This window comes from Crotalus tigris, unplaced genomic scaffold (genome assembly GCF_016545835.1).
Source record: "Crotalus tigris isolate CLP2741 ecotype Arizona unplaced genomic scaffold, ASM1654583v1 scf7180000018432.44079421565:4894166, whole genome shotgun sequence".
NCBI lineage: Eukaryota > Metazoa > Chordata > Lepidosauria > Squamata > Viperidae > Crotalus > Crotalus tigris.
In genome coordinates this window covers 3,359,941-3,432,029 of record NW_024096999.1, presented here as the reverse complement: position 1 = coordinate 3,432,029, position 72,089 = coordinate 3,359,941, and the positions used below count along the sequence as shown (strand labels likewise).

General features: G+C 41.4%; 1 protein-coding gene and 1 long non-coding RNA gene across 2 annotated transcripts; one reads left to right on the top strand and one right to left on the bottom strand.

The window, feature by feature from the left end:
• Positions 1–30,129: 30,129 nt before the first annotated feature.
• On the bottom strand, positions 30,130–37,935 carry CBLN1 (cerebellin 1 precursor). Its single transcript, XM_039352434.1, has 3 exons — positions 37,218–37,935; positions 36,473–36,592; positions 30,130–32,075 (listed from the first exon to the last, which is right to left on the bottom strand). The coding sequence occupies exons 1-3, from the start codon at positions 37,470–37,472 to the stop codon at positions 31,878–31,880; spliced, it is 573 nt and encodes a 190-aa protein (XP_039208368.1). The 5' UTR covers positions 37,473–37,935; the 3' UTR covers positions 30,130–31,877.
• A 223-nt stretch (positions 37,936–38,158) lies between these two features.
• Positions 38,159–59,953, top strand: LOC120312127. Its single transcript, XR_005557794.1, has 3 exons — positions 38,159–38,297; positions 56,554–56,640; positions 59,637–59,953. It is a non-coding gene; the product is annotated as an uncharacterized LOC120312127 (long non-coding RNA).
• The last annotated feature ends 12,136 nt before the right edge of the window (positions 59,954–72,089 follow it).

Here is a 72,089-nt window from a genome sequence, read left to right as displayed (position 1 = left end):
GATCACATAACCTGGGATGCTGCAACCGTCATAAATATGAACCAGTTCCCAAGCATCTAAATTTTTAACATGTGACCGTAGGGAGTGTGTGAAAAACGGTCATAAGTCCCTGTTTTTCAGTGCTGTTGTGAGGTAGAGGAAAAATTGCCATTCAGAGAAATGATAAAGTACTTTTTAATTATATTTAATTAACAGGAGTGATGTGTAGCAAGCATTAACTAATATTATAAACTGGCTGAGTGTGATGACCTGTGTGCAATTCTATGAAGAAACATTTTTACAAGAGGTGCCAACCGAAAGTCACAAATGGTGTAAGATATTACGCGTGTAGGGGAGTGTGGTTTTCTGCACATTGTATTAACTTCCCTTTTTCCTGTGTGTGTGGTCTCAGGACAAGAACGTCATCCATTAGGTTAAGCGTGGATGGCAAGCTGTATAAAAATGACACCCTGGGATAACTCAGGGTTCAGAATTTGTCATATGAATACTCTGAACCTTTGCGCAAATAAAACCTTTTGTGGTCTTGTCTTCTGATGTAAGTATCATGGTTTTTTCACTACTGTTATACCTTACAAACAGTCACTAAGGGAGCTGTTGTAACTCAAGCCCTCCCTGTATTAATTAGTGATTACAGGTTGGTGACCCAAGCTTGGAAAGCAAAAATTGTCCCCCGTGAATGCTTAGCCTTACTCTCAGAAATTTTCTTTTTCCTGCAGAATATAATAATAATAATACAGTTGGAAGGGACCTTGGAGGTCATCTAGTCCAAACAGGAAACCCTATACCATTTCAGACAAATGGCTGTCCAGTCTCTTCCTAAAAATGTCCAGTGTTGGAGCATTCACCGCTTCTGGAGGCAGGTTGTTCCACTGGTTAATTGTTCTAACTGTCAGGAAGTTTCTCCTTAGTTCTAGGTTGCTTCTCTCCTTGATGAGTTTCCATCCATTGCTTCTTGTCCTGCCTTCAAGGTCTTTGGAGAATAGCTTGACTCCCTCTTCTTTGGGGCAACCCCTGAGATATCGGAACACTGCTATCATGTCCCCCCTCGTCCTTCTCTTCGTTAAACTAGACATACCCAATTCCAGCAACCGTTCCTTATATGTTTTAGCCTCCAGCCCCCTAATAATCTTTGTTGCTCTTCTCTGTACTCTTTCTGGAGTCTCAACTTCTTTTTCACATCGTGGTGACCAAAACTGGATATCTTCTGTATCAACCTCATACTCAAAACATGCGTCCCTTTCATTGGTGTTACACAGTGCAATATGTCCATCTATTATATTTTTTCTCTTTGGTCTGGTTCTAAGAGCAACAAAACTCTCATTGATTGTCGGATGATACTGGACAATTACTGAGCAGATATTTTTAATGGAGGGGTGGGGGGAAAAGGAGAGACGGCCCTTGCAAAGAATTCTCCTGTGGTACCCAATACTTCATAATCGGAGTGATGCCTCAGAAAGTGAAATCAATTCAAGGGATCTCCCATAAGGTTAAAATATAGATTGTGGAGAGGCGGAGGAGGAGGGATAGAAGAATGAAATCATGGTAAAACATTTAATGAAACTTGGGCCATTATTACTTTAAAAGAAAAGAAGAAAAGGTCATGGGGAGACTTTGATTACTCTAAAAAAATGGGTAAAAATATTAGGACTGGGAGAGATGGAGAGAGAGATGGAGAATTACTAGTGCAATTACTAGTGCAAAAGTATACACAAACACCCACATAAACACACTGATATGCATTGATGCACACTCAGAGAGAGAGAGAGAAAAGGAAAAACAAATGGATGGATGGATGGATGGATATGGGTGATCAATCTGCAGGGCCAAATGTAGCTAGAAAGAGGTAGTCCTCATCTTACAATTATTCATTTAGTGACCATTCAAAGGCACTGAAAAGCTAATTCAGTCCTGTCACTTGCAACCACAGTAGCATCCCTAGGGTCACATGATCAAAACATGGGTGTTTGGTAACCACCGTGTATTTACCATGGGTGTGTTGGATATGTCTGCTGCCTTGAGTTATTTGTAAAAATAAGGAAGACAAGATACAAATAAATATAGCATGAAAAGATGGTCAGGGTTTCCCCTGTCAAGTCATATCTGACTTTAGGGGATGGTCTTCATCTCCATTTCCTAGCCGAAGGAGCCAGCATTGTCCAAAAACAATTTCCATGGTCATGTGGTCAGTATGACTATATGCTGAGGCACATGGAGCACTGTTACCTTCCCACTGAAGTGGTACCTATTTATCTACTCGCATTTGCATGCTTTTGAACTGCTAGGTGAACAGGAGCTGGAGCAAGGAACGGGAGCTTACCCCATCACACAGTGCTTGGATCTCTCCAGCTGACAAGCTCAGGGTCTTTAACCACTGAGTCATTGCACCACCAAAAAAGATGGTATATGGAACCAATATGGCAAGATCTTTTCAGTGCAAAACTCTTAGTACGTTGTGCACTGGTTCTGAGCTCTGTTACTTTTCTTTTTAGAATAATCATGGCAATCAGTATAATTAATGAAGGCTTCCAGCTGGTAGCCCAGCTATATCTTCTCCCACAAGGTATAACACTGGCCTCATTCCTAATCCTATCAGAGTGAGAGATATGGTTGCAGTTCATCTTAGCTACGTCTTTTCCATATTCAAGAGTTCAGCACCTTCAGTTTTTATGTCCTGTCTGCTCATTGAATCTGCATATTTGTCCAAAAACATCGCAAGTTAAAAAAAAGCATTTTAAATCCGGTGCCTTTGTTGACTTCAACATTGACCTTGTGAAGATGTTGTGATTAAAAATGTGATAACACCAAATAAAACAGGCAGCCTTTAAAAAAGATAGAATTGTGTTCTTATAAAAGTAGTTCTAGATGGTTTAACTATCTGATTTTTTTTTAAATGGGAAGCCATGGTGGGAAGCAGCAGCAGCAGCAGCATGGAGAGGACTTTAAATGGGAAGAAAGGAAATGTGTGTAGCACAAGAAATACAATAAAGACACAAACTGGATTCAAGCTTAGTTCCATTTTTTTTTTCACTCGTGTCAGAAGCACCGAAGCGCTTCTGGGTTGAAAGAATTAGACAGTGATATCACCATTGCCTGGGGACGCCCAGTTAGGGGCTCCTTTCATGTCCCCACCAGGAGCTGGAGTGAAGGACGAGAGCTCACCCCATCCCATGGCAGCACTTGGGTCTCAAATGTGAGCTTGCTAACCTCCAATTGAGCATCCTAGCCAGGAGAGCCACCGCGCTCCTACTTAGCTGCATAATTCCTAACCAGGCATCTTGCAGATGGGGGTACAATATAGTCCAATATGTCTCAGGTAGAAGAAGACCAGGCCAGAATTTTTTTTTGCCCCACAGCAGGAGTTCTGAAACATTGCAGTACTATGACCCCAATAAATCATCCCAGGCGACCCAAACATCCATGAGAAAGAGGAATGAACTCATTAGAGCTAAAGTTGGGAAATAAATAAATAAATTGTTGGGTGCAAGACCCTATCTATTAAGTTGGGCTCTAGGAATTGTTGCTATTGCTACAACTTTCCTGCCTGAGCTTCTTGATTCCATGGCCATCTTGGCAGTGGAGGTCCCCAGGTTTATGGTCCTGGGACCTTGCCTTCTCTGGGGCCAAGGTCTGAGATAGCTCACACATTCCTGCCCCCATGACAATAATGGACTTGACCCAAATCATCCAGAATTCAACTTATAATAGTGGTCATATACCTGACCTGGTTTTTCTGCCGGAACAGTGGCAAGACGTTTTGGATTTGGAGGAGATACTGGTTCCTCCCCTACCATGGCCAGATCATTCCCTGGTGAACCTCAAGTCTTCTGGGTCACTCCCCACTGCAGGAAGGCTGGGCTTATTATATTGACTTGCCCCAGTGAGCTTGGGATTGTTCCAGAGGGTCTGCTACATGGTCCTAATTGAGCCTTACTAGCCATCTGGAATGGGAGGGAGGCTGAGGCTTTGGATCAATTGTGCCTTAGTGGCTTCTCTGCACCCATGGATTTCAAAACCCTCTGGGATTATGGAATCATTGAGATGAAGAAAGTCAAGGGTCATCTAGAGTTCTGCTGATGAACAACCAAAAGCGAAGGCAACCAAGCATGATCTAGAACATTGCTTCTCAACCTGTGGGTCGGGACCCCATTTGGAGTCGAACGACCATTTCACGGGGGTCGCCAAACAAGGCTGTCTGCCATTTTCCCCCCCTTTTCTTTGGCCACGCCCCTGGCACCCGCTGATGTATAAGTGGTTGGGGGTCACCACAACATGGGGAACTGTATTATGGGGTCGCGACATTAGAAAGGTTGAGAACCACTGATCTAGAACCACTGTTAGAGCCAACCTCGTGGTAATAAGGACAATGAAATGGACAAGCCTGAAGTCTTGAATGTGCAAAGAGTCCCATATCCTGGTTGTGGTAACATCTATGCCTCATAATATTATCCTCAACAGCTGTATGTATTCTAACTTTGGTACTACCATGAAAATTCTGCTTTTAATTGATTTTATGACTGTTCGCTGCCCTGAGCCACTTGTTGAGATGGGTGGCCATATAAATTGAATAAACGGATAAATAAAGAAATAAACGTGAACCCAAATATCCTCAACTGGGACCCAACACTTTGACCACCGTGTTCCATTAGCCTCCATCTACAGCCTATTCATCCACCATTGCTTCATGGAGGGTTAATTTTTGTCTTTTTCAGACATCACTTCAGACGCTGAATTTTCTCAGCTTGAGCTTGTGGTCTCCAAGAGCCCATTTACCAGATCCAGAATATTCTGCACATGTAAGAGGGGTACATTTCTCCCTGGCTCTCCCTTGTAGTATGATCCAATCGGAAGAGCTTTATTGTTTGTGAAGAAGTTGGAACACTGGCCTTGTGATAGTAATAGTAATAGTAGTAAAGTTGGAAGGGACCTTGAAGGTCCTCTAGTCCAACCCCTGCTCAGGCAGGAAACCCTACACCATTTTGGACAAATGGCTGTCCAGTCTCTTCTTAAAAACTTCCAGTGTTGGAGCATTTACTGCTTCTGGAGGCAGGCTGTTCCACTGATTAATTGTTCTCACTGTCAGGAAGTTTCTCCTTAGTTCTAGGTTGCTTCTCTCCTTGATTAGTTTCCACCCGTTGCTTCTTGTCCTGCCTTCAGGTGCTTTGGAAAATAGCTTGATTCCCTCTTCTTTATGGCAGCCCCTGAGATATTGGAATACTGCTATCATGTCCCCCCTTATCCTTCTCTTCGTTAAACTAGACATACCCAATTCTAATTTTAACTCTGATGTTAACCTTGAAGGTAAAACTGAGTGCAATTTCCTCACTATTTACTGAAAAGTTTTTTTTTTTTTTTTAATACTCTACAGGAGCTGGCCATTCACTTGGGTTGGCTGATCTATGAAGGTTGAAAAAAATCACATTTTGGCACAGCAGTCAGTTTAGAGTGAGATTATTTGTCTGATTTAGACTCCAGGTCTAGCCTACAAGATGAAAAACCAATGAAAGGACTCTACAGAAAGCTGAGCTTTTCCCCAACAATAATAGATTGGATTCAAGATCCTTCATAGTTCCAATTTACTCTATCACACCGGCAGTTTGGTGTCCAATGAAGCCTCTCAAAACAGCTTTGTCTTGAATTAGCCCAATTATCTGCACGTTTCGGCATGGGTTTTAAAGTCTAATCTGTTTCTCTTCTTTCTCCTTTCAAAAACAACAATAACAACAAAAATATCCACCCCAGAGAATTTGCTTTAATTTGCATTTCACAATAATCGCTTAGCATCGTTGTTCCCCATGACAAATAATTGCAATAAAAATTTATCAGACATCCTTGCACGTGCTAAGAAAAAGATTCCTTGGGTGTCCCTTAGAAATAAAAACGATGATGAACTTTAGGATGCTTTCAAGACTAGCATATTCATTCCTTGGCTTGACATAGCCACAGGGGTGGATGCTTGTGAGTAAGAACATGTGGTCAGGATTTTCAGAAACCACGGTAGTCTATATAAATCTTTCTTTGAAAGTTCGTAAGCCATAAAAAGACCTGCTATTTTATAACAGCAGAGAAGGAAGACTGCCAATCAGCTTCTTGGTATTATAGCATTCTTATTTAGGATTTTATATATTTAACCCATGCTCTGATATGCCAACCTCATCTGGATCTATGCAAAGTTGGATCTGGTGACTGCTTAGAACTTTAAGAAATCTATCAATTGATATCTGGAGGATGGTAAATGGAGATTGAGGGGAAAGAGATTTCAACAGAAGAATAGAGCTGGAAGTGACCTTGGAGGTCTTCTAGTCCAACCCCCTGCTCAAGCAGCACCCTATACCATTTTAGACAAATGGTTCTCCAGTCCCTTCTTAAAAACCTCCAGTGTTAGATCACCCACAACTTCTGAAGGCAGGTTGTTCCACTGGTTGATTGTTCTTACTGTCAGGAAATTTCTCCTTAGTTCTAGGTTGCTTCTCTCTTTGTTCAGTTTCATCCATTACTTCTTGTCTTGCCTTCAGGGGCTTTGGAAAATAAGTTGACCCCCTTTTTGTTGTGTCAGCCCCTCAAATATTGAAAGATTACTTTCATGTCACCCCTTCTTTTCACTAGACAAGCCATGCCAATTTCCTGCAGTTCTTCTTCATATATTTTAGCCTTCAGTTCCCCCAATCATCTTTGTGGCTCTTCTCTGCACTCTTTCCAGAGTCTCCTTTAAGAGAAGGTATGCTTCTTGACTGGAACAAAATCCCTCTATTTCATCTCTGCTTCCTCTGTTCAAAGGTTTACCAAAGCTGGTCATTTTAAGCCACCTTTTTCACATGTTCTATTGTCTGCAGATGTAAGTAGCTTTAATGCTTCACCACCCTACCGACTACTTACCAATATCAGCAAAGCAATTAAGTATAGTCTTCAGGAAATGCCAGAGGCATTACACTGTCTCAGCCCAATTACTGTATTTTCAGTAAGCTGCAAACCACTAAGAATGGGTTGTGCTTCATTATAATTTCTGTTCTATTCCCAGTGATTAAAAGTCAAGCATGCTGCGGCCACAGATAACACAGAAATGAAACAATTAAAACTTTCCATTAGCACTGCTGAGGTTACTGAGGACCCTGCAGTCCTCCTCCTCTTCTTCCTCTTCCTCCTCCTCCTTTTTCACTTTGCAAACCCCATCCCCTTCCATCACTGATGAGGTTACCTAATTGGGTGATGAAACATCTGCCAGAAAACAACCAAGCTCTAGTTGTAGCAACTTTCCATCGCTAGAATTGTTTAATACAGGTGGTCCTTGATTTACAACTCCTCCCTGAGTGACTGTTTGAAATTACAACGACACTGAAAAAGTGACTTATGATTGTTTTTCATACTGTTGCAGTTTGACACTTGGCAACTGGCATGTACTTATGACAGTTACAATGTCCCGGGGTCACGCGGTTCCCCTTTTGTGACCTTCTGACAAGCAAACTCAGTGGGAAAGCCAGATTCACTTAACAACCATGTAACTAACTTAAAAACAGCAGTGATTCACTTAATAGCTCTGGAAAAAAAGGTCGTAACTGTTCTGACCCAGCCTACATGAGTCTATGTTATGCTCGCAAGGAGAAACCCCTCTTCCAAAAAATAGGCAGGGAGCGCAAGAAAAAAACAACCCCTTTTATTCTCACAGACCTGAGTCAATGTCCAAAAGAAACAAACACAGTTCACAGAAACTCGATCCTCAACACGAACGGTTGTCTTCAGCAACCAGCACCTCCCACACCTTCCCTTTTATAATTCAGCCAAGGTGTGGCTTCCTAATGCCTTCTCCTTTGCCTTTGGAGCCGTCCCAATGCACTCCTCTGTCCTACTTGCCTGCGCTTTCATGCATCCTGGATTTCTCCCAGCTGTTCTTCATCACTGTCCAACTCAGGCTCCCAGCACAGCTGTATCTCAGCCTGAGCACAAGTAGAGGGGTCAGGCTCCTCATCTGACTGTAAATCTTGGAGCTCCTCAGAGCCTTCCCCTGACTCTAATGTTACTCCAGGCCCCTCCTCCTCCTCTGATTCCTCAGACTCAACTGCTGGATCCACAGGTTGGCGAGGAATTGCAACATTAACATGGGGCAAAACTCACTTAAAATCTGTCTCACTTAGCAACAGAGATTTTGGGGTCAGTTATGATCGTAATTAGATGACTACTTGTATTCTTCAGCCAAAGAGGGTGATTGCTATTTTCAAGTAAATTTAGTGTCTACTCTAAATGAATTTAATCTAAATTTGTTTGATTGAACAGCATGATGATACGATAGCCCTTCCTTTTTTCCACTCCTCAACAAATGGGTTAGAAATTAATTCAATTTGCATGGGAACGTGTATTTATCTCATTTGACATTTTCTAGCCAAATGCACGAACTCAAATCTTAATTAACCGGTGTAATTTACACTTCACTGAATTTTGCAAAGCATTTCAACATTATAATTATTATTATTTATAAATTATTCGTGAAATTATGTCACGAGAATAAGATACAAGTATTGGTCAGTGAGCATAATAAATTCGGAGCACAAATTCACATCCAAAATGGGCATTCGATTAGGGGAAATCATGTGTGAAACCTAAATAAGGCAAAATTGAAATAAAAAATCTGTAGATTTGAAGACATTTGTGCTGAAATACGCAGAAATGTTAAAACAACCCAGAGGCTCTGGTCCATTTATGGTTGTAAGTCAAGGATACCGTTGTGTAAATGTATTTTGAACGTATAAGCTGATCTACAGTTTGACATCTATCAACTGTATGATACAATACAATCTTCCCAGTGCTAAATTAATTAATGTCTAAAGGAATTTGGTTAATATATGAAGGAATTTCATAGGTGTCTTTAAGGTCATAGGTAATCAGAAATCAGTAATAGCCAGCAGTGTGCTGCAGCTGCCAAAAAAAGCCAACACAGGGATAGAATCAAGATCACATGAAATGTTAATACCACTTTACAAGGCCTTGGTAAGGCCACACTTGGAATACTGCATCCAGTTTTGGCCACCACAATGTAAAAAAGATGTTGATACTCTAGAAAGAGTACAGAGAAGAGCAACAAAGATGATCAGGGGACTGGAGGCTAAAACATATAAGGAACGGCTGCTGGAATTGGGGATGTCCAGTTTAATGAAGAGAAGGATGAAGCAGTCTTCCAATATCTCAGGGGCTGCCACAAAGAAGATGGAGTCAAGCTATTTTCCAAAGCGCCTGAAGGCAGGACAAGAAGCAATGGGTGGAAACTAATCAAGGAGAGAAGCAACCTAGAACTAAGGAGAAATTTCCTGACAGTTAGAACAATTAACCAATGGAACAACCTGCCTCCAGAAGTGGTGAATGCTCCAACACTGAAAGTTTTTAAGAAGAGACTGGACAGCCATTTGTCTGAAATAGTACAGGGTTTGGACTCGATGACCTCCAAGGTCCCTTCCAACTTTATTATTATTAATATTATTATTATTATTATTATTATCTCCAAGGTCCCTTTCAACTGGTATTGTATTGTATTGTATTGTGATATTTTGTATGACAAAACCATCCATGAGACAAACATGCTTCTCAAAACAAGGGAATACTCATCAGAGTAAACATCAAAAAAACGTTCTACCCATTAAGTTGTCAATATCCAGGGATGGGTTAGAACTATGGATCATAACTTTTTTGGGAAGAGTAACCAAGAATTTTCTCAGATTACTCTTCCCCACATAGGTGTTCTTTTAATTACTACATCAGGACCAGACCAACCTGCTTCAGTTTCAAAAGCTCTAAGATAAAACAGTCCTATGACACCTCCACCCCACCCCACTTCCTTAGTTTGCACAACTCCATTCGGCATCACATATAACAGAAGCTAGGTATGACAGAATATGTTCCTGAATAATTTGCAGCTATAGACTCAAATGGATTAGTAAAAAGATAAACGTGATCAGTCTGCGAACGTTTCCTTTCTCCGTCCTTAAGATAGGCTGAATGACCTGGGACATCCTTAGATTTTCAAAGAGTTTTTTTTTTTTAATGGCATTCCTGGAAAAATGGGATAGTTGTTTAGAAATGGGGAAAAGCACAAACACATAAACAAAGACACATAACAATATACTGTACGTGTTGGGAAAGGGTAGGGAGGTTGACTAGGAGAGACGTCATGGCCAGGAGAAAGACATTGGCAATCATGACTTGCTTTAAAAGAGAGCAGACAATAAGTGTTAAAAAAATAATCAGTCTGCTGCTGCAAAATTTGGAGAACCACCAATTGCTTAAGTGAACCAATTTGCTTTTGTCAACCACTGGGTGTTAATATTGACTTGTTTATGGCTCTGAGACACCAATCAATGGAGAGCATGCTAAGAGTAGGAGCAGATAGAGAGGTAATACACATTTATTGAGATAATTCAGGAAACACATTTGGAGAGCTAGGTAAAGTATTTCCCCTCCTGCTTATGCATACAGATGAGTAAGTTTCTCCTGTATAATGATTTTATTGTTCTGTGGATTTGCAGTGATCTGATTGTTGATTCAACTTGGAAAAGTTCTAAAATTAGCTTTGGAATTGGAGTCTACATGGATTTTCTTAGCCTTTATTTCTTCCAATTCATCTTTTGTCTTTTATACACACACACACACAGAGAGAGAGAGAGAGAGAGAGAGAGAGAGAGAGAGAGAGAGAGAGAGAGAGAGAGACAGAGAGAGAGAGACAGAGACAGAGACAGAGACAGAGACAGAGACAGAGACAGAGACAGACAGACAGACAGACAGACAGTATTCCTGTTGGGTTTATAGCCTTGAAAAACAGAAAAACTAAAAGATCCCCTTGGCATGTTTGTGTATCTAATGCATCTAATTTCTTTGCACCATTTTATGGTGACTATATAAGTAATGAGGTAGAGCATAAATTTCCAATTATTTTTCCCAGTTCTCAACAACCAAAATAGTAAATATCAATCCAAATGGGTTAGGTCACTTGCAATACATGTAAGATATTCAATCTTTAGTTCAAGTGTTCTCAAAGAAACTAGCGTCTTCAGAATTGGTTTATTTCAATCAGCAAACTTTTAATCATCATTGAATAGATTTCCTGTACGTATCATAAATAGATTGGTCCTACTATAAAGAAGGTGTCTAAGTGTATGCTTTTTCTTTTCAAACCTTTATTTTGCATGTTTCTTGAAATCAGAGATGGCTACAGGTCTGCAGTTTAACTACTCCTGCAATTAACCAGTCTTGATGACCTTCAGATATATTGGACCACAGCAATGCTATGGTCCAATATAGGTGTGAAATAATAGAAACAAGAAAATACATCTTGAAAGCACCAAATTGAGGAAGAATGAAGCTAATTCAACCACTTTGAAGACTTTCAAACCCTACTTTCTATATCATGTCCACATACAGCATGTTTTGATCACTAATTGCCAAACTCTTGAGGGCATGTAAAGTAAAAAAGGAAGGATGCACATAGTGAGCTGTCTGTGGAATTCTCCATCCAAAATCTTCTGGATTTTGAGCAGAACAAATACTCCAATTAATAACAAACGTCAGCAATATTTTCTCCTTGTTTCCTGGGTCAACAATGTTCCCCTAGTGCTGACCCCTAAAATAAGCTCATTTTCAGGAGAGGCAAGACAAATCACCTGCCCAAACTCTACGAAGCCAGGTGTGGTCATCGTGCTTCACAGCAACTGCTCTTTCATTTTGTTGAGACTGCTTCAAATTCTCTGTGTTCTTCATCCACTTCTTTCAAAAGCCCAAGAGAAGAAGGGGAAAAGGAAGGAAGGAAGGAAGGAAGGAAGGAAGGAAGGAAGGAAGGAAGGAAGGAAGGAAGGAAAGAAGGAAGGAAGGAAAACAAAAGCAAAAGAAAGGTGTCTTGATGTATAAATTAACGATGAGATTGGGGAATTATCAAAACAGCAGAAAGACCATCTCCTGTCTTGGGCAGATAGAAGGATCAAGTAATCCAGGTTTGTTTTATTGGAATCCCAGCTATTAATTTCATGGATCCCACCAAGAAAGAAAAACAGAAAAGGCAGATCTTCCCAGTCTTCTTTCTGAAGCAGGAATGAAGGGCAAAGATGTAAGTGAACTTGCCTTTTAAGAAAGATCTTCAGAAGCTACTTTAAAACAAAGTGACAACATGGGGAGAACATCATAGCAGAGAGAGAGAGAGAGAGAGAGAGAGAGAGAGAGAGAGAGAGAGAGAGAGAGAGAGAGAGAGATCAAAACAGGTTGAAGGCAAGCAAATGGGGACAGTTAAGGTATATGATTTCACCCATTAAAAATCCCCTGAGGTCATTCTGCCTTGCTGGCCAATCTGTTTTCCTGCGAGATCAGCTTCTCCTAGAAAGCACAAAATTATTTAATGGGGAAGGAAGAGGCATAAGGAGAAACAAAAGCCATAACCATTAAAATGTCTGTAGGTTGACAGTGTGCAAGCTACAGCCAACCATCGTTGGCTTGTAGGAGAAAGTCATACTCTCCATTAACATAGTGAAATCCCGGAAGACCAAGCATTGTTATTTATTGCTCTTTGAAGTCTTCCTCATGTGAGTAGTTTAGAGGGCCAGGCTTCCTCCTTTTCTCATTGTAATGTTTTATTTATGAATGAATTAGTAACTCTTTGGAACTTCATTAAACACCATCCTAGGGGACAGACTAAGTGTAGCCCACTAAATTATTATTCCCAGATATCTCTCCAATTTAGACTTAATAAGGTATCATGGGTGGAGGAAAAAGGGGTTGTTTACATGGCAGCAAGATCAGAAATTAGAGCAGTCCAGCCCAGGATGGTCTCCAGCCAACAGTTCAGATTATTTCAGAACATATCACACCGACAATATGAAATTCATTGAAATACAATCCCAAAGTCGTGTGGTGAACTTTGGTTGTTGTCTGTGGAGATTCTCAGCCATCCAGGTCATGCTTGTCCCAATCCTTTCATCAGTCCTTTCAATCCTTTCATCAATCCTTCAATCATCCTCCACCTTTCAGTTGGAACTGAAGACGTTTCTTGGATGAGAAGCAAGGAAAAACAAAGTCCAGTTGTCTTTTGTTGTTGTCATTCTACACTCCTATGTCGATGTTCTAGTTCCCCTCATATTTCAATCAGAATGGAGCTGGAAGGGACCTTGGAGGTCTTCTAGTCCAACCCCCTACTCATGCAGGAGACCCTATACCATTTCAGACTCTCTTCTTAAAAGTGATGAAGCACCTACAACATGCAAAGGCAAGTCTTTCCACTGATTGTTCTCACCGTTAGGAAATTTCTCCTTAATTCCAGGTTGCTTCACTCCTTGGTTAGGTTCCATCCATTGTTTCTTGTCTTGTCTTGCTATTTATTTATGTATTTCAATTTAGACAGTCTCTGATCTCAAGACCGTGCCTTGGAGCGGCTATCAACAATGAAAAAGCACAACAGAACAATAATCATAAAATAAATACATAATTGGCACCCGAGATGAAACAAGGCACCATCAACATAACCATCTCACAAGCAGCCGTACTTTTTGGACCTCAAGTTGTATGAAGGGCTATCAGTGTTCCTCCTCTTCTCACCTTACTTTATCTTTTCTAGGCAGGTGAGCACACACATTCAGACGATGTGATCATCGCACACCCATTTTTCCATTTTTATTTTTTATTGTCCGCTAAAAATAACCAGCCCAACTTTCAGCCTACGATGGCGATTTCTGAAAATATGTCTCAATCACGCACCCAATAAATAGAGGGCAGGGTGAGCTGTCCCTTAATGTTGCCCTTCCCCCCCCATTTGCTGTCTCAACTTTGGGATTGTTTGATTGTGAAAATTTATAGAGATGCTCCAATTTGGCTGAGAACTGGGTTCCTTTTACGAGCACGGAAGCCAAACAAAAGCAAAAGGGGAGCCATGCAAGACCCAGCTTCTAAGTCCTAATGTCATAAACAGTCCTCACTAATGGCCTCTTGTTTTTATTATGAGAACAACCTCCAATATATCACAATTACTTTGCTCTTCTGGTTGAGGCAACACTGTGCTGCACAGCACCAATTTGCACTTCCATTGCCGAAAATGGCCTCATTTGTTGCCTCACAAAAAGCACCTATGGTAGGTTTTGACTGGAACGTAACTCAGAAAGGGTGAGGGGAACACAGTGGTTTATTTATAGCTCTTCCAGCTACTGACAAATGTCTTGAAACGGACACACTTGCTAAGGTCCCCAAGACTATCACGACAATAGGGATCAATACAGGACGTCCTTGACTTACAACCAACACTGAGCCCAAAAATTTAGGTCACCGAGTGAGGGTTTTGCCCCATTTTATGACTTGTCTTACCCGAGCTGTTAAGAGAATCACAGTTAAGTTAGCAATACAATTGTTAGATGAATCTAGCTTCCCCACTGAGTTTACTCATCAGAAGGTCGCAAAAGGGGATCACATGATCCCGGATCTTTGCAACTGTCATAAATACGAGTCAGTTGCCAAGCATCTGAATTTTGATTATGGGGATGCCGCAACGATCGTTAAGAGTGAAAAATGGTCATAAGTCACTTTTTTTCAGTAACGTTGAACGGTCTCTAAATGAACTGTTTTTAAATCAAGGACCACTTGTGATAAACCATGCAAATAGTAAACCCTCCTTTCTGTTGTTCAAATTATTACTATAATTTCCGGTGTTCCAGCCCGAAGTGTTTGGTTTCTGCTAGAATCAAGATGAGAATAGCCGTGTTCCAAGGAGAGATATCTGTAGGGGAATTTTAAGTTTGCAATAAAACCTACGGGCTCTCCCCTCCCACAGCTGAGATCGTCTATGGAGGGGAAATGGAAGGGGAGGGCTGAGCTCCCCAAAGTATTTTACACTGCAAGGATTTGTAGCAGAGCCAGCCCAGACATTAAACTGACAAAAGAATTATTAGGATGGTAAGGTTGCCTTCGCCCTGCCACAAAGCACTCATTGCTAATGTTGTACAAATGGATGGTTCTCTTAAGGACAAAAAGATCTTGCATTCCATTTATTTAATGTTCTCCTGCTCTGTGATCCATCCCTCCCAAATGCCAGGTGAACAGAAAAGCAAAATTAAGGGAGGAAAAAAGAATAATAAAAAAAGAACACCTGGGACGAGCCAATGCATGCACTTTGCTGAAGCCTTTGGGGCCAACACTGATGCAGAGTACAGAATTATGGAGGTTTTTCAGAAGAGACTGGACAGCCATCATGTGAAGTGTTAATACCACTTTATAACACCTTGGAATGCTGCATCTAGTTTTGGTCATCATGATGTAAAAAAAAAAATGTTGAGACTCTGGAAAGAGTGCAGAGAAGAGCAGCAAAGATGATTAGGGGACTGGAGGCTAAAACATATAAGGAACGGCTGCTGGAATTGTGTATGTCTATTTTAATGAAGAGAAGGACGAGGGGGAACACGATGGCAGCCTTCCAATATCTCAGGAGCTGCCTCAAAGAAGAGGGAGTCAAGCTATTCTCCAAAGCACCTGAAGGCAGGACAAGAAGCAATGGATGGAAACTAATCAGGGAGAGAAGCAATCTGGAATTAAGGAGAAATTTCCTGATAGTTAGAACAATTAATCAGTAGAACAATCTGCCTCCAGAAGCGGTAAATGCTCCAACACTATACCAATCCAGACCAATGGCTGTCCAGTCTCTTCCTGAAAACCTACAGTGATGGAGTACCCACCACCCCTGGAGACAAGCTATTCCACTGATTAATTGTTCTCACTGCCAGGACATTTTTCCTTAGTTCTAGGTTGCTTCTCTCCTTGATTAGTTTCCATCCATTACTTCTTATCCTGCCCTGAGGTGCTTTGGAGAATAGGTCAGCCCTTTCTTCTCTGTGACAGCCCTCAAGTATTGAATGACTGTTATCATGGCACCCCCTAGTCCTTCTCTTTGTTCATTTAGACATATCCGTTGCTCATCATATAGTTTAGCCTCTTTGTCGCTCTTCTCTGCACTCTTTCTGGGAACACAACATTTTTTGTGTATTGTAGTGACCAAAACCAGACATAATATTCCAACTGGGCTCTTACCAGTGTAGGTATAAAATGCTACTATCGCTTCACATGTTCTTGAGGCTACTCCCCTGTAGAGGTAGCCTAGAACTGCATTGTTATGCTATTATATCAATGGTTCTCAACCTGTGGGTCGGGACCCCATTTGGGGTCGAACGACCATTTCACGGGGGTCGCCAAACAATGCAGTCCACCATTTTTTCCCCCTTTTCCTTAGCTGTGCTACTCCCTTTTATTCTATTGGCTTTTGAAAGCCAATAGAATAGACTCTCTTGAATAGAGTCTAATTCTATTGGCGTTCAAAAGCCAATAGGAATTGTCCAGGCTGTCTCTGCCCTGCTGAGCCCGCCAAAAGTCCCAGTCTGCAAACGGTGCTGCACCAGTTGAGTAGTCCCCGACTTACGACCAGCTGAGTAGTCCTCGACTTACGACTGGTTGGGGGTCGCAGCATTAAAAAGGTTGAGAACCACTGTATTATATTACAAATAGCCCTTCACTTAGAACAGTTCATTTAGTGACTGTTCAAAGTTACACTGAATAAAGTGACTTAGGATAATTTCCCCACAGTTACGACCTTTGCAGCATTCCTCCATGGTCACATAATCAAAATTTGGATGCTTGGCAACTGGTTCGTATTTCTGATGGGTGCTGTATCTTAACAACCGGGTTGCTAGCTTAACAACTGCAGTGATTCACTTAACAGCCTGTGGCAAGGAATCTCGTAAAATCGAACAAAGCCCACTTTAAAAAGGGTCTCACTTAACCACAGAAATTTGGGGATCAATTGCGATCTTAAGTCAAGGGCTACTTGTACATGCTAACCCTTCATTGCAAGGTTAACCTATGTCCTGCAAAATGTTTAAGAGCAAGTTTGTTTTTTCTTTTCAAAGGAAGGCGTTATTCTTCCAACTTAAAACAAACCCAGATACAGTCTCTTGAAATTGTAGATCGCCTCCCAGGCAGATGGTAGAAAGGGTTGCCCCATCATTCTCTCTGGCTGGGGATCATGGGAGTAGTCCTCCATCATGGACACAAGGCACGGGATTGTGAAGAGATGCCTCGGGGCAAAATCTTTTCATTTTCTGGGGCTTTGGAAACATTTACAGCGGGATGTCTGATAAACCTTGGCAAGAATCCTGAGAACATGGGAAAGCTGAATTTGTTTGTGGAGCTCACCTCCAGCCGAGAAGCAGAAACCTAAATAAAAGTGAAGACAAAGAAGGAGCCCAGGTCTCTGGGGTTATCAGCACTTTGGACGGAGAGACTTTTATTTGAATTAATTTTTTAAAAAATGTTATTGGCCTTGCAAGGTTATAAGTAGCTTTCCAGTCTCCTGACTCCTGTCCTGAGCAGAGAGCATATTAAAAAACAGGCTCTTGTTCATTTTTCAGCCATCAGACCAAGTAATAAAGAAGAGCTTGGTTTGTCCATATCAAGAAGCTTGGATCACACCCTGGAGAGATTGTCCATGCAGTTCCTATTCAGGGCTAGCAAGCTGTTGAGAATCCAATTCCCAGTTGAAAATGCATTGACCTCTTTGACGAGTTAACTGCTGGTGTTCTGGTGATTTTGTTCACACAATACATGGTACCCAGAGCAACCCAACTCACCTGGATGCAAAGTAGAGACTGGAGACGAAGGCCCAAGACTCACGATATCAACGAGGCAAAAGATTTGCATTGGGCTGGACATCAGATGATCCACACATCCTTGAGTTATTTGTAGAAGGATGTCATGAGGTCTCCGCCACCCAGTTGAGTTCAAATATGGTTTTATTGAGGAAAAAGGGAAGATCCAAAACCACGGATGAACCAGGCAACGGGAAATGAAAAGTCCATTTCATCCTGGTTCAGGTTGACTCTTTAAAATGTTTGCTGTAATTTTGCTCTTGATGCAATAAACGGAGGAAGGAAGGAAGGAAGGAAGGAAGGAAGGAAGGAAGGAAGGAAGGAAGGAAGGAAGGAAGGAGGGAAGGAAGGAGAGGGAAATGGAAAGGGAAGGAGGGAGGGAAAGAAGGAGAGGGAGATGGAAAGAGGGAAGGGAGAGAGGGAAGAAAGGAAGGAGAGGGAGGTGGAATGAGAGGAAGGAGGGAGGGAAGGAAGGAAGGAGGTGGAAAAGGGGGAGGGAAGGAAAGAAGGAAAGAGGGAGGGAGGTGGCAAGGGAGGGAAGGAAGGAAGGTAGAAAGTTTATTTCATTTTTTTGCAGCCAGATGTGATCTCCCAAACAAAGAAGAGCTGGTTTACTTCTTAGTCCCCCCCCCCATTCCCTGAAAAAGCTCAGTGAAGGTGGCTGTTTTGTGTTTGTTTGTTTGTTTTTTTAAAAGCCCCTTCCCTTTTAGTCATTATCTTCACATTAGAAATCAATCAAGGCTGCTCATTACCATTAACAAGATGGCAGGCTGAATTCCCCAGGCTTCTCCCGCAGGCTTATTTGTGTGAAGGCAATGACTTTCTCTGGGGTGTAAAGTAGAAGGGAGGGGAGAGAGAGACCCCCAAACTCTACACACTAATAGTGCCAGACATTATTCATGTACCAAGTTGGGCCAGGCTATGTGTGTATGGGGGGGGGGGGAAGGAAACATAATTAAAGGTCGGTGAAAGATGGCGGATAAACTGGGAGGGGTGTTTCCAGGCTCAAAGCAAGCAAGCTTTCCCCCAAAAATCTTCTTGGAAATGCACACGTGTGCCCATGCACTCAGGCACACAATCAGGTCAAATGGAGAAAGAATATGCACAGGAGCTATCAGAGCTGAAGGCAAAACATCCTTCAGATCAGATCTGACCTGATCAGGAACAGCAAGTCTAGTCTTTCTTTGCTTTTCCTTTGGCTGAAGTTTTGGACCTTGGGTTGTGTGAATGGAACACACCTGAGCAATGTTCTCTTTTGGCCTCTCTTGATAAACACCCAGGACAGAGTAAGAAGAGTGTGGTAGTTTTCCCAAACAAATAGGAGCAGAATTAGGAACAGATCATTTCCATCAATAGATTTCTCTGCCCCACAAGTAGAAATCCCAAATAACCAGGGGCTCTTAACTTGGCTTCCAATGTGCTACATAAAATATAAAATTCCACATTTTTATAGAATTCATGACTACTACCTCTTCTTCTTCTTCTTCTTCTTCTTCTTCTTCTTCTTCTTCTTCTTCTTCTTCTTCTTCTTCTTCTTCTTCTTCTTCTTCTTCTTCTTCGTCTTCTTCTTCTTCTTCTTCTTCTTCTTCTTCTTCTTCTTCTTCTTCTTCTTCTTCTTCTTCTTCTTCTTCTTCTTCTTCTTCTCCTCCTCCTCCTCCTCCTTCTTCTCCTCCTCCTCCTCCTCCTCCTCCTTCTCCTTCTTCCTCTTCTTCTCCTCCTCCTCCTTCTTCTTCCTCCTCCTCCTCCTCCTTCTCCTTCTTCTTCTTCCTCTTCTCCTCCTCCTCCTCCTCCCTTTCTCCTCCTTCTTCCTCTTCTTCTCCTTCTCCTCCTCCTCCTCCTCCTCCTCCTCCCCTTCTCCTCCTCCTTCTCTTTCTCCTCCTTCTCCTTCTTCTTCTTCTTCCTCTTCTTCTCCTTCTCCTCCTCCTCCTCCCCCTCCTCCCCCTCCTCCTCCTCCTCCTTCTTCTTCTTCCTCCTCCTCCTCTTCCATCCCTCCTCCTCCTCTTCCACCTGACTTGTTATTCTGTTTCCCAGCCCTCAAGCTTTGTAGGACAAAGAACGGTTAACTCCCTCCTAATTTATCCAGGTGATAAAATATCAGGTACAGAAGTGGAAATGTGTATGCTGTAAATGGAGATCAATAACAAATTAATGTTTCTTGTGTTCGGAGCCTCCCCTTTCAATCATGCAGGGGATATTTACCATATTTGCTTCCTCTTTGTTCTCTTTTTTTTCCCTCCTCTCCTAGCTCTCTGATTCGTGCTGAGTTTGTAGATTGCTTAAGCTAGTCTAATAAAACCATAATGATTTCGGGTTTACCTAATGAATTTCTAGGCCTGTGCCAGAAGACTCTAACTGTGAAGGGAGATTTGAAAGGCTCCTATAATCAACCAGTAAAATTAGGGAGAGCTATATGTTTAATAGGAGTAGCACACCCAGATTATATAGCTATATTTATATAATTGGCTGCAACACTTTAGAGATTGAGGACTCTATTGTGTCACAAAGCCAAGGGTTTAAAGGCAATAGGGTTTTTTTTTCCCCATGCACACTGAGAACAAACTTTGTACAGATGGACATCAACTGAGATGGAGGGGGGGGAAGAGCAAGGCCCCATGATAGATAAGCAAATCTTCAAGGCACCACCACTTCGCTATGAAAATCCACAGGTGAAAATATTCAGAGGTTCTGCCAATTCAGCGGAGCAGTTTTATATGACCTTTGCTGGTTCCCAGTTCATGTTTGGTCCTAATTCAGAAAATAGTATTATCGTCACATCTGGGAGCCACTTACCTGAAAAAAAAAAAAGATCTTCAAAAGTATTCCTAGGTCCTTAGAGATCTTTCCATGCTGCAGTTTCATCAGTGGGAATCTGGGAGCGGACTTTTTCAGTACAAGCCTCTCCCAAATCTTTGAGTAGTATTTGAGGGCTCCTTGGTGCTCTCTGAGCTTGGTTGTTTTCTTGCAGATGTTTCCTTTGCCCAAACCAGGTAATATCATCAGTCAGTCCTAGAGGAGATCAACCCTAACTGCTCTTTAGAAGGCCAGATCCTGAAGTTGAAACTCAAGTACTTTGGCCACCCAATGAGAAGGAAGGACTCACTGGAGAAGGGCCTGATGCTGGGAAAGATGGAGGGCAAGAGAATAAGGGGACGACAGAGAATGAGGTGGTTGGATGGAGTCTCTGAAGCAGTAGGTGTGAACTTAAATGACTCCAGAAGATGGTAGAGGACAGGAAGACCTGGAGGAACGTTGTCCATGGAGTCGCGCTGGGTCGGACATGACTTTGCAACTGACAACAACAACAGACTTTGAACGGTCACTAGTCAAGGCCATGGTTTTCCCAGTTGCAATGTATGGCTGTGAAAGTTGGACCATAAGAAAGGCTGAGCGCCAAAGAATGGAGGCCTTTGAACTATGGTGCTGGAGAAGACTCCTGGACTGCAAGGCGATCAAACCGGTCAGTCCTAGAGGAGATCAACCCTGACTGCTCTTTAGAAGGCCAGATCCTGAAGCTGAAACTCAAGTACTTTGGCCACCTAATGAGAAAAAAGGACTCACTGGAGAAGAGCCTAATGCTGGGGAAGATTGAGAGCAAGAGAAGAAGGGGACAACAGAGAATGAGGTGGCTGGATGGCATCACTAAAGCAGGAGGCGTGAGCTTCAATGGACTCCAGAAGATGGTAGAGGACAGGAAGGCCTGGAGGAACGTTGTCCATGAGGTTGCGATGGGTCGGACACGACTTCGCAACTAACAATGGCAATGACAAATTATAACAGGATATAAACAAACCAAGGAGCCCAAGGACACGGCTGTTGTTTCTTCTGATCAGGCTGCAGAGGGTCTGTAGATCACTTCCAGGTCCCCAGCTCTTCTTTAGCCTGTCTAATCACAGTTCTGCAAATTTTCCTGAAATTAATCCAAGGCTGAGATTCTTGTACTGTGAGTCAGAGAGCCCTGGAGGCTCATGAACAAATTAAAGAGGTCACCTATTTAGAAGGACTTTCACATGGAAAGTTGAAGCTGTGCCAAAATGGCCTCCTGGTCTGCTTGGACCAGCCGAGAGCAAGGTCAGGGATTCTTTTTTTACAAGTGCAATTAGGAACAAATGTTGGTTCAGAAGAAGAGCAGAATTAAAGGTAAGAATGGTTGTTTCAAAAACATGGCTTACGCTTCAGCATTAGAATTAGAATGAATAGAATAGAGAATACAGAATACAGAATAGAACCTTGATAGAATAGAATTGGACCAGGATAGGATAGGATAAGATAGGATAGGATAGGATAGGATAGGATAGGATAGGATAGGATAGAACAGAGAATGTAGAATAGAATAAAATAGAACAGAATATAGAATATATGGAATGGAATGGAATGGAATAGAATAGAATAGAATAGAATAGAATAGAATAGAATAGAATAGAATAGAATAGAATAGAACAGAATAGAATAGAATAGAATAGAATATTCTTTATTGTCCAGGGGTGATTAGACACACAAGGAATTTGTCTCCAATGCATAAATTCCCAGTGTACATACAAACAGCAAAGTAATATAAACATAAGATACCAAAAGGAGAAAGTAGTAGGAAAGAAGAGAAGAATAATAGTAATACAGCCCTGCTATATGGGTACATATTTTTTTTTATTAAAATGCCATTATTAAAAGAAAGTGGTGTGTTTATTTTTCTCCCGCCCAAATGAAATCATTCTTTCATTTCTTGGGCAATTACAGAAATGCATTTATCCTCTTCAGGTGTCCTGGTATTGCAGAATTTAAGACTAAAGACTAAATGACACATGTCGTTTGAAGGACATGGAGTGACCTGGCCCACAGAGTCACCAAGAATAGGACACAACTGAATGGCTATCATCATCATCATCATTATTAAAGCTGAAGCTAGAAGTTGCTGACCCCTGCTACAGAAAACAATGAGTAAATTGCATAAAGCTCTTCACTATATTTATGCTCCTAAGATTGGTAAGATGAAATCTGAAATGCTTTGCTTGGGCAAAGACTGCACCCCTTCCTGCTTCTTTGCATTCATGCCTGCATATTCCCACAACACATCTTATCCATTCATAGGGAGGGGGGGAGAAAAGAGAGTTGGGAAATAACAAAGTCAGCTTAGAGATAAAGGTAGAAATCAACTTTGATTGTCTTTAAGGGACTAGATTTATACCATGCTACAGACCATGCTAAAATGATGTTTCAGGTGTGATCATGTTGGGGGAAGCCTAGCCACTGTGGCAGCTGGTTGTGTGAAAATAGCAATTATGTTTTGTCAACCTGGTGAGGCTTGGCTGCTGTGAATCCCACCTATGTAGGTGTGTTTTTTCTTTCCATCTGACGGAATTTAGGATTTCCATATCTTTGTCATTATAATATATTCCAGGAATGAGAGGAATGTTGTTATTTGGAGTTTTATCCATGCAGGTCCCATTAAAGAAGCTGGGTTCCCAATAAAGCTTGTTCTGGCAATCACTGTTTAATGCTTGCATGGTGCCTAAACCACAGGAACTGTTTTTTAAAAAGGAACTCAGAGTCCTTCACTAGGTTGAATTGCAAGAGGTTGACTCCATGGGCTTCTAGTCTTGATTTCAAAGGCAGTGTTGGAATTCTGAAAGGTCAATTGCTGGGACCTTCTCGTCAATTTCATCTCCCTTTTCAACCCTCTTTCTCAAAAGACTTCTTTTTGTTTCTGAAACTGGGGAGCCACTGTTTTTATTTTATGTCCTTTGACTTCCAAGAGACAAGCAAATCAGGAAATGCATTAAATTCTAACTGGTCTTTCTTCTTTCGTTTTGTTTTCTTTGCAGAGGTTCTTAAAATAATTTTTCTCAGTGGGGGAAGCAAACTGTATATCAAATTAAAATGGATCCTGGGAGGTCACGTGCCCCTCATCAAACAACAAATATCTGGTGAGGAGGAGGCTCGCCATTCAGAGGTTTTTTAAAACTGCAAAGGGAGAGCCAATAAATAATTAAATGCAACATATAAGTCTGCGAAAAAAAATAAGGGTTTTCAGGACCAAGGACAGCACAGCTTCCAACAACCCCTCCCCCAAAAAAACCCCACTTCTTAAGGAAAGAAAAAACATTGGTAGCAAAAAAAGAGGCAGAGCAGAAAATTTTAAAGGTAAAACTATAAAATATGGTTGAAATGTTGATATAGCAAATATTTAGTGTTGACTATGAAATCAGTATTTCCAAACTTTGGTTATATATTTTGCCTAATCCTTGTTCACTCAGATGTTTTACATAGTTTAATTGGGGTTAGTTTCAACTCTCAGTCTCCTAACCCTTTTTATGTTTACTCCAAAACAAAGCTGGTTTATTTTAGTGGTACTTACTCTGTGCATAATAGCAGTCCTTGTTTAATAATTAATCAGGAGGCAACAGATTGCAGCATCTAGACAAATCTGACTTGGAAACTAAGTGTAATGAGGAAGAAAAACGAATCCTTGTGGATTTTATTCTGCTAGTCCTTAAGCAACTATATGGGGTGATGCTCATCTCCATTTCAAGGGCTGTTGAGTCAGCATTGTCTGAAGATTTGAAGATGATTTTGCGGTCATGTGGCCAGCATGATGTCGCAAAGCACTGTTTCCTCTCCGCCAAAGTGGTACCTATTTATCTACTCGCATTTGCATGCTTTCGAACTACTACATGGACAGAAGCCAAGCAAAGACAGGAGCTCACCCCATCACACAAAGTCTCAGATCTCAAACTCAACCTGTTGGCTTTCCAGTGTAATTAATATAATGAGGAATCTCCTGCAAATCCCAGGGTTGTTGGCTAGACTGGGCAGCTGAAAGACACTTGAAAAGAAAGCAGTCACAAATCAGTTCTGTAATATTCTGAAGAAAGCTGGATAATCCCAAGAAGTTAAGGAGTTGACTATTATTAGTTTAGGTATCATATTTCCAGCTAGATCTTCCCTCTCTGAATGATGGAGAGTTTTTTTGGTTTTCTTTTTTTCTTTTAATTCCATCTATTTTTAGTGCACATTTTCTGTATTGCTTTAACTTATTGTGTTATCACAGTAAGGAATATTGGTGGCCTTGGAACAAGTCCCAGTCCTCCTTAAACTTGGATGCCAGTTGGGTGACCTTGAGCTGGTCCTTCCCACACCATTTGTGAAAAGCCAGCTGATAAACTAAGAATGAGGAAAAGCCTTTGGAGAAAAAAATCAGACCTGCAACCAAGTGGACAAGCACAAAGAAGATGCTACTGCTTTGTTATTGTTTTCCACTTTGATCATATATCGCTTTGCGATGTTTTAGGAGAAGTGGAACACAAAAGCTTTTAATAATCATCCAAATGCAATTGATTGAAAGCTGCTTGTTCAACTGAACGGTTTCCCTTCAATCAAGTGATGGTTGATCTATATAAATAGCGTCCTTTACCTGCCTCCAATCAGCCTTTTACTTAGACCCATTGAAATAAATAACTAAAATGCTTTTGGGTTTCTTTGAAGAAAAGCTACATCTGGATGGTTACCCCTTCGAAACCAACCAGCCAATCCTGTTATAGGCAAATTTGCGCAAAATAATATTTTACTTTGGGTGAATAGGAGAGACCTTAGGAAGAGTGTGGTGTTAAAAAAGCAGAGATATTTTTTTTAAAAAAATATACTCCCATGCCGTTCATTGGGACTTGATTCACACAGATATAAAATTCCAGCATTTGGATATTCTACTTAAGTACATGGTGCTGGACAGTTTCTCATGATGAGCTGAACCATGGTTTACTCAACCCAGTTTTCTAAGGTTGTACATCATTGCAAACTAGATTAAAATGGGATTGGGAAGCTTTTGTTTATGGAAGGATACCAAATATTGTGTTAACCTGTGCAAAGAACATCAACCAGTCATAGCATTATCTGGTTTGTTTGGATATATGTTATGTAAACATAGATTAAGTTTGTGAATACAACAACAGAGCTGGTATTCACAGTACAGGTTCACATAACTAGGCTATAACAGGGTCAGCCACCAGTTGCCCTGGCCGATGACCAAAATAAATAAATCCAGCCATAGTGTTATTCAGATGCACTGGGTGACAATTCATATTATGCCAGCCTAAGACTGTAAATCCAACTAAGACATTTCTTAACAATAGAACGATTGCTGTTTTACACAAAAAACAGCCCATCCTCAACTTTATTTATTAGTCTGCATTGTAACAAGGATTTTTTTTTCTGTAGTTTTCTATAGAGGCTGTGGGTCCCTCAAAAATAGGAAACAGATTTTGAGCAATCAGCTTATTCCCTGTGCCTTTTGATCTCTGTGGCTCTTATTTTGGGGTCAAAACCAGGGACTGTTCATTCTTTCATAGTGTTAAAGGACATAGATGTCCTGAGCCTGTAAACCAGACATGTCAAACACAAGGCCCGGGGGCCGGATGCAGCCCGCGAAGTGGTTTCATGTGGCCCGCGAAGTCATTCTGGAAACAGTGAGGGAACGGCCCCCGCTGCCTTGGCCCTGGCCCAGGCTGGCCGGGAGCCAATGTACAATTTTGTGGTGGCCATCTTGGCACTTGCCCCAGTGGACCATGCCTTGGCACTTGCCCCGGTCCCACCCCCTTCTGCCAGAGACCCTCAGATCTGTCCCACTCCTGCCCAGGCCCCCACAGGCACCCTTGACGCAAATGATGTAGAGCTGGCCATGCCCACCCAATAGGCCACACCCACTCCATCCATGCCCACCCTGGCCACACTCACCCAGCCCCCTGAGGGCAACTGCAATGCTGATGCGGCCCTCAGTGAAACTGAGTTTGACACCCCTGCTGTAAACCCTTTGTTGGAAGTGGCATCCTAGCTTAGAAGTGTCATCAGAAGAACCTATCGAACACAATGATCTGGGGCACTGAGTAATTTAGATTGCTAAGAGGGATTCACACCCTATTTATCCATTAAACCCAGAGGCTGAAATCAATTCTTTGCACAATTCTTCCAGCCTAGGTCTAGCATTTACTTATTTATAAAATGTATTGGCCGTCCATCTTACTATAGGGTAACTCTGGGCAGCTTACAGTTGCATACAGTATACAGTTAACACATAAAAGTTAAAATCAGACATTAAAACCAAGGACACATGGGGAGGGCAGGGGTGGAGTGTGGGGAGGGGGGAATGAGGTGGGATCTGTTATTACTCAATCAGCCACCTCCATTGCACTTTTCTCCCATGGGGGCCCCAAACTCACATCTTTAGGCCCTTACAAAAAGATAGGAGGGTTGGAGCCAACCTCACATGGGGGGGGCAAGATGTTTCAAAGTGCGGGAAAGGCCCTTCTCCTGGACCCTGCCAGCCAGAATAATTGGGCTGACGGGAGTGGAGCCGGCCAATTTGAATACATGCTCCATCTGCATATTATTTAAGTTTAAAGTTACCTCATATAAAGAACACCAAGAAAGCTGGACAGTGAGAAGGAATTCATAATATCTATTTTTTTTATGTTGCACTTTTTATCATCTAGCTATTAATCAATAGGCACAGTTATTATATCTCCATGTCTCTGCGGAGGCTGTCATTTTTCTGTGTTATGTGTTATCAATCCATTTTGTTAGACTCCTACAACGCACCGAGTGATAAATGGACCAGTTGCATTAAGCTAAATTATGGTTGATTAATCTGTGATTCTATATATGGGGCAGTGCAAATGTAATGCTTTGTTGTTGCTGAGGCCCTTTCTTGTTATGCAACAATAGACACCCTAGTCAATAGTTTAGTAGACCATTGCTGTATTATGCAACGTAGATGAGATACTCAGAGTCCTGGCTTGCACTGCACAGGGGAAGAATTTGAACCCTCTCAACAAACTTCAAAAAACAAAACCTTCACCGTGCAGTAGCTATTTTGCATAAAGTTACCCAGCCTGCATGAAATGCAATGATTTATCTTTTCTAAATGTGCTCTCCTAGCTTTGCCCTTGTCCTGTAATACTCACAACTTAGCATCTTTCATCTGTTAGGACTTGGAAAGTTTTATAAGTAGTCTAGCCTCATGTTAGCACAAATAAATAAATGGTGGTAGGGATTAGCCGTTTAAGCAGCGCGCCATATTTGGGGTGGGAAGAACCTGTTTACAGGGTTCACCCAATTCTCTCAGACCTGTAAACAGATTGTTCATAAATCAAACACCACCATCATCATGAAGCAGCCTCTGAAGTAGCATTTCAGCCTAGCTAGACAACATTCCATGGATGCTGCAAGAATAAAACTGAAAAAAAAAGACTTGACAGCAGGGTTAGCGCATTACGTTTCCTATTGAGATGAGACAGCACCCAGTTAATCTGTCTAAGAACTCAGGGCAGGAGGCAAAAGGAACATCATACTTTGAATCAGGAGCTTGAATGGCAGCATTTGTCTTCTTCTGCGGAAGAAATGGACCGTCTCTCCCATCAGAGTAGAAAAATCTATTCCAAATGGTAGGATTGACCCCCAAACCCCTAGAGCTGCCAGCTAAAGGAGAACATACCAATAAAGGAGAATCTTTGTAGTTCAAGGTTGAAATGAGAGTCCATGGTGCTCTCCGAACTTGGTGCTTTTCTTGCAGATGTTTCATTGCTCAAACTACTGTAGGTAACATCAGGAGAAGGAAAATCTCCTTTGCAGATTTTTTGCTGTACCAGAAGTGAGCTGAGCAGACAATCAAGTTGCCCAAGCTGCATGCTACATCATCATCATCATCATCATCATAATTGAAAAATATTATTAATATGTGAAAAAAATAGATGGGAAAGCAGAAGAAAGAGACCGAGGGACTAATTCTGGCTGCACAAGACCAAGCCTTAAGGACAAATGCATACAAAGTCAAAATTGAGAAGACAGCAACAGACAGTAAGTGCCACCTATGCAAAGAAGCTGAAGAAACAGTGGACCACTTGGTAAGCTGTTGCAAGAAGATTGCACAGACTGATTACAAGCAGCGGCATGACAAAGTAGCAACAATGGTGCATTGGAAGATCTGCAAAAAATATCATTTGCCTGTAAGCAAAAACTGGTGGGATCATAAAATAGAGAAAGTCATAGAAAATGATAAAATTAAACTGCTCTGGGACTTCAGAATTCAAACAGACAAGCACCTGCAACATAACACCCCAGACTTAACAATTGTCGATAAGAAAGACAAAAAAGTCTGGATAGTGGATGTGGCAGTGCCTGGAGACAGCAGAATAGAAGAGAAAGAACTGGAGAAGATAACAAAATACAAAGACCTACAAATAGAAATAGAAAGACTGTGGCAAAAGCAAGCAAGGGTAGTACCAATAGTAATAGGCTCCTTGGGTGCAATCCCAAAACAACTGGAGCACCACTTGAACACCATTGGCATTGACAAATTTGCTATTAGTCAATTGCAAAAGGCGGCCTTACTAGGAACTGCTTCCATCCTGCGACGATATCTGTAATACCACAAACATCCACATCTGCCTATCCCAGGTCCTGGGTAAGGACTCGATAGGTAGACAAAATGCCAAATCCAGTCTGAATATCTGGCTGACTGTGCGATGATCCATAATAATAATAATAATAATAATAATAATAATAATAATAATAATAATAATAATAATAAAAAGTTGGGACCTTGGAGGTCATCTAGTCCAACCCCCTGCTCAGGCAGGAAACCCTATACCATTTCAGACAAATGGCTGTCCAGTCTCTTCTTAAAAACTTCCAGTGTTGGAGCATTCACCATTTCTGGAGGCAGGTTGTTCCACTGGTTAATTGTTCTAACTGTCAGGAAGTTTCTCCATAGGTCTAGCTGGCTTCTCTCTTTTCATCTGTTAGTTCTTGTCCTGCCTTCAGGCGCCTTGGAGAAGAGCTTGACTCCCTCTTCTTTGGAACAGACCCTGAGATACTGGAAGACTGCTCTCATGTTCCCCCTCGTCCTTCTCTTCATTAGACTAGACCTACCCAATTCCAGCAGCCGTTCCTTACATGCTTTAGCCTCCAGTCCCCTAAAGCCATTCAGGAATGGGTAAATTGCAAAGACATACAAAGAACCAAGGGCTTTCAGGAGGGAGACACAGCTACACCACAGTTATTTGCCCATCCACTCAAAGATTTCTCAGAAGAGCTGGCTTGTCATTCACTGCCTTCCACACCCTCTTTCTATTCTCCAGTCTGTTTGCGGAAGGGAGCTATTAACAAAGACACTCCTTCTCGCTAACAAAAGGGACGGTGACAGCAAGCATAAAAGAATAACATTGCTTATTAAGCTAGAATTAACTGCCCTCTTAGGAGCTAATTAAATTTGTTCTTGGAACCCTGGATTTCTTGAGGAAGGGGATGGGGGTGGGGAGACAGGATTGAAGAATCCATTCTATTTTAACTATATAGCAGCCATGGCCCATGTCACTGCTGCAAATAGACACTGGCAGCGATTATTTTGATTTATCAAAGAATAATTCCATTTGGGAGCTGATCTGTGTCCTTCAGGCAACAAAACAGAACAGTACAGTAGGAAGGAGATCCAGGTCTATTTATTTCTCCATCTCTTCCCCGCCCCTCCACGAGGTCAGTTTGTTTGTTTGTTTATTTATTTATTTATTCCACCGGTTGTTGTTTTTTTATTTCACACGATGATTCGAATACAATCCAAAGTGTTTTATCTTAACTGCACCTGGATAATAAAAGTAGTTATTTTCTCTAAAGTGCTGCAAAATTATAGCATTTACATCTTTGAGATACTTTAAACAAAAATAATACTAGCAATTAATGAACACTAGCATTTTAGGTCTACCGCGTAAGGGGTTTTCCTTGTTCTTCTCGTTTTTTTAATAAGACAGCTGTAGAAAACGGGATTTGACGGAGAGATTATATGCTATAATACAGGATACAGAGGTCAATTTGTCAGATGTGACCGCTTCAAGGGAAGAAAGGGGACTCTCCCTCATCCTCCCCCACTTCAAGACTTAATCATTCCGGCAATATTTGCAAATTGAAAATACAGTCTCTAAGATTGACCGATTCTCTCGCCCCACCCATTCCCTCCTCTCCCATTCCTGAAAAAAACACCACATAAAATAATGGGAAGAGACAGAACAAAGCTAGAGATCAAACACAGTTAAACGGAAGTCTTTACACTGCTAGTCCTTGAACTTTTTCACTTTGTTTCAATCAGTCTTTCCAAGAAACTAGAATTTGTAGTCTTGGGCTGGGTCTTCTGCACTCCCAACGCACACTGTGGTGTCGTGCTGACGTATTCATTCATTCTGGCCTGTTGTAGTTTCGTTCTTGTAATTTTTTTCTTTCTTTCTAAGTTTGACTATGATTGCATTAACCGGGCCAGGTTTTTCATGTAAGGGAGAAAAAAAAAACGATGAAATGAAAAGGCCATTAAAAGAGGTGAAATGGTCAATAGTCGCAATTTGTCTTTGAGATGAATTAGCAAAGGTTTGGTCTATTTTCTGCAGCTGAGCCAAATGTTAACTAGAGGGAGAAAGAACCAACCATCAACCAGTTGGTAAACTTCACATTCACTCCAATTTCCACAGCAATAGGGCAGACTAGTTAAGGAATTTACCTACATTATAGTTAACATACATACATAAATACATACATGTATATATGCATGCATGTGTGTGTGTGTGTGTGTGTGTGTGTGTGTGTGCATATATTCTTGCCTGCTTGCTAGCACTCATTAAGGTTTGCATTACACTGCTTACCATGGCACCATATATTCAAAAATATTTTTTTTCTTTAAACTCAGGGAGAGAGTAAAAAATATGTATACAGATAGATAGATAGATAGATGGATGGATAGATAGATAGATAGATAGATAGATAGGTAAAAACAAACCCAGATTCCTTGTACGAGGGTCATGAAAAGTTAAAAAAAAAAACAACCAGATTGGGGGAGCGGGAAGATTGCAAAGGTCAAAGGACACACTGAAAGTGAGGAATTGATGGATACAACATCACCAGATAAATGTAGAGGACACAAATACTGTTTGCAAAGAAAAGAGAGCAACGTTATTGAAGGATGTCCACAGCGAGCATCTCCCTACGACTGTCCGGGTTGTTACCGAGATCTTCCAAGCAATTGCACAAGACCTCAGTCAGAGTTTTAAACTTCTGCAATAGGTAAATCTTATCCAGGCATGTGCAATTTCCAAGTTCCTTCAGTTCAGGGGTGGGAATCAGTAAGCAAATCTCAAGCTTACTTCTGGCTGAATTGTCCCCTGCCTTCTCTTCTTCCTCCTCCTCCTCCTCCTCCTCCTCCTTCAGTCAGCGAGTCATTTAAAGAGGAAAAACTAGAAATCCTGAGAAAGTGGAATACTTCCAGCCTCCCATCAAATTTCCTCGCTCCAGTTTTAAATAGGCACGGTCTCCTTTCTCCATCTGGATCAGGACCCCGTTGCTGGCAGCTTCCCGTGTGACGTCTTGGTCCCCCGCAAAGGCAGAAATCACCGGCCACCCGTTGAGCATTAAGCTCACCTGGAAGCAAAGGCAGAAGACAAGCCCACCTTCCCATCAGTGAAAGGAAAAAAAACAAAGGAAACAAAGGAAGACTCTGCTGGACAGATGCATGCATGCATGCATGCACGGAGGTGAGGGTGGTGTTGCGGGGGAAACATTTTTAGCTAAAAGCATCCAGGAAAAGAGATCACCCACCCAGGGAGTCTTCATAGATACCGTTAGCTGCTCCTTCAATTATGAATGTTGCAGCCGGGGCACAGGAAAGACTATAAGTACAGCTGGCTACCAATTTACTCATAAGCCAGTCCCCCTGTGTTCAAAGGGTACCAGGACATGGGAACTGTTGGTAGACCTGCTCTTTAAGCCATTATCTGAACAAAAACAGTTGCATCGTTAGCTTTGCTAAATTTGTGCTATGGAAAGATGGACTTTGCTGGGTTTGTAATCTTAAAACACATAAGGAAACTCGTGGAATAAAGATCTTTACAGCGGCAGAAGAAAAAAGAAATGTAAAAAAAAGAGGCATGGCTGGCTTAAGAGATATGGACAGTATGAAAATGTCACTCTCTGTAGTTTTTTAGCAATGAGTACTAGACATAATCACCCTTCCTTCCTTTCCTTCCTTCCTTATCTATCTATCTATCTATCTATCTATCTATCTATCTATCTATCTAATCTAATCTAATCTATCCATCTATCCATCTATCATTATTTGTGCTGCGAAATCAAATTTATTTGCAATAACAAAAGATCCAAGAGTATAAGGAATTTTTTTCGGCTTTAACACTACTGTAATTACCTTTCAAAGCCCCTTTAACACTACTGTAATTATCTTTTTAAGCCCCAGCTTCTAAATTCAGCCTTGTATGGAGTTAGACAATCAAATAAGAAGAGAGAGAGAAAAAAATATAGATCTGGTTTATGTTTTTTAGGAATCTCAAGGAGAAGAGGAAATAATGAGGTCTGTAAGTGATATGAGCAGTGCCCTCAAATTTGATGCATGTGGATCACGGCTGAAATTCCAGCATGGAATATAGTCAGCCTCTACTCTGCATTCTAAAATAGTGCTTTTCTTTCAGGAAATCTGGGTGCTTTGTCTCCCGTGTTAAATCTTCAAATGTAAGACAAGGGAGATGCAATAACAGACTTGTTCCAGGCAGTGTCTATGGGGCCAGGGAGTGGGGCGGGAACACCTATTTTGTGGACCAGCAAAAAATGCTGAAACCTTGATAAAGGCAACATGGCCCAACAGAGATTATAGCATTCTTTCAGAGGAATGTTAGAAATTCAACACTTTGCATGCCTCCGTAGCGAAATCTTCCATGGCCAGTAATTAAAGATTCCCATAAATGCAATCTTCCTTTTTCTCATGTCATTCTTTCTATGCTTCCTTAAAATCCGCTCACCTTCTTTCTACACATATGTGCACAGTCCTTAAATTATAAACAAAAGGTAGGTGGAGGCTTAATGAAATCTACAATTGTTATTGCCAAATGATGTGGAGATATATATATTTAAATATAGCAATTTCTCCATTTTTTTTTTTTTTTGCTTTTTAGCATTTTAAGTCTATCAAGGAGACTGTGATAAAAGGGAAGAGGAATTGGCCCTGAATGTAGAAATTTCTAGCCTCTTTTGAAGAACTGAGCTATGGCTTCCTAAAGCAGAAGTCAAGACCTGTTCTTAAAGAAATATACATTTGCACCTTATGGGTAGAAAAAGATAGAAATTGTATTTATGGTCCACCCAAGCTGCACACTTGGGCTTAAATTTGACTCATTTTAACAGAATAGTTTCTGAGCAAACCTATACTTTACATGTCAATTTTCAGACATGAAGTTGCACCCTCAAATTTAGAATTTATAGAGAAAGAAAAAGATTCTATCTCAAAGATTCAGGAAGTCCTACTATGACCTGGAAGACAGTCAATGAATCTAAGTCCTCCATAGCTCAAGATTTCAAATGATGTCCATTTTTTTATAGGGAGGTATACTTGAAAGTTCCAAAGTTATTGGGGGGCAAATAGCTTAGATTTGATTAATATAGATGACTAGACTAGACTAGACTAGATTAGATTGAGATGTGTTGATTGAGGTTCTTTAGATGTTACTATCACATCAACCAACCCAACTTACATTTTCACAATCCATTCAACTTGGTTACAGAATTAACAGCTAGAGGGACAAGATACACTGAAGCATAACTTAACTAATCAGACTGAATTTTTTAAAAAACGCTAATGTCACCCAACCAAGAAGAAACCAAAGTGAGAACGGAAGAAAACCAAGGTTAAAGCTGACTCAGGTTTGCACACTGAGCATTGAACTGCAAGTTGTGTGAACATAGCGCTGCTGATCTTTTCTCACTTCGAAGAATGCAAGTTTTAATTAGGTCCCAATTATACAGACAAATGCTCCTCGTAAAAGGCTGAAGGGCTAGGGAATGTGCTGTTTATGCTCAGCAAATTCTGGGGGAATCTAGCATTATTTCTGTGCCTGAGACTCATGTTTTGTTGGTGACTGTTCCAACTTTCTTTGCAAAACGATAACTGGATGCAAGCCAGCCTTCAAAACTTACTATATGTTTTTTTTCCCTCTTCCAGATGTTTGTCATTTTGCTTAGTAAAGAGTTTTTAAAAACTCGAATAATATTTTGCAGCATTTCAGGTTGGTCTAAAAAAGCAATATCTTCATGAAACATGGTTTCCATTGATAAGAGAGCTTTCCCCAGTCATTTGTCTGATAGTCCATAAAGAGAGCAAGCATGAGTAAGAAAAGCTGTAAGTAGCTTCCAAGAAGGTGTGCTTCTACAGCAAAACTAAAGGACTAAGCACAATGCTTATCCCCCTATGAGGACGGCAGACAGTGGGTGATAGAGCCTTCGAGAACAATGGATGTATCAATGACAAGAAATAGGATTGTGACTGTTGAATGACAAATGTCTTCAAGATGAAATTCAATCAGCCAGTCAATCATTCTCTATCCATATATCTAGAATGTATTTATGTATTCTGCAGAAGAGTACTTTCAAAAATAAAACCACAACTTTTGCTCATTGAAATTAATGAATTATAAGAAGACCTGACTGGGGCTGCTGGTTTTGTCCACACTTAACTTTAAAAACGACCGCCCTCCTTTTACTCCACATACTGGTTTTACAGTAGTATCATATTTTGTGCTTTTTGTGAATACAACTTAATCTCACTTAATTAAACTTAATTTCTTCCTAGGAGAAAATTTAAAGGAATGTTAAGAAAAAGAGAAGAGAAGACAAGAGAAGAGAGAAAGAAGAGAAGAGAGAAAACAAAAGAAAAAACAAAATAAAACATAAAAAACAATTTGGCTTCCCTTCATGGATGCATATTAGTAAGGAAGCACAAAGTTAACATCTGCCTCATTATTAAAGATGTGTTCTTGGAAGAAAATCCAACTTTATAGAGTGGGAAGTTTTTTTTTTTAAGTAAATGCCTGGGTCATAGCACAAAATACTGGAGACATGAAGACTCTAAATGGAAAGGAGAAGAACAACCAACACCATTTTTCTATAAATCAGAAAGCCTCAATCTAGGGAGAATAGCTTTTGGCAACTGTTTTCAGATCCGGAATGGTGAGAAGCTAGATAAAAACCTTAGCTGAGGAACCGGACAGATTTATACCTAGTGATAAATAATAGGATAGTTCACTCTTCATTTTCATTTTCACTGCAGTCAATAGAGAGCTTAAGCAAGGAAGTAGCAGGTTCCAAGAAAGCTTTAAAATGAAGAGTAGGATTAAACTACAGCCTTCCAGGGCCCAACACTTTTTCTTCACTATTGCATTATTCTCGGCCAGGTACATGAGAAAATATACTATATGAGTATATATTGTACATTCGTTATGTATATACACTAAATCTCTCTCTCTCTCTCTCTCTCTAAATCTTATTTGTATACATATGTCACCTCTATAAATCTTGCCCATATAGTATAATTCTGCAATGAAAAACCCAGCCAACGATCTTCACCGTGTTTTACACGGACCTGAATGTCAAAATCTGCAAAACAACTTCAAATCCCCACATGAGAATGGATATACCACACAGGGAAATCAACAACTCCCTTTTGCTGGATGGTTTCTGGCACAGGATTTCTGCACTGAGCAGGTGATGGATATGACACACACTCACTAATGCCTGGACATCTAAATACTCAGACAGAAATGTCTGCAAACACACCTCCTCGCATTCGTTGTGCAGCCCTGGAGCTAGGCAGGCTGACTCGGAAAGGCACTTAGCTTAAGTCAAGGGAGTCGATTCCTCACCAAAGGAGTAGAAAACAGTTGGTCACTTTCCTTCATTCGCATAAATTGGGGAGGGGGCTGCCTTCCCGCCCAGGGCAAAAAGGAAAGTTCCTTGGTGAAGAAGCCATGCAGCCTCACCTGGATGGTCTGCCTGTTGTACACCTTGACCACGTGGAAATTAAAGCTGTAGATGCCCTTTCGGGGTGCGATGAAAGTGCTGCGTTCAGAGTCAAAGTTGAGCCCAATGTTGACCAGCACCTACGGGAGGGAGGGGAGAAACGGAGAATGGGGTAACGAAAGAGAAAAAGGGGACTCGGAATATTGCTTAGGTGAGGATCAAAGCTTTTCTTAAAGGTCATTTCTCTGAAAATATCCCAGCCTTCTTTCAGTTTCTTGCCTCTGGGAACTGTCCACTCTGAAGGTGAGACTCCATCCTTACTTTTTCACCACCACCCTCTTCCCTGAACACGGAGACACTAAACCTGGGTTAGGTGACTCCTGATTCTGGGCTGTTCTTCCCCAATGTATGTCCACAAGTCCTGCTCTTGGCGGTGGAGAGGTTTCTGTAGTCCCAACTAGCTGGCTGCAAGGAGCCAGGTTGCCTCTTCCAGAATTCAAATCCCAACAAGGAATCTGACTTTATGACTGATAACTGACTACCTACCCCCTCTAATCTCGAGGAATCTTCAGGAGAACGGAAACCAGGGGGTGAGGGTGGCAGAGAGGAGGAAAGAGTCCTTTGAAGGCATCCCCCCTTCCATCTTCTATTCCTAAGTGCCCCCTCCCCTCTCCAACCCCCCCTAAAACCCTCCTCCCCGGTTCCCCCCTCTCCCCAATCCCCCCCCTTAAATCCCCCCTGCCCGGGTGTGTGGGGGGGTCCTACCTGGTCGAAGTAAATGATCATGGTGCGGTTGCTCATCTCCGACGGCTCGTGGTTGGTGCTGCGGATGGCCGAGAAGGCCACCTTGGCGCTACCCGAGCGCACCGAGATGCCCAGCGCCGTGCCGGCCGGATCGGAGGCCGGGTTGGAGTCGCACACCACCAGACACTTGCCCTCCAGGATGATGGGCTCCGTCTCGTTCTGGCCCGCCACCACGCCGGCTAGCCAAGCCAGGCTCAGCAGCTCCAGGGCCAGCATCGCGGCTCGTCCCGCGGCTGGCGGACTTCTCCGAAGGGGCGGACGGATGGGACGGCTGCTCGAACCTTGCTGCTCCGGCTGCGCCCGCTGCCCTTGCCCTGCCCTGCTCTGCCCGGCTCGGGCTCGGCTCCTGCGCTGCCCCGGGCTGGCCTCTAGTCCGCCAGCACGGCCCGCGACGCCCCTCGAGGTGCGGAGAGTAGCGCCAGCGGCCCCCGGCGAGGCGCAAGCGGAGCGCTCCGATGCATAGTGCGGAAGGGAAGGCAGCAGCCGAGAGTGAGCCGGTCAGCAAGAAGGCAAAGCCAGCGGGACCCCCCCGCGCCGCCGGTGCCTGCGACGGTGCCCACCAGCTTCGCCCCTGCCCCGCTGGCTGCGCTCCTTGCCTGCCTGCCTGCCTGCCTGCTCGCTCGCTCGCCCGCCCGGCTGGCTGGCTGGCTGGCTCTCTGCCGCAGCTCTGGCCCGACCGCTCCCCGCCGCCCGCCCGAGCACACAAAAGCCGCCGCGGCGCGCCTCTCCCCGCCTTGCCTCTCCCCTTCGTCAGCGCCGGCCCGGCCCCGCCCGCGCCCAAGGGGCAGCCGGCGCGCTCGCGGCCAGCCAATGGGGTCCCGGTCCGTCTCCGGCCCCCCCCTCTCCCCGACGGGGGGAGGCTTTTTTGTGCGCCCTGCGATTAGGTGGTGGAGAGAGAGAGAGCGAGCGAGCAGGTGGAGAGGAGGAGAGGCGAGGAGGCGCAGCGGTGTGGCGCCGGACGATCGGGGCGCCCGGCCGCGCTTCGCCCCCCTCGGCCCAAGGGGGGGGTCGGGCAGGGGGTCTTCCGTGAGGCCGTGGCAGGTAAGGAGCGGCTGGGGAGCGGGCGGAGGGGCGCAAAGAGGGCGGGGGGGGGGTCCTGGGCGAGCCTTCCGGATGCCTGCGCGCTTTGGGACAGGTGGGAGTGGGGGGGATGCTGCGCAGGGATCCTGCGAGGGATCGCAGCCCGCTCAGCTTCCTCTTAGGTTGCGGGGCCTCTGCGCGGAGGCAGGAGGGATGCGCGCTCAGGAAACGGCATCCTACACTTGGGAGGGCGGTCGCCTAGGAAGCGGAGGGAGAGGTCATCCCCGTGGTCCCTCCTTGTCCCTCGGGCGAGTTCAGAGGTCCGGAGTAACTTAGCTGAGCCAGAAGGAAGTGGGGTGAAGGGTGGGAGTGGAGTGAAAGTCTCCAGCTGGGGAGGGAATTGAGGGGTTCGCTTCTGGATCTGGTGAGATAGAACGCGGGGGTCCCTTGAGAGGAAAAATCATGTAGGCCACCATACAAACTTCTGGGGTACCTTTATGAAGCATGTGTCTTTTGGAAGTGCTGGAGTAGAACCACCTCTCCCGACAGGTTGGAATCTAGGTCTCCTGATCCCCAGAGAAAAGAACTACCCGTAAACCCCACTCCCACAAATCAAATGTATGATCAGGGGTCCTGTTTTGCTTTCATTGTTTTGAGTTCTTCATCCTGTAGGCAGCTTGAGATTCAGGTCAACTTTGAGCCTGGTTTCCAAGAGGCACAGCTGCTTTTCCCAGTTGATCTGAGATAGGAATGGATCAGGGAATTGATCTGAGATAGGAATGGATCAGGGACGGGGAAAGGGAATGTAAAGGATGGGATAGGATGAGACTGGGCCAGCTCTGTGTAATGCTAGAGAGAGAGAGAGAGAGAGAAAGAGAGAGAGAGAGAGAGAGAGAGTGATATCCCTTAAATGACGTCATCTTGAGGAATGAAGCTTTGAGAAATAGGAATGGCCTGATATGATCGCCAGAAACTGTTCTAGACAATCACTTCAGGTGTTGTGACATCATTGTTAAACACTGTACAGATGCCCCTTGTGCATTAAAAAATGTATAGGGATACAGGTGCCTCTTGGGTCCAAACTGGCTATTTAAAGCATTATAGCCAGGTTTGTATTAATAGTACATTCATCGAAGCCTAACCTGATAGCTCAGCTACCAGGTGATGAATATATCCAGAAATATCCCTGAAAAACCAGCCAGTGGCATAGTCAAATTTTATCCATCTTTCCTTCTAAATCAATATGCAGAAGAAGGAGCTGTAAGGTAAACCGAGGTTTAAGTTTAACCCTGATGTAGCTGAATTATACAGAAAGAGGGCAGGATGGGGAGGAAAATTAATTCTGGAAGTGTTGTGAGCTCATTGACACTGAACTTTATTCACGATTTTGCACGTCACTCTGCTAATCATCAGTATATTCAAGGGGAGAAGGAGTCTCTTGATGTCATCATATACATACTGTATCTCTACATTCTTGACTTGACATTTGTATAAAGACTTTGAGAGTTACTTATAACAAACATGCATTGGGTTGCATTGGTACATAAAAAGTCGCAGCCATATTGAACTATGGTGGAGCAGCCAAAGTATATTTTGTTTACTTTGGAGTGACAGTGACATTTGTAACTGATCCTACTATATTGTGAGACTCCAAAATAAACAACTTCGCCTTTTCATCTCTTGCTCTCTCTTGTTGAGACAACACCATTAAAAGGCCAATAATTGTTTGAGAACTAGAACTTTCTGCTTCTAGAATTTTGGGAACTTTCTCTCCACCTGTGGAAGACCGTAATGGGCGTGCCAGGAAGAAAGTTAGGTGTATGTTTCTTTTCATGAGAAAGGGATGTGTGACTCTATAGTTATGTAAAGAAAAGCGAATGGAGTTAGTTTCCTTCTTATAACAAAAGCGGGCCCTGACCATTGTCTGAGAACTACAACTTCTCTATCATATCTTCGTTTGTGCTGTAAGGGAGGGATGTTGATGTAGAAGAATTAGCATTACTCATGCCAGGAAGTCAGTATGAGATGTCCTAAGAAAATTCCCAAGGTTGAGTAAGGGCTTCTGAGTTCTGGAGACTTCAGAACTGTCCAGTGAGGATTGTGGATGCTCAATAGCTGCGAAATATTTGTGTGGGAGGAGGAAACAGCTAAGGGAAGAAAGAGGAAAGGAATGGGGTATTCAGAACAAGATCATGCTCCATTGTAATGTTTTGTTGGAGGGTCCATCAGCAGAAGAAACCAAGACCTTTTTTCCTGACCTCTCAAGATCTATTGTTGAATGTCTATGGAGATTCTCAATCACCCATGGCTGCCCCAAAGATGCTTTTCCAAAAGGTAACTGGACTTAGTTGGTTTTCTTTTCTTTTTGTTCTTGATGCATCTTCAGAACCAGAAGAAGCTTCTTGGATGAGAAGCAAAATGATTTCAAGGGAGAAAAAAACCCAAGAAAGTCCAGTTTGCCTTTTGGGAAAAAAATACCTTTGGGACAATGACTGTTAAACTGTAGGAAAGGCAACATTGGAGCCACACCTTGGTCAGATCAAGCAGTGAGGACTGAGGTTCCAAAAACACCAGGCATCCAATGTTTTCCCACAGAAAAAGCAGGTGATATTTTCAGTGAAACCAAATGGAAAAGCTACTTATTGCAAATTGTGTTTGAATGGAGAGAGAGAGAGAGAGAGAGAGAGAGAGAGAGAGGGAGAGAGAGAGAACTCAGAAGCAGTTAAGGAATATAACCAGCTGTGCAGTGATGAATGAACGAGAGAGATGTAATGGCTTAGAAGTAAGCTGACACGGAGCAGAGTCCACATTTCAATTTCATGATATTCACAGCTAAGGGCTAGGGAAAAAAAAAATCCTGCCTTAAACCCCGGGGATGATCTGCCATTCAAGATGAACTACGAAGGTGGATAAACCGTCGGTCTTGCATGCAAATAATCGCTCCCCAAAAAAACTAGACAGCTATCTGTTGGGGATGCTGAAGGCATGGAAATTGCGTCCTTTGATAACTAGCCTTAAATGAGATAGACGTTAGCCTAATTACTAAGTCACCTCACTGATTTCACCAAGGTATTTTAAGCCAACATCGGTTTGGCAGAGTTTCCAAATAAATGTGCAGATGCTTGCATGCTCACAGTGCAGTCCTGGGAATAATTACCTAGGGATAGAGGTCGTAGTACTCAAGAAGATGAATCCTGGGTAAATAAAATCGCATTCACAATCAGCAACTTTTTGTCTCCCACGTTGGATTCATAGTAAGAATAAGCATCTTTTTTTTTTGTGGAATACAGGTAACCCTCGACTTATGATCACAATGGAGCTCAAAATTTCTGTTGCTACGTCAGATGGTTGTTAAGTGAATTTTGCCCCCTTTTACGACCTTCCTTGCCACATTTGTTAAGTGAATCACGGCAGTTATTAAGTTATTCACATGGTTGTTAAGTGAATCTGGCTTCCCCATTGACTTTGCTTGGCAGGGGGTCACAAAAGGGGATCACGTGACCCCAGGACACTGCAACTGTCATAAGTAGGAGTCAGTTGCCAAGTATCTGAATTTTGATCACATGTTCATGGGCACGCCACAATGGTCGTAAGTGTGAAAAACGGTCATAAGTCGCTTTTTTCCGTGCCATTGTAACTTTGAACTAAACAAAGTGTTGTCAGTTGAGGACCACCTGTACTTCTGGAATGTTGACATCATGAGTATATAAAACTAAGAGCAAACCCCACTCCCTTCTAGCACTGATGATATTGCCTAGTTTGGTGATGAAATGTCTGCAAGAAAACCACCAAGTTCAGAGAGCACCAAGAACCCCACAGTTCAATCCTGAGCTGCAAATATTCTCTTCTATCAATAAATAGTCTCTCTCAAAAAATGGGTTGGTGGGTGGCTAACAAGGACACCCTCCCAATCAAAGTCAAATTGGGTAGATTTTCTCCCTACCATGACCTTTATTCTCCGGGGGTGATCTCTACCACCATAGCAGATATCAGAGAATTTTCTAAGCCCGTGGTGGGGAACCTATGGCACACATGCCACAGGTGGCACGCAGAGCCCTCTCTGTGGGCACACGGGACGTTGCCCCAGTCCTAGGCCTTCAGCTGGGTTTTATAAAACCTTTTCACTTTAGGCCTCCGCCACAATGTGCAAAAAAAAAAAAAAAGGTTCAATCAATCAATCAATTTCAACTTCTTGCGGGGGGAAAAAAAAGCTCTCGCAAAGTTGGAATTGATTGATTGAACTTTTTGGTCCCACCCAGTCTGCTGTTACCATCACAGCCACACCCACCCAATGGGCCACGCCCACCCGACACCCGATAATACATAAGTGGGTCTTGGGTTGCAATTTGGGCACTTGGTCTCTAAAAGGTTCGCCATCATTGTTCTAAGCAGACAGGTGATTTCTGAACAACAGCAACAAAAAATGTTTGTAGCTACCATGCCTTTTCTCTTCTAGGAGTGCTTACAGGACCCACGTAGGATGTTAAAAGCTTGTATTTTGCTATTCAGCAGGTCTGCTTCCCAATTTACATTTTTCAGAGGGGTTTTAATTAAGAGAATGAAATAAAAATAGATCCACAAAGAGTTGGAAGGGGACCTTGAAGGTCTTCTAGTTCAACCCCTTATTCAAGCAAGAGATCTTATGCCATTTCAGACAAATGGTTGTCTAATCTCTTCTTGAAAACCTCCAGTGTAGGAGCACCCATAATTTCTGGAGGCAAGTTATTCTACTGATTAATTGTTCTAACTGTCAGGAAATTTCTCCTTAATTCCAGGTTGCTTCTCTCCTTGATTAGTTTCCATCCGTTGCTTCTTGTGCTGCCTTCAGGCGCTTTGGAGAACAGCTTGACTTCCTCTTCTTTGTGGCAGCCCCCGAGATACTGGAACACTGCTATCATGTCCCCCCTGGTCCTTCTCTTCATTAGACAGTAGAGAAATGTCTAGTCTTCATTGTCTATGGAGATTCTCAGTCATCCAGGTCACAGTTGTCCCAAAGGTACTTTTTCACTAGGCAACTGGACTTTCTCCATTGCTCCATTAAGTCTATTTCGCCTATTCCTGGTTAGGATATTTTTCTAGAGCTTCTTGGAGTGAAATGGATTTAAAAGCGACTAAGATTTTTTTTTTTTTCAGGCTGCAAACATTTTAGAACCTTCATCATTCAAATCACTAGTTTTCTTTGGGGTATTTTTCTCTTAACTGCTTGCACCAGTCTGGAACGTATTTATAGTACCTCGTAGGCTCAGAAATTGCTTTCTATAGATGGGTTATTTGCCAGCATTGATTTTGAATTGGATGGCACAAAATTGCAACCTGGTGTCAGAAAGAGAAAATGGATTCATTGTTTTGCTGAAATTAAACTGACACAACCGTGTAACCTTTTCCCATCTCACAGTATTGGTGGCTTTTGTTTACAAAATGCAAACATAAAAGTCTGAGCAGCAATTATTATTATTATTATTATCGATCATCGCACAGTCAGCCAGATGTTCAGACTGGATTTGGCATTTTGTCTACCTATCGAGTCCTTACCCAGGACCTGGGATAGGCAGATGTGGATGTTTGATGGTATTACTGATATTGTCACAGGATGGAAGCAATTCCTAATAAGGCCGCCTTTTGCAATTGACTAATAGCGAATTTGTCAATGCCAATGGTGTTCAAGTGGTGCTCCAGTTGTTTTGAGATTGCATCTAAGGAGCCTATTACTATTGGTACTACCCTTGCTTGCTTTTGCCACAGTCTTTCTATTTCTATTTGTAAGTCTTTGTATTTTGTTATCTTCTCCAGTTCTTTCTCTTCTATTCTGCTTATTATTAATATTAATTAATAATAATAATAATAATAATAATTATTATTATTATTATTATTATTATTATTATTATTATTATTATTATTATTATTTTGAAACCTCCATCAGCAAAGCTTTTGTAAGTTCTCATGACCTTGGGGTAAAAATGGCATGACTTCACCACAATGCAACCGTAGTCTAATGCCCAAACTTGCAAGTATGATGTCATTTACATAGCCTACTACACTTGTTTTATGGACAAGTTACCATGGATGTAAATAAAGAGGTTGATGTCATCCATCTTCACAGCTTTAGAAGCTACTGTTAACCTAAATGGGCTGTTAACCTTTTTTTATATATCTCTTCTCTTTCTCTTGTTTGGCCTTTTTAAAAAAGTCCACTTTCAATCTGATAAAATGACGGTATTTCCACTGAATATTGCACTGCGCAAGACAGTAACCATCACAAAGTCTAGTTAAAACCTCTGTTAACTGCAGCGAATTCTAGACTTGGAAGAGCTAATCTGTGTCATCAAGGAATCAAGATTAAATCAGGCCCAACAATTCAACAGCTTCGAATTGAACTTATCTGGTGCCATATTCCTAAGTTGCATATGTCACATTGCTGTATGTTCTGTTCTGTCACTTCAGTCTACGCTCGATTTTAGACAGCAGATCTTGACTTCCTGTTCTTGGACAGTCATTCAAGAGCTTGAAAAATCCAATGAACCTTTGAGTACAAAATTGATTTCTCAAACAGGCACCTATCTACCTCTGTAACAAGGAAGGTTTTGCTATAGCTCAGTGGAAGACCAAAATATGGTCCTAGATTCCACTCTCGGCATCTCTAGATAGGAAAATCCCCACTCCAAAATCTTGAAAAGTTTTGCCAACCAATGCACATACACAGCTATTTCACTTGCTATAAGGCAGTTTTTATGTTCTAGTTTCCATCTCTTGAGTGATCCATGAGACTGGTTGAGTTCTCATTTTACCAATGAACAAGTTACATACCCTGGGCCATGCCAGGTTTAGCTCTCAGTTTTCAATTTTGGAGACCACGTTTTGCCTACTTGCAGGATTTTAGTGGTGGTAATAAAGCTTTTATAATGGAAAATAAAAAGGCAGCATTGTGTTCTTTGTAGATAGGAATTCTACTTTGTCCAGTAGGAGATTTATTGTTTTCATAGGTTCTAAAAATCACATTTTAATTTCTGTCAGGCCCCCCTAAATCCAAGAAAAACATATTACTATTCTAAGCAGATTGCTTTATTGTTCCTTAATAAAAGACCTACAAGCCTGTAATAACATGGATAAAGTCGATTGCATTTTTCATGCTTCACACCTCCTTGGTTGACAATTGCCTTGCTGATTGTTTGCAACACAATTTGGGCTAATGCTGTTGTCTAACAGAGAAAGGTAAATCACGTTATATGATATGGTTCTTGCTAGAGCTGTCAATTAAAGAACTGCCTTGTAACTAGCTGGTCAATAAACTGGCTATATTAAATATGTTTATATATTTCAGCTTCTCAACTTCCCTACACTAGCTAGAGACACATGTGATATTAATGTCCCCTCTATTTTATATTGGAAAAACAATTTGGGGGAAATTACCTTCCATTTCTGTTGTCCTTCTGCTCAACCCTTTAGCTTGTGGAAGTTGAAAAAGATATAATGAAAAATAAATCCAATTACCTATTGTATCCTAAATTACATTTCATTAATTTCCTGGTGAAGAGGGAACCATTTTATCTTTGTGAAATATTTAATATTTGAGCAGGAATGTTGCTTTCCTTGTTCTACACTATTTTTTTTTAAAAAAAGAATTGTGTATGATTTCTGATGAGCTCCAGGGTCTTCACAAAGCTTCGGAGGTGTACTTTCCTGGTTTAACATAGAACTTCTAACACAAGCAAAATGGGCAATGCCAGTGACAGTTTCCTTATGGATAGTGTCTTTGACTATAATTTGGAACAGTGACAGAAGAAAAATAGAAGAAGAAGCATATAAGAGAGAGAGTATTTTGTTTTAAGCAAGGGAAGCAGCTACAGATCAAGAACATCCCAGAATTAAATCACAAGTGTCTCAACAGAATAACAAAATAACAGAGCTGGAAGGGACCTTGGAGGTCTTCTAGTCCAACCCCCTGCTCAGGCAGGAAACCCTATTCCATTCCAGACAGGTGGCTGACCAGTCTCTTTGTAAAAGCTTCCAGTGATGGGGCACCCACAACTTCTGGAGGCAAGTTGTTCCACTGATTAATTGTTCTCACTGTCAGAAAATTTCTAGGTTGCTTTTCTCCTTGATTAATTTCCACCCGTTGCTTCTTGTCCTGCTTTCTGGTGCTTTGGAGAACAATTGGACCCCCTCTTCTTTGTGGTAGCTCCTTAGATATTGCAACACTGCTGTCATGCCATCCCTGGTCCTTCTTTTCATCAAGCTAAATCCAATTCCTGCCACTGTTCTTCATATGTTTTAGGCTCCAGCCCCCTAATCATCTTTGTTGCTCTTCTCTGCACTTTCTCTTTCTAGAGACTCTTTCTAGAGTCTCAGCATTTTTTGTCTGCTTTTGTTTATTTGTCAAATGAACAGCAGCATCAGCTGGCTTGCAAGTCTTGGGATTCATTTCAGATGAAGAGGAGAACAAAGAATTTCTCCAGTATTTACCTCCGCCTTAAGAAACATCCCTCTGTAGATGGTGTTTGCCTTAGAAGCCAGTCCAGCTCTGAGGTCAATTTAGGAAGCAGACAGGAAATAGGGGAGGTGTTTGCTTAGCACCACGATAAATCTCTTCTTTATGTCCTCTGCTTTTAAATGCACCTCAATGGGGCTTTGCCCCCAAATGTTAAGTCCTGAGTTCAGTTGCCACGCTACACATGCATTCATTATTGCTAGTTGCGCTTTATTGTAACACAATCTGCATGTTAAGCATTTATTAAAGACATCTGGCGGTGGCTGACATATGCATTTATAAAAATCCAGAAGTTATATACAGTCTTGTAAAGATAAGCAATGTCATGTCAATCTTAACTTTAAAAGATCAAGTTAGACAGACGTGAAGTACAAGGATGCACTGCTTTAATGTAATATTCAGTTAAGATCAAGTTTAAGATTAAGTTAGTTTGGCTGGTCCTGGGTTAAATTTTGGGGCCCTCTGTTTTAGTGTTAGAGTTTTTTTTTTTTTTTCAGATTAGTGGGAACTAATTGTGAAATAGTGACTCTTCATGCATCTATTTTTAAAGATTTCAAATCTGGCATCTGCAAATCAGTAGAGAAGAGCAATAAAGATGATTAGGGGACTGGAGGCTAAAACATATAAGGAACGGTTGCTGGAATTGGGTCTGTCTAGTTTAATGAAGAGAAGGACGAGGGGGGACATGACAGCAGTGTTCCAATATCTCAGGGGCTGCCCCAAAGAAGAGGGAGTCAAGCTATTCTCCAAAGCGCCTGAAGGCAGGACAAGAAGCAACGGATGGAAACTAATCAAAGAGAGAAGCAACCTAGAACTAAGGAGGAATTTCCTGACAGTTAGAACAATTAACCAATGGAACAACCTGTCTCCAGAAGCTGTGAATGCTCCAACACTGGAAGTTTTTAAGAAGAGACTGGACAGCCATCTGTCCGAAATGGTGTAGGGTTTCCTGCCTCAGCAGAGGGCTGGACTTGATGACCTCCAAGGTCCCTTCCAACTTTATTATTATTATTATTATTATTATTATTATTATTATTATTATTATTATTATTATTATTATTATTTAGATCTGTTTTCCCCAACTTAATCATCTTGAAATCTCATGGATGACAACTTTGCAGAATTCCTTTCTAACAAAACCCCCACATTGGGTGCATGTAAACCATGTTTGCAAATCCTCCAGCCAAAAAAAGGGAGCTTTCCTAATTAATCAATACAGCTGTGCACATTTTAGCAGAAGTACCAAAATTAGATCTTTGTAGTAGGCAACTCTCAGACAGCATTCAAGGGAAACGGCTGTTGAAAAAGATAAAACGGCACATACGTGCATCATTTAGGCAGAAACTGTTTTGTTTTACCCGTGTGCAAATTGGTGCTAGTTTAACTCAATAGAGATTAATTGATTACTTAACTGGAGTTCGTATGATTAATCAAAATTAAGCGGGTTGCAGCCTTTTCATAAACCGCCAGCGGCTTGCCTAATTATGTAGCATGTGTTGTTTAAGTTCTTCAATGAAAGCCATTAATTGATTTATTTCGCAGATGAATTAATGAACCCATGCAGCTTTGTATATCTCCCTGAATAAATATTATTGGAGATATAATTGTTGGGGGTTTTGATCTGCAGAATATCAGCAGTGTTTTTCTCTCCCCCATTCTGAGGTGATTGCTCCTTATACAACTGAACGGAATTGGCAATTTACATCTCTTAAAAAATTGGATCTAAAAGTCCTTTAGGAGAAAGGATGGCAACAGGCACAGAACATCTGTCCTTCTAAAGCACTAATATGATTCCTTTAAATATCTATAGTTCTTCCCTTGCTATTCAGTGTAAATTGTAAGTTAATCCAAGGTAAAATGTCAATGAAAAGATGTTCTTATTTTTTTCCCCACAAAACACTGGGCTGAATCCAAAGAGACCCTTGCTCCTGAAATCAGATTGGGTTGCCTCTTTTGGTCTAAGGCAGGAAAAATCCAATTTTTTTGGGAATTGGGACAATCCACTTTGGGCTGTAATATTTCCAAGTGCCAAACACAACCAGACAAGTTTCCATGGCACTTACGATACAGATGGTGCATGTTGCTGTTTGTGGGCAACTACTTTGGAATAGGATCCAATTATATGCTTTTTTGAAAAATCATTTTTATGGAATTGGCATCGGGGCAGCTTTGCTGTATTTTTAATGAGGTTTTAACTGTGATATTTTTTGTTTGTTTGTTTGTTATGCGTCCTTCGCATGCTTTTGTCTGTTGTACAGCTCCTTGATCATGGTGCTTAGTTGGAAACGCAAGAATAAATTGGATTGATAGATGCGGTGACTCTGTTTGCAGATCAAATGAATATCTAGCAATATAGTTTGGGGGCATAAACACAAGTCTCTCTCTCTCTCTCACACACACACACACACACACACACATACACACATTGATTTGTATGCTGATGATATAGCCTAGAACTTTCATCTCCTTGATATTATTGACTGTCACACCTACTGGCATCGATTTTACAGACTTACAATTGTATAGTCTGCATTTTTCAATAGAGACCCTTCAAACTGTGGTCTGGCTTTATAGCTCGGCCTGTCTCTTTGGCTTGCCTTCCAAAGACTTCCAGATTGCAGTTTTCTACAATTGGGCTACAATTGCGGGCAGAAACTTAACTATTTGGAGTCAGTGTGTGGCTGTAGTTCTCTGGTAGCCATTGCCACAACCAACCAACATTCTACAGAATCATTTCTCACTATGAAAGGGAGGCAAGAATGGTACGGTATGGTATGATATGGCATGGCATGGCATGGTATGGTGGGAGGGAGGGAGGGAGGGAGGGAGGAAGGAAGGACAGAGGAAGGAAGGAAGGAAGGAAGGAAGGAAGGAAGGAAGGAAGGAAGGAAGGAAGGAAGGAAGGAAGGAAGGAAAGGGTAGTGGAAAGTTTTTGCAGATATGGTGAGAATAGGATGAGCAACAGAAGGTGTGAAGAATATAAAAGAAACATGCAAAATTTGGGGAAAGTCAAGAGCCAAGGGATGATTTACATTCCCATTTTAAATATTTAGATTGGGGGTTGCAGATCAAAGGATAACCATTGCGAGCATTCCTAATTTGCAAAAGACAATGGATGTGTGTACCATTTAATTTTGATTCCATCCAAAAATGAACCTTTAAATCTGGTAGAGTATCTCATAGCCCTTCTCTGAAATCTTTTTTTTTTCTTGTCTCCTGTGCCCCTACTCTGGAGACCAATTTGCCTGCTATCAAATATTCTTCAGCTGCTGCATTATAGTGAAAAATAGCTGGCGATAACTTTGGGGAATGGGGGCGGAGGGGGGAGAGAGAGAGATAAAAAAAAACCTGCTGACTTGAAATCTGAACTCATGGCCCATCATTTATACTAATGAGCTCACTGGTGGGGAATTTGTAAAATGTTTCTTTTTTATTTAATGTAAATAACTTCAAAGAGCCATAAGTCTGTTAAATCTCATAGGAGTAAGGGAAAGGAAAGAGAAGGGAGGGGGAAGAAAAATGCCCAAATGGGATCTATAACAAAATGTTGCAAGGTAATGCACTTGTAATCATAATTGCCCAAAGATTTGGAACCCTTCTACTGAATATTCCCTTCCCTTTCCTTTGCTTTCCCCTCCCCTCCCCTCCCTTCCCCATTTCCTTTTTTCTTATCTTTTTTCTCTTCCCCTTCCCCTTCCCTTCCCTCCCTCCCTCCCTCCTTCCCTCCATCCCATCCCATCCCATCCCATCCTTGCCTCCTTTTCATGGTGAAACATGATTCTGTGGAATATTTGTTTGTTTGTTGAAATTTATATGGCCACCCAACTTACCCATGATAGCTGCAGATGGTTTCTCCATCATTCAGGGGCTGTTCTTTTGAGCAGGTCTCTTGATCCATGGGCAGATGGCAGGAAATGGTCCTGCAAAACCGACATCTCCTCTGGGTGGCAATGGAGCTGAAGCCAATTTGTGCTGGAGTCTTGGATCACTTCATAGTGAACACTTCTGTGAGTTCCTTGGCTTTGGCTTCAACCAGTGGGTAAACCCATCCATAATGACTTTAACACAGCACATGAGCCTAGCAAATACATACATACATACATACATACATACATGTAGGTCTTTGGTTAAAACCTTAGAAAACACACACACACACACACATATATATATATTAGCAAATTTCTATTAGCAAAATCCTGCTAATAAGCCCTCAACAAATAACCCAGCATTTCAACATGCCTGCAAATATATATGTAGGTCTTTGGTTATTCGGGTTTTCTCCTGCGTCAAATTGGAAGTGTCTTGGCGACGTTTTGACGAAGTCCCATTCGTCATCTTCAGGCTGGTGTTTTCAGCTTCGTGCTTCTAGAAGCAAGAAGCCGAAAACACCAGCCTGAAGATGACGAATGGGACTTTGTCGAAATGTCACCAAGACACTTCCAAAAGCTGTTGACATCATCAGAACAAAGGGCTAAATGACAAGGGAGCATGTGCATACACTTACATTACAGTTAAAACGGTTACAGTATGGCATGTGCATATAGCGTGCTCATAAAAAGGTTCGCTCTCAAAAAAGTCCCATTGGTATCAGTATCTATATGGAAGTTAGTCTCTGTGACTTTTTTGCGAGCGAGCTTTTTATGAGCACGCTATATGCACATGCCATACTGTAACCATTTTAACTATAATGTAAGTGTATGCACATGCTCCCTTGTCATTCAGCCCTTACTCTGATGATGTCAACAGCTTGTTGACGAAAGCTTAGCAATAAAGAAACCTTTTTTCTTACATCCCGGAGCTCATTATTTTATTTTACTGACTTTAAATGTCCACACCTAGGATTCCAGTATTTAAACTTATTAAAGACACACACGCACATATATATTAGCCCATGTTGGTTTCAAAGCATTGGTTTAATTTGATCCGTTCTAAAGATACTAAATTTCAAGATGGCTGTTGAATGGCTTCAACGCCAGCTGAATATACTTTGACTTAACTGCATCTTGCGTGGTCCACTTATTGGAATAAAAACCTTTTTTTTAAAAAAAGTGATACTTTTTCGTGATCAAGGACAGGTCAAAGCATTACTGTTTCCATCCCATAATCCCTCCAGCATTCAGACAGTGTCGAGACGCTGGTTGTAAACTATTGAAGGCATCTCTACCCGCTTAAGGGCTTTTTTCCCCCCCTCTGCTTTCTAAATCAAATGCCACTGCATTGCAGGGAGACACAATTTCCATTAGCAAAAATCCTGTTTCTTTTGGGTTCTCTTTTTCGTTTTCTGCCTACCTCCCCATTTGATTGACGGGTAAGCCCTCAACAAATAACCCAGCATTTCAACATGCCTGCAAATTCGTCATAAAAATCAAAGTGCCTTTGTTTTCATATCCATATGCCAGCAAGTTTTTTTCCCCCTCTTTTCCACCCCCGTGAAGTTCAGAGGTGGACAGGCCAGGTGTCTTTCTCAACTAAACCGTCTTACTCATTGTTGGGAAATCTGCCGAGAGCCATGGAGATGCCGGCGCTGGTAATTATGCACAGCTTTTAGTGACTGCAAGAGTCAGTCAAGCATTGTTGAAAGAAGCCCCTTGAAGTGACACCGTGTCCTGCTGGTGCCATTTATTTGTGAAGAAACGAGGAGAGGCGTTTAGTGGTGACGTGTAAATGAGCCCGGGGATCTGAAAGCAAATGCTAATCAAATCTGAAACACTTAATTATCAGATTATCAAGCATGGGAATTAAGCCCATTCTTTCACCACATCCTGAATATACAGGTAATCCTCAATTTAACAATCCCTGAGCCCAACACTTCTTTTTTTATTGAAAAGTTTTATACAAGTTTTTAACAATATCCCCCCCCCTAGAATAACCCCCTCCCTCCCCCCTCACTTCCCAGAGCTGATTACAGGGTTACAAATAAACAAGCAAATTCTAAATAAACTTATCCAGCTATACAAATAGTAAAATCAATAATATACTTTAACTCGAATACAAAAAAGAAAAAAAAATAACAATATAAGCATTTCCAAATTGAAAACTAAAAATTATTCATAATCTGCATAATACATTTTAAAGCCATATCATAACCCATATTTACTCTACATATAATTTATCCATCTTCACCTCGCTGAGGTGTATATTTCTTTTAAACAACCATTCATCCATAATAAACACAGAATTTTCCCTCCAATATAACCTAACCAACAAACTTACGTTCGATAAAATTGGCTCTTTGCTTTTTACCCCTAAGAAAGTCTATTAATACCCTCCTACTTAAAAAGTTTCAGCAAACCATCCATCTCAATCACTAAAATTCTCACCAACAGAGATCATTCGAATTTAAATTCTTTTACACATTTACTCATAATATCTCATAATTATTTTTCACTTTAAATTAAGAATTTATAATATATATACTCCCAAATATTTAAACTTTTCCACTAAATCAACACCTTCTATTATTCTTTTTCTTTACATCTACATACTACACAAATCATTCAGTGTTCCTTTAAAACATCTATCTCAAAAGACTACTACAAAAGTTCATCATTTCCTTTTCTTTATTCCAACATCCATCTCCTGCTGTTCTTTTAATTTACGTCTATAGGCTGCACAAGTCATTCTCGGTTCCTTTAAAAAATCTTCTGTCTCAAAAGACTGCTGCAGAAGTTCAACATTTCTGTTGCTAAAGTGAGAGAGTTGTTAAGTATCTATGGAGGTTCTCAGTCCTCCAGTTCATGGTTGTCCCAAAAGTGCCTTTTCAGGAGGCAACTGGACTTCCTTGTTTTTCTTTGAAGACGTTTCGCTTCTCATCCATGAAGCGTCTTCAGCTCTGACTGGAATGGAGGGGAATGGAAGGATTTAGACTCCTTGCAAACATCTTTTGCATCTTTTTAGAGAGTCGTTGAGGCCACTTGGAGGTTTGTCTGTGTCCTCAGGGTCACCTGAGTGGTGCAAATGGGTGTGGAGCTTTCTTGACTGCAGGATATTTTCTGCCCTGTGTCCCTTCACTGTTGAAGATGGACACAGGCTGTTGAGGATGAGTCTGTGTTGTCTGAATCTCAAACTGAAGCGCAAATGGTTCCTATAAAGTGAAGGGACACAAGCAGTGGTGGGATTCAGCCGGTTCGCACCACGTCGGCAGAACCGGTAGCTAATTTTTTGTTGCCAAGAATGGACTTCCGGAAGTGGCATCCACACACAGAACTGGTTGTTCACATGTTTGAATCCCACCACTGGACACAAGGCAGAAAACATCCTGCAGCCAAGAAGACTTCACATACATTTGCACTGCTCAGGTGTCCTCCAAGTGGCCTCAAGGACTCTTTAAAAGAATGCAAATGACCAGCTGTGTCTGTAAGGAGTATAAATCCTTCCATTCCCCCACCATTCCAGTCAGAGCTGAAGATGCCAACAAATCCATTTGCAGTTATTTCAAATACAGTAGAAGCTTCCTTTAAGAGAATAGAACTTTCTGTATGTATATATATATATATAAAAACTCTGGTCCAGCCATGATGGCACAGTTGTTAGAATGCAGTATTGTAGGCTAGCTCTGCCCATAGCCAGGAGTTCGATCCTGACTGGCTCAAGGTTGACTCAGCCTTCCCTCCTTCCCAAGTGAGTAAAATGAAGATCCAGTTTGCTGGGAGGGCAAGATGCTAATTCTGTAAACCGCTTAGTGAGGGCTGTAAAGCACTATGAAGTGGTATATAAATCTTAAGTGCTATTGCTATTTTTATAACCCTCCTGTGAGCTGTGATGGTAAGCAACCAGCAGACATCCTTCACTTCATAAATGGTAGCAGGGAGAAAGAGAGGATTATCAGAAAACCATTCCCTACACAATCACTGCTAATCTGTTCCAATAATTCTGCTGATGTAGGGATATCATATACAAGTGAATGATGACAGCCCAAAGAATAATCTGTCCTTGGTATTGATTTGGCTTGTTTAGTGTTACTGGACCTAATCGATAAACCCCTGAAGTCTCGTGTCCTAATGGCTGCAGTGCTCGGCCTCCTCAGTAGATTTTCAACCGTCCAGAAAGTGGAATCAATACACCGAAAATGCTCTTCCATGCTCATTCTTATGAAATGTTTGTATTTCTCAATGTGAGTCTGTGCTACTAAATGGCTTTTCCAATAAGCTGAGCGTTTTTTTTTAATGTAGTGCTCCAGTCAACTATGCAGATTTTGCACAACCCACAAGACAGCTAGGAGAACTTTTCAAATCATGGGTGAATTAACTCAAGGGGCTAAATACATCTTTCAAAGGAAGCCATGCAGATAATACTAGAATCAACTAAATAATTCCAAATAGGCCACTAGCAAATGTGCTTGTCCTTCTCTCAAATACTCCCATAATGCTTGATCTTGGATTGTAGAAGTCCCTTCTTAGAATGCTAGAATAGGGCCTGATATGACAGTCCCATACAAGTTTAAATCTGCCAGAGATGCCAGCCTATCCTTGCCCTTCTTCCTACAGGTTCTCTAGAGCTGAAAATGCCAGGCATAACTGCAGTTGGGAGGCAACTTCTTGGAAGATAACAGAATGGGAAAATGAAATAAAAACCAAGGGAAAAAGTGATCGGAGAAGAAATGAGAAGGTGGGCAAAATTGGAAACGGCTCACACGAATTATATGTATTTGACAGGGTCCACAAATAGCATTGTGAACCTATCCATTCAATTCTGTCAACGGTTCTCTCGCCATGGCTCTTCCAAAAGGTCAAGCTTGAGTTGTACCTGTAATCCATTCCATGGAAAAGGGAAATGTGACTGAAACTATGCTAGTGGTTCATTCTTGATAGCTGTTGATGTTTCCTGAAAGCCTTCAGTGGGGTTTTTCGGGATATCTATACATTTTTAAGTCAGAAAATTATCCTGCAGACTTAACTCATCTTCGATGACTTGACATTCATATTATATCATTTTCTGAGCAGCCTATCTCCTTTGAGTTGTTGTTTTTTTAGCTTCCTGGTCTAACATGTTACCCTGTTGGTGCCTTGCCATGAAGAATGAAGATGATCACCTAAAGGACCACATGGGTCAAAAATAGATACAGACAAACAGAAACACTCTTGTGGGGTCCTTGTTACTCTCTGAGCTTGGTTGTTTTGTTGCAGATGTTTTATAACCTAACTAGGTAATATCTTCAGTAAACAATCAAGCTCAGAAAGCACCAAGGACGCCACAGTTTAACCTTAAGCTATAAATATTCTCTTCAAGTAGACACACAGTTATATGTCTGAGCCTATAAAATCAACAAACTCTCTTCATTTTCTTACTTATTTTGATTTAATGATTACAATTTGATCACATTCTTTTATGGGAATCTGGATCTGGCCATTCTTCAAAGGAAGACAACATGTTTCCATCGGCTAGTTATTTTCTGAATTATACAGATATCTTCAAGATTTCTGCTGGTCACTGATGTTTATGTTCTTGCTCAGAAAGAGTCCCAGAGAAATAACAAAACCACCACATTTGAATGCAATGGGTGAGTTTGCAGAAGCAAATATATCTGGCACTTTACAAAAATGACATAAGCCAATAGACAGCATTAATTTTTATTGTGTCTATGCTATCACACTTTAATTGTTCCAAGTACTCATATTTGTTTCACTAAATATGTTCTTGGTCCTACAGGGAGTTTTTGGCCCAACGCTTATCTGTTGTACTCTGCTTTCTCTGTTTCTGGTAAACTACTGATTAATTTTTAATACTACTAATACTCAATGCTGCATGAAAATTCTACCCTTTAATTAGGATCTTTTTCTTCTTTAATTACAGAAGGGACAAATCAAGTGATGGTTACCTGATTGATCAGAAGGAAGAGCTCAGAACTGACTGCTTCACACCAAGCACTAAACCTTAAATGTAAGTTAATAAAGTTAAGAAACATAAGTACTATATTCATATAACAAATGACATTCAAGCAAATAACTACACAGGATGCCTTAATATGATAGTTTGGTTCACACCATCACACTAAGACAAAGGCTGAGTTCCTTCAACAAATTATTCCATCTGGAACCGAATCAATTTTTTACAATTAGGTCCCAATCATAAGAGTGAATGAAGGTTTTGTAATCTGATGCCCTGATCCCATTGATTCCTGATTTCATGTAGGAATCTCCTCTAACTGCAGACTTGATGCCTCCATTATCCTTCTAAGAATGGGTTCCTGGGTTGAACTGCTAAACTGCTTAAGGATGAAACATGGTGATGCAGTTAGAATGCAATATTGCAGGCTAATTCTGCCCACTGCCAGCAGTTCGATCCTCACTAGCTCAAGGTTGACTCAGCCTTTCACCCTTCCAAGGTCGGTAAAATGAGGACCCAGACTGTTGGGAGGCAAATATGCTGACTCTGTAAATCACTTAGAGAGGGCTGTAAAACACTATGAAGCAGCATATACTGTAAGTCTAAGTGCTATTGCTGCTGTTGCTATTGGAATAGAAGACCTCCAAAGTCCCTTCCAATTCTCTTATTCTGTTTTATCATGGATTTCCATCTCAGGTCCTCAAAAGTACTACTGTTATGCAAACTTATTTTACATGGAGTCCTCAAATGGTGTTGAATTCCAGCTCCATTTAATGGTGATCTGACAGAAAACAAAGAAAGCTGGCGGAGAGCAAGGGACAAGGAAAAGAAAGGCTAGACCAGGGGTGGGCAACTATGGCATCTTTATGATCCGTGGACTTCCTGCTGGCTCAGGAATTCTGGAAGATGAAGTCCATCTCTGGGCTAAACTATTTTTCCCCGCTCTCTGCTAAAAACAGCCCAAGATACGACATTGCGGGAAGAAAATTAAAAATGCTTTCAAGATACCACAAATCAACCATGGGGAAGTTGATCTTTTCTTGGGAAGGGGAGAGTCAGGGGTACACTTGAGTCTATTATTTTTATTGATTGATCTTTGCTTATTATATCATTTAGAGAGTGAACAGGGGCCTGGCTTCAGGTGGCATAAATCTATATTTATTTTCCCTCTCTATCTCGTCATTTTTCTTCCAGGAAGGAAAAAACAGCTTACGATCGAGTTCAAGATAACAGCATAATGCAAACAATAAACAGCATAAACTAAAACTGTTAGACTCAACAAGGAAGAAAAAAATGTAGCCTAAGTCCCATCAGTGGTATAAAAACTATAAAATTCCCATAGAGGCCAATTAGCTGCTTTGAGAAGAGCACAAGGGTATAATAACATTCTTCTGTATGTATTTGCTCGCTATCAGTATTCAAAGGCAGATTGTCTTAGATGCTGGATGCTAACATACAGCTATTCTGATTTGTGGTGCTCAATGTAGGGTATAGTTGAAATCGGTGTTTCTCAACCTCTGCAAGTTTAACTGGTGGACTTCAAGTCCCAGAATGCCTCTAGCCAGCATGGGAGAAATCAGCCACTGGGAGTTAAAGTCCACCCAGTGCAAAGTTTGAGAAGCACTGGTTTAAATCACAAATTAACTAAAAGGCTTGTATTCCCACAGAATACTAGGTCACGCTCACCCCTGCCTCCCTCTAAAATTAGCCAAGCTTAGTGAGTTGTGTTGTGGTTTTAGTGACCTTGTGAAGCTTGGTGGGCAAACATAACTGTCTAACCATCTGCCCAAATTAGCATCCTAGTGAGGGGTCCTTAGTGCTCTCTGAGCTTGCTTGTTTTCTTGCAGACACTTCATGACCCAAACTAGCTAACATCATCAGCACTAGTGAAGTTGTTGTTGAGGTAGATGATGTTACCTAGTTTGGGTCATGAAATGTACCTGCAAGAAAACAACCAAACTCAGAGAGCACCAAGGACCCCTTGTTTCAACCCTGAAGTACAACTGTTCTCCTTTGTTGGTAGTGTTGAAAGAAAAATCTTCATCAGGGTCCAGTCCAAGCTGGGAATAAGCAAAATGGAGACTGCTTTAGAAAGAAGGTTGTAGTTTATTGAAGAGGAGAGCCAGACAGAAAGATAGCTCTGGGAAAGCTGACCACATGTAGCAGGGAATGGTGGGTTTTTATACCTCCTTGGGCTTTTGAGTTTGTTTCCTGTTCCCGTGGAATGAACCTTGACCTGGGCTTTCTGGTATTCTGGTGGTGGTGAGTTAATACTATTATGCCCAAAAGTCATGAGTTTGGGTGGGGTGTGTAGATTTTAGGGGTCTTTGTCTTTCTAATCTCATCAGCTTCTAGCTTCCTGGCTCCAACCTTTCTGAATAGGATTATCACATCTGCATTTCTAACAGCTGGCTTCTGCTTGCTTTTCTTTGGGAAAATATATTCCGCCTTTTAATATTCCCTAAATATTTCTTTCTCTGGAGGGAGGTTGTTGTCCTCCCACAGTAGCATCCTAGTGTCTGTATTGCAAAAGGCTTTCACTGTATTCCAGACTCCAACTCCTGCTTGGCCAACCCAAAAACCTCCTTCCAGATAATGCCCAGCAAGTACCCTTGCCATGTGCTCCATTCTGTAGCTGTCCACTCACAGCCCAAAAGCTTGACCTGCCAGTTCTTTCACTGACTGACTCGGATTCATGTTTCTGAGGATCCGCCTCTGGCTGTTTGGGTAGAGTAGTCAGATATGTGGCCACACCGGGTTGCTCTCTCAAAATAAAAGCAGACCATCTCCTGGGTCAGTTGTTCTCTGGCATGCAGCTGCCAGCCAGCCTCTCTTTCCTTAAAAAAAAAAAAAAAATCTCTAGCATCTGCGGGGAGTTCCCCTTTGTTCATCCAAAGTTGAAAATTGAGGAGGCCAGCAGAAATAACAGCCCTAGCAAACAGGAGGGAGAACCTTCTGCGTGGCTAATTATTTCAGAAGCAAAGCAGCTTTTGTTTGCAGGAGTTTTGCAATATAAAAGACTAAAGCAATGGAAACCTTTGTCTTTGCAGTTTTAGTCCTTCCTCCTGCCTGATTGCAAAGCTGTTTTGTCTGAAACCAGCCAGCCTTCTCCTGTCTCAGATGTTTCCCTGCTGCATTCCTGCCCTTCCGATGACTCTACTTGACCTTCAACTTTCTCCTTGGCATTGTGAGGTTTAGAGCTAAACACGATTATGTTTTATTGCGAAATAGAGAACGGGGCAACGTTTTCCACACACCCCAACCAAGCGTTATCATCATCCCAAGCGTGGCATTTGCGTTTTTGTGGTTCTTGGTATAAATAAATACCCCAATCTGCGTCCCTCTAGGAATAATAAAGAAAAATAATATGCCACTGATTTTGCTTTGGGTGTCTAAATGTGTTTTTTATGATTGTGTATGTTTATTGCTTTTCTGCACTAATGTCATGAATTCCGGGCAATTAAAAAAGACACAAATTCCAAAATGTTTAACCAAGGGAAATCTGCCTTCCAAATGCAATGCATTAAAAGTTGCAATAATTTTAACTAGGCTGAAGCAAATAGGAGAAGTTAACTATCATAAGCAACTATAAAAAGCAGCATAGTTTAAAAAAAATGTTTAAAAAGACATTCAAGACATGGGTCTTTGAAGGTTGGGAACACCAGGAACAATTTTTGTTCCATTTAAGGCACTTTGCAGTGTTTCAAGACTTAAATACTACCCAATCATTCACCAACTTAAATTTGGCATCTGATATAAATATTTTAGGCAATTGGGCCTAACATAAGGCTAATTTCGTTTAGCTTTCCTACAGTTAGTTCTTCCAGTTCCAAAAATTGTTAAGTTTATCATGGAAATGAGAAGTATAATTAGACTTTTCATTCTGGAATAATGTTCATCAACAAAAGGGTTCTGAAATTGCACTCACAAATTGGAGTCTTCTGTGGCTGTTGTACAATTATATACAATATAGCCCATATTGGGAATACATTTGTTTTTGGCAGGAGGAAACAATGGATGGACCATAAACCTCTTATACATAAACTAATTGTTTATTACTAAGAGTGGCTTGGTGGCCTAGTGGTGAAGCCTCCCAATCAGAAGGTTGAGAGTTGAATCCCAGGTAGCAGCAGATATTTCTCTCCTAGGGCAGAAAGAGAAAATACCTGCTGTGAACTCCACATAGGTGTCAGGAAGGGCATCCAGTCAGTAAACGCTCAGCTCCACACACTTGCCCTAATCCCATCCCGAATCACGGGACAACAGGGTCACACACACAAAAAAAGATTATTACTAAAACTTGACCCACGAATGCCAGTCTTATCTAACCTGGACACCTTCCATATGTGTACAGGGATTGAAGTTTGTAAATCTGAAAAGCTACCACATCTGCGGAGGTTGGTGGAGGCACTGAAAGAACAGGATAGACTAATCACCATTGAAATACTATAGTAAAGATAAAGCTTCATTGTATTTGAATACACTACTTTAGGTTTTTGTGAACTAGCACGATCTTTAGATTATTCTAATCAAGCACACACATATACATATGCATAAGAGCCATGGTGGTGCAGAGGTTAGAAGGCAGTATTGCAGGCTGACTCTGCTCACTGCCAGGAGTTCGATCCTAACCGGCTCAAGGTTGATTCAGCCTTCCATCCTTCTGAGGTCGGTTAAATGAAGACCCAAATTATTGGGGCAATATCAGTGGTGGGATTCAAATATGTATGGATGCCGCTTCCAGAAGTCCATTGTGGGCTTGGGCAACAAAAAATTAGTTACTGGTTCTGCCAAACTGGTGCAAACTGGCTGAATCCCACCACTGGCCAATATGCCGACTCTGTAAATCACCTAGAGAGGGCTGTAAAGCATTACAAAGCAGTATATAAGTCTAAGTGCTATTTCTATTGCTATCCCCACCCAAGTATTCCAAAATGAGTAGATTTCATTAGTGTCATCAAAACCTATGCCTAACTTTCTCATTCTTTTACTTCTAAGGCCTTTGCTCACATGTTCTTTTCACAGAGAGAAGGTTCTCAAAACACAACACAATCCATATTCATCCCATAGACATCCGTGAAGTCCTCTTACCCCAATCCCCACCGATACATATCTTAAGAAAATCCATACCGTCCTTTGAAAGTTTGCATTGTACGGGTATTCTCTCAGAAAAATAAAGCACAATGCACATCAGATAATTAAATTCATCCTTCTCCATGGGAGAAGCAAAAACGACCAAGCGCGCATTGGAAAAAACACAGTGGTGGTTTGAAGCACAACCCCAGCCAGGCAATTCTGCTCCAGACAATAACCAACAGTGCTAGTGTACTTTTCAAATAAGGTTTGATGTATAATTTCCGGAGCTAAAACCTTTCAGCCAGAAAGACAGAATTATTTTTCTTATTTATCTTCATTCTTCTCCTTAGAAGTGGCAAGTATTCCGTTTTATTCTTAAACTTTATCTTCTATGCTAGGTGACCAAAGAACGTATCAAAATGCTATGAATTTTTCTCTTTCTCCTGTACGGCATTGAAATATCTTTATTAAAGAGAAATTCCGGAAATCAAAAGCGAGCCTGCAAATGCTGCCTCACAACATTTGGCTCCCCAGCAACTCCCTCAAATGGAATCTTTAGAAGAAGAGTCGTAACTCAAATTTTAATTGTGATATTTAATTAAGAGCTTAATGGCTGAAGCTAAAGTTTTACCGCATAGCGCAGTGAATGTAGAAAGATCTAAAGGTTTAAGAATTGTTTTATCCAAGCTCATGCTGGGTTCATGCAGATACGACCACCCACCCTTTTTTGTTTATCTTTCTAAGATTTTCCTACCCATCAGAAGCAACTGTTTGGGAAGCATAGATACAAAGCAGCCTCTGATTTATTCACAGTCTCCTCCTAATCTGCACTACTTACTAACCTTGGAAATCTAAAATTACAAAGTTAAGAGGTCTTGAGTTTTTCCCCAAGGGTTTTGTACAGGTATCCAAGGCTGGGTTTCTCCTTTCAGAAGAACAGCCTTCAGGGTTATTTCAACCAATGAAACTAGCTTCTACTCAACGGAACAGAATTTCAAAGAGCCAACCAATCCTTTTCAATGCTTGTAAAAATGGCAATCAGGAAGCCTTCATTTCCACCTCTGTCAAAAAGATGCTACAGGCAGGTCTCAACTTACGACCACAACCGAGCCTAAGCAAGACAGTCAAATGAGTTTTGCCCCTATTTTATGCTTTTCCTTTCCAGGGTTGTTAAGTGAGTTGCTGCAGTTAAGTTTGTAACACAGTTGTTAAGTGAGTCTGGCTTCCCCGTTAACTTGTCAGAAGATTGCAAAAGGGGGTCACGTGACCCTCTGCGACCGTCATAAATATGAATCTGTTGCTAAGCGTCTTAATTTTGATCACATGACCTTGGGGATGCTGCAGTGGTGGTAAGTGTGGAAAACGGTCCTAAGTCAATTTTTCAGCACTGTTGTAACTTTGAATGGTCACTCAATGAACTATTGTAAATTGAAGACTACCTGTATTTAAACATCGGTTTATTTACCTGTCTGTTTATTCATTTCAGCACCATCATCTTCCCAATAGACTCCCGGGGCTAAACTTTTAAGCCTTAGAGTAAAAATCACACAGTGGTACTGAAATTACCAAAATTATACTAAAGCTAGACAACCCATGACTCATTGGATTATAACTTCAGAAATATTTCCTTACCTAAACAGAGAAGCAGAATAACCACACATAGGCAAAAAAAGTAGTACATGTGATTGCAGCTGTGACAGCCCGGCAGCACTCTTGTGCCATAACTTTGCCAGATTTCAATCCCACAGGAGTCATTTTGAACATGTTCTTTAAATTAGTCCATTGGAGATATGTCCATTCAAAAAAATTTACCCTCCTCTGGGACCGTTTGGCCCAAATGAAAGTTACAAACAGACAGACATGAAAATTTTAGGCTGCTACATTTTGCCCCAGTTGCAGCATCTATGGGAACTTCAATTCATGAGATCAGTTGAAGCTTTGATTAGGCAGAAATTATTTTTCTGCAGCTCCAACAGTTAACCCAAACTCTACCCCAGGCAGTCTAACACAATAATTTCTACTTGGATATTTTGAAGTGGAACTTTGAAGAATTGGACTTAATACCCAAATTCTGTAGAAACGGAGAAGAAATCAAGAATAACTATGTATTTTTTTTAATGCATCATCCTAACATTTCCTTCCCAGTTTCACTTAAGATACTGAATTATAGATATTAAGACAATCACCTGTCTGAGATGGTATAGGTTCTCCTGATGGAGCAGGGGGCTGAACTAGAAGACCTCCAAGGTCCCTTCCAACTTCTATTCTATTCTATTCTATTCTATTCTATTCTATTCTATTCTATTCTATTCTAGTCTAGTCTAGTCTAGTCTAGTCTAGTCTAGTCTAGTCTGTTCTCTAGCTTGTTCTATTCTATTCTATTCTATTCTATTCTAAATCAGGGTATTGAACAGCAAATTTGGAGTTGTGACAGGACATCTTTTGATTAATCCTTCTCAGGCTTCAGAGCTTCAAGATGCTTTGTCAAGCATTAGCAATATGAGCAGATTTAATGAAGAAAGTTGACCTTTGTTGTTTCCTTATCAGATAATGCATGGATGCACAACCTCAAACCACTTTGGCGGTGGCTGTTTCTAGCGTCTTCTCAGCAGTTGATATCAAACAACAATATTTAATGTAACCAAAGAAAAGACACTGATCAAAAACATGGAGCACAGAAATGGTCACTGGGCTTTATTTGATGGAAGCAGAGATTACGAAATCAAAACGCTCCTAGAGAGTCAGGTATACATGTAGTCCTCGACGTACAACCACATTTGAGCCCAACATGTCTGTTGCTAAGTGAAACATTTGCTATGTGAATTTTGTCTGTTTTACGATCTTTCTTGCCACAGCAGTTTAGGGAAATCACTGCAGTGGTTAAGTTGGTATCATGATGAATCTGGCTTCCCCATTGACTTTGCTGGTCAAAAGGTCGCAAAGAGGAAATCACATCATCCTGGGACATAGCAATGGTCCTAAGTATGAGTCAGTTACCAAGTGTCTGAATTTTGACCTTAGGGATACTGCCATGGTCGTAAGTGTGGAAAAATGGTCGTAAGTTACCTTTTTTTCAGTGCCGTTGGGACTTTGAACGGTCGCAAAATGAACTGTGGTAAGCTGAGGACTTACCTGTATTTTCAAAGAGCACCTGTTGGCATATCATCCCAAAGTTTGGGTTGGCTCTTGAGCCAAGAAAAGGTGGATTACAAGGTTTATGTCGTTAGTTTAATTTGCTGTCATTTATTTGTATATCGACACTGAAAGCCTTTCCCCTGCCTGGTTCCGCAAAGATCGCTTTGCTTAAATTGGCTGTTTTGCAGAAATGATTGTGCTGGAGCTTGTTAGAAGATGGAAGATGGAATATATGATGGAGAGTTTGCATTTTTTAACAATTTGGTCTTTTTTTAAAAAAAAACCTCAAAACCTAAAATCTACAGCATTTCTTCAGCAGAAGGACTTCTGCATAGTTATTGAAGGAAGGGAAGAGGAAGACACATTGAAACTGTCTTATTAAATTCCACCAGGGTCACTGACTGCCACATTTGCAGAAGCTATTTTTCCTGACAGATCAATAAAATCTGGACTCGGAGATGGCCTGCAGGGAGACTGGGTAAGTTTCTCTTTCTTCAAAAGAAATCTGTCTTGGAAGCTGGCTTCCTGACCAGGTATGAAGCTAATAAGAGCTGATTTCACTCAAAGTTCTTCCGTTCCTGGCCTTCAAATTCTGAACAAATGGACATTCTACCACTAAACTATACATGTGATTTTACTGAGCATATGCAAATATCTGTAACCAGGGCTTTATTTAGGGGGAAATAAACCCTAAGGGTCTTCATTTGTTGAACTTTCTCAAAACATATACTGATTATTTTTGGGTCAGGGGTCCCCAACCCCCGGTCTGTGGACCATACCAGGCCACGGCATGCCAGCAACCAGTCCACACAAACAAGCAAAGCCCCATCCTCGGAATGCAGGCAGCACACAAAACCACACATCCTCCAGTCCGTGGATAATCCTCTCTCCACGGAACCGGTCCCTGGTGCCCCAAAGGTTGGGGAATCTCTGTTTTAGATAACTTTGCAAGGCATACACTGTTCTTCTATGAATGTTTGTACAAATCTCCTATAAATCACCAAAATCAGTAACTTTGTTGTTTGCCAGCTATGTTACAAGAATGCCTTCCTGGGAATGACCAGACAAGGCTTCATGGATTCTTGAGAAGGTCAAGCTTATGCTGCTTGCAGCTATGCAAGGATTCCAAGCCGGGTCCTCACTTGACCCCTTATTGACCAGTCAATAGACATCTGTATCAAAATAGAAAACACCTTAAACTTGTCAATTTTTCAAAACGAAAAATTCAGGACTGAAAATGACACATTCCCAGATATAAATGGCTAAGAGAGTAAGGTGACCAACTTTGTTACAATGAAAGGGAGGACACAAATAAATTGAAGAAAAAAAAATATCGTAAATAAAAGAAACGTTTTATTCATTGCAACAATAATACAGACAACTTGCACGTGCAAAGTTTGCCAGCCGGGTGTTTTGGCGCGCTCAGCAGCAATTCCTATTGGCTTTCGAAAGCCAATAGTGGGAGTAGCACAGCTCAAGCAAAAGTTGAAAAAAAAAAAATCAAAAAAAAGGTGCCGGAACGCCGTTCTGAGCGTTCTATGAGAGAGAAAAAAAGCCCTGCAGATTAGTCTTCAAATATCGAAAAGGAGGACATGTAGGAGGACACTTTTTGAGGGAGGACAGAACTTACAAAAGGAGGACTCCTCCCTAAAGGAGGACGGTTGGTCACCTTAAAGAGAGACCAATGTTGACATGTCTTCTCATCCATACAAGGTGGCATCACCATCAACACGACTTCCTTCCGCAGAACAGTTGGCAGATGGAGTTTAACCAAATGTCACTTCTGAACGTTATCACCTTAGTTTGACTCTCTGTGCAACCAAATTTATGCTCTATAGAGCAAGCAATGTCAACAGTATTGATTACATAAGGATCTGTTTCTCAACCTTTAAGATATGGGGACTTCAACTCCCAAAATTTCCCAGGAATAGTACTTTCAAAAAAAAATTACTAGGAACTCAGCACCAAAGGCAGCTCTTAACAAGGAGGCCTAATTAAATATGTGATAGATTTCAAATGACAATCCAAAAAGGATATTGATATATCGGTCCAAACGCTTGCTGATAAAACAAGGATAGCCACATTTTAATATTTCCCCTTTTTAATAGAAAATGACATCTTTGGGGGGAATATTGTTCATTTTTCACAAGGCAATACAATTGGAGGGAGCTGAAGGCATTGTGGAAACAACAGTAAAAAATGCTTTTTTTTTCCTAATTGAGTTTGATATCTTTTAAATTTATGAGGTTTGTTTGTTTCAACTCAAATTAGGGAAAATGTCCTTTTAATGCCTCTGCATTTAGGAGAGAACCAGGTGTTGGAACTTGGCATTATTTTGCTGTTATGAAATTAAACCGAAGCTAATTTACAGCAACTGAACATGCAGAAAGATTTAATTGCAGTTCTTTGAAATGCATGCTTTACAAAATGGAAGATTTTTCTTTTCATGATGTGTTTCTCCTAACTCAGCCAAACTCGCCCTGAGAACTGAAATGCATCATACTAAAAGCATTTGACTTCTTCAACCAACAATCTGAATGAGATTTGACCCTCCAAACAGGAATAAAAATCACCCTAAAAGCAACTTAAATCCACGTAAATGCTTTCCTGACTATAATGCACTCGCTTCCATTATTATCAATCATGATGAAAATCCAGAGAACTTTTGATCTGATTATTCAGCCTAGCTCTGTAAAAAAATAATAATAATCTGGAAAGGGCCTCCATTTTTTTTAAAATTGCTAAGGCTTCAACAGTTTAGGCCACAGAAAAGCAGTATCTTTTTATTTAATGCTTTCATTTTCTCCTTTTCCCCTGAGAAATAGGAACAAGATATTGCTGAAACATTTGTTTTTTTCCCCCTTGAAGACATTTCTCTTCTCATCCAAGAAGCTTCTTCAGTTCTGATTGAATGGTGGAGAACGGAAGGATTTCATTCAAGAAAGCCCTCCACTCTCAGTCAGAACTGAAGAAGCTTCTTGGATGGGAAGAGAAACGTCTTCAAGGAAAAAGCAAAGTCCAGTTGCCTTTTGAAAAAGCACCTTTGGGACAACCATGATCTGGATGACTGAGAATCTCCATAGAGATATTGCTGAAATTTATCCATGAATATCAACTGCTTTCTTACAGACATTTAATTACAAAACTCGATAACAGCTAAATCAGACATGTCAAAGACAAGGCCCGGAGGCCGGATGCGGCCCGCCAAGTGGTTTCATGTGGCCCGTGAAGCCATCCTGGAAACAATGAGGGAACGGCCCCCACTGCCTTGGCCCTGGCCCAGGCCGGCCGGGAGCCAATGTACAATTTTGTGGTGGCCATCTATGCTGAAAAGCATTCAGTCTTGGCTCCACAAGGCCATCTGGAAACAGCGAGGAATCAACCCCTGCTGCATTGGTCCTGCCCCCTGGGTGCATGCTGGGGAGGTGTCACCCTTTGTAAGGAATGAAGAAATGCACCATGCCTTGGTGCTTGCCCCGATCCCACCCCCTTCTGCCAGAGACCCTCAGATCTGTCCCACTCCTGCCCAGACCCCCACAGGCACCCTTGACGCGAACGATGTAGAACTGGCCACGCCCACCCAGTAGGCCATACCCACTCCGTCCACGCCCACCCAGTAGGCTGCACCCACCCTGGCCACACCCACCCGCCCCCCCCCCAGGGCAACCGCAATGCTGATGCGGCCCTCAATGAAATTGAGTTTGATATCCCTGATCTAGATAATCATGCCTTACTAGCACTGATGATGTTGTGTAGTTTGAGTAGCGAAATGTCTGCATGAAAACAACTAAGCCCAGAGAGTACCAAAGACTAGGCAATCTTGCTCTTCCTCCTCTTCCCATTCTTCTTTTTTACTTTGCAAACTTAATCCCCTTCTGTCAGTGATGTTACCTAATTTGGATAACAAAACATCTTCAAAAAAACCAACCAAGCTCAGAGAGCACCCAAGTTTGGTTTTCCAATGGACCAATGAGTTTCCCTACTCAACATGACATTATGAAAAAATGCATTATATTTGTGCCTGTTAGTTAGATGGGTTAATTGTCAGACTTTCTTACATCCACAAACTGAAATTCTCTGGGTGAAATGGAAATAAATTCATAACATAAAATTCAAAACAAGCTGCGGGTTCTCCAGATGTTTTGAGCAACAGCATCCAGAATTTCCTAGAGGCCACCAGTTGGAGAAGTCTGCACAATCCAGGCAAAGTTAGGTTGTTTACGACGGCAATTTCTACATAATTACTGAAAAGTAAGCGGCACAGACCACAGGAAGCCTGAACCTTGAGAAAGCATGTGTGCATAATGCATTGCAAACATTTTTCTCTTGGATAGAAACGGAAACATTCTGAATTCTCCTATTTAGATAAATCATGTTTCTTTCCAGCTGGCTCTCCAGCGGTAATTTATCTTCTATAATGTTTTAGTTTACCTTTGATTTGTGTTGAGGATTGGGATAGAAGTGGGCACCTGCTCTGTTTTAGTTACATTTTCTCTGTGTAGAGAAATAGAAGGCTGGCAGATTTATAGTCGCAAAAGGTGAGAGTTTCATGCACAAACACCCTGAGACAGAGAGAGGGAGATCTGACTTTAGAGAGGAATGTCTTCAAGGTGAGGAACGTTCCTCCAAAGATGCTATATCTCATGAATCAATGACTCAGATGAATCCCAGTGTTTTTGGAAACAAATAGTATAAAGATTTCAGAACAATACTAACAAAGAATTATATTCGGACTCACTTTGCCTAACTTGTAATTTCCTTTTTATTAGTCACTGTGGACTTCTGGTGTCCGCGTGGACAGGTCACTTTTCTGGGCAAGATTTCAGAACTGGTTAGCCATTGTTTTCTTCCTGGAGCTGAGAAAGAGTGACTGGCCAAAGGTTACCCAGCTGGCTTTGGGCCTAAGGCAGGACTAGAACTCAAAATCTTCAGTCTGGTGCCTTAACTGCTTTAATTTGTTATATGGCAACTTCCAGTGAACCCAAAGTAGTTAATTGTTCATGTAACATGTCTTTCCTGATGAAAGGAAAGAAAAAAACTGGAGGGAGGAGGGAGGGAGGGAGGGAGGGAGGAAGGAAGGAAGGAAGGAAGGAAAGAAAGAAAGAAAGAAAGAAAGAAAGAAAGAAAGAAAGAAAGAAAGAAAGAAAGAAAGAAAGAAGGAAGGAAGGACCAATTGGCCATTTTCAAACACAAATGTCCATTTTCAAATACAATTGGCCATTTTCAAACACAGTAGCAAAGCAACACCTAGAACTAGAGTTTTGTTTTGGTCCATACAGCATACAGGTAGCGAGCGTGCCCAAGAATGATGGTCATATCCTACAATGATGAGTGTTTTCAGGCGATGCAATTTAACAACTTCTGCTCAATGGCGAATTCTTGATAGGCTGAGGTGGCCTCGTAGTATAAATCTTTGTGACCCCAATGAAGCTGTATTGGTTAAAAAACGTCAATCAGAAAATCACTTTTCATTCAACACATCTGCTTCTCAAACCTGGGGGCAAATTTATTATCTGCCGTCATCCCTCTGATCGCTATTTATTATCTCAGGAGACCTCCAGTAATGCTGCCTTTATCTCTGTAATGGTAATTTAAGGACCATAAATGACAGGCAGCAGTTGGGGGAATTTGGTGAATCCTTGCATAGGTTTATCAGAGGATTTTGAAAGGGTTTCTAGTCCTCATTGATTTAGAAGGACCTGGGAAAACAATAAGAAACAACACGTGAAGCAGATTGCAGGACTCAAAACACAAAGACGTGTGGAGTCATATTGATCTGGTATTCATATTTGCCAGTTTTAAAAAATAATTCCATAGGGGAAACAATTGTTCTTTGACCTTTATCGTCAAGCACAGATGTCTTCTGGATATGAAGAAAACTTATCTTTATGAAAGGCTATAGTGTGTCTCATCTCATCTCTCTCTCTCTCTCTCTCCTATCTTGCACCATATGCAAAAATTCAACTATATGCACATTTTTAATGCACATTTCCTTATATACCATGCTAAGATCTCTCTTTTTTTTTAACCCGTCAAGTGTGCCTAACCAATTTATGTACCTATAGCACAACACAGCTTGTTTCTATCTACATCTGTCTTCTCTGATTGCATTGGAATGGGTTTATTTTCCTGTTTTAAATAAAAGATTTATGCCTGAGCTGTCAAATTGTGCCTTTATAATCTTGTTTCTGGGAGTCAAGATTAATTTATTAGATTTGGCTATCTCTTGTGTATTTCAGGGATGGTGGAAGAGTGTGCATTTGTTTTGAAGAGAGAGAGAAAGAGGGGGAGAGAGAGCAAGAAAGAGAGAGAGAGAGTTTTATTAAACGCAAGATACTTAAAAGTTGAAAGACCCTATCAAACAGCAGCACCAAGAAGAAGAAAAAAAGGAAAAAAACCACCCCTCTATAAATATTACTTCTAACCTTGGAGAGAATTCTTCAAATGCATTCAAGATGACAGTTGAAAATGTAGGCTGGGTGTAGGAAATATACAAGAAGTTAACCGGAGTGATAAAACACAACAGGGGACAATTTTCTGCCACATGTGTCCACTGAGAGCAAGAGGGCACAATGGGGCAAGTAATAGCCCACATGTCATGATGACATCACACAAATGATGGGAACCACATAGTTTGGGCAGGTCCTCTAATGGGATGATGCACTTAATTGTAGCAAGCACCTATATCTTTGCAGCTGCTGACTATTGGTGTCACCAACATTCAGATCATTATATCAGGTATTGTTGTAGCTTAAAAACAAGCTGGCTTTGCATCTCTAGTTCTAGTAAGAATAGCATATGTGCAGAGGTAGTAATGGAATAACAGAATAACAGAATTGGAAGGGAACTTGGATGCCTTCTAGCCTAACCTTCTAGTCAAGAAGGAAATACTATACAATTTCAGACGAATAGTTGTCCAATCTCTTCTTAAGAACTTCCAGTGTTGGAGCATCCACAACTTCTGGAGGCAGGTTGTTCCACTGCTTAATTGTTCTCACTGTCAGGAAATTTTTTCTTAATTCTAGGTTGCTTCTCTCCTTGATCAGTTTCCATTCGTTGCTTCTTGTCCTGCCTTTAGGTGCTTTGGAGAATAGCTTGACTCTCTCTTCTTTGTGGCAACCCCTGAGATATTGGCTCAGATATTGAGATAAGATAAGATAACCTTTATTGTCATTTTATTACTCTGGGCACAATGGCACACATCAAAAATGGAGGGAGAGGGAGAGAGAGAGAGAGAGAGAGAGAGAGAGAGAGAGAGAGATGCCAGCAGAGTCAAGTTAGGCATTTTCTGA

Coding starts and splice junctions, on each gene's coding strand:
- CBLN1 (XM_039352434.1), bottom strand. CDS start 37,472: ATGCTGGCCCTGGAGCTGCTGAGCCTGGCTTGGCTAGCCGGCGTGGTG. Junction 36,593..37,217: donor TGATCATTTACTTCGACCAG/GTAGGACCCCCC, acceptor TCCCTCCCGTAG/GTGCTGGTCAACATTGGGCT. Junction 32,076..36,472: donor ACAACAGGCAGACCATCCAG/GTGAGGCTGCAT, acceptor CTTTGCTTCCAG/GTGAGCTTAATGCTCAACGG.